The 67631-nt window shown below is 47.8% G+C and overlaps 3 protein-coding genes and 1 long non-coding RNA gene across 11 annotated transcripts; 2 read left to right on the top strand and 2 right to left on the bottom strand.

The window, feature by feature from the left end:
* The first annotated feature begins 32127 nt into the window (after positions 1-32127).
* Positions 32128-37348, top strand: LOC123079828 (F-box/LRR-repeat protein At1g67190). Its single transcript, XM_044502650.1, has 3 exons — positions 32128-32520; positions 32642-34119; positions 36952-37348. Exon 2 carries the CDS (start codon positions 32819-32821, stop codon positions 34058-34060), a length of 1242 nt encoding a protein of 413 aa, XP_044358585.1. The 5' UTR covers positions 32128-32520; positions 32642-32818; the 3' UTR covers positions 34061-34119; positions 36952-37348.
* A 4961-nt stretch (positions 37349-42309) lies between these two features.
* LOC123079824 (transcription factor LG2) lies at positions 42310-49992 on the top strand. Of its 7 annotated transcripts, none has more exons than XM_044502641.1 (13): positions 42310-42583; positions 42704-42908; positions 43504-43664; positions 44094-44209; positions 44499-44804; positions 46417-46464; positions 46584-46643; positions 46740-46817; positions 46909-46954; positions 47088-47359; positions 47526-47765; positions 49386-49528; positions 49783-49992. In XM_044502641.1, exons 2-13 carry the CDS (start codon positions 42736-42738, stop codon positions 49880-49882), a joined length of 1743 nt encoding a protein of 580 aa, XP_044358576.1. In that variant the 5' UTR covers positions 42310-42583; positions 42704-42735; the 3' UTR covers positions 49883-49992. The 7 variants fall into 7 exon arrangements, with proteins under 7 accessions (XP_044358576.1, XP_044358579.1, XP_044358578.1 ...); XM_044502642.1 differs by having other exon boundaries at positions 42317-42583; positions 42701-42908; positions 43504-43655; XM_044502640.1 differs by having other exon boundaries at positions 42317-42583; positions 42701-42908.
* On the bottom strand, positions 47670-49893 carry LOC123079827 (uncharacterized). The gene is made up of 3 exons (XR_006438115.1): positions 49761-49893; positions 49371-49556; positions 47670-47810 (listed from the first exon to the last, which is right to left on the bottom strand). It is a non-coding gene; the product is annotated as an uncharacterized lncRNA (long non-coding RNA).
* A 1175-nt stretch (positions 49993-51167) lies between the features above and the next one.
* On the bottom strand, positions 51168-55208 carry LOC123079826 (uncharacterized protein YnbD). 2 transcript variants are annotated; one of them, XM_044502649.1, is made up of 3 exons: positions 54918-55145; positions 53993-54553; positions 51168-51697 (listed from the first exon to the last, which is right to left on the bottom strand). In XM_044502649.1, exons 2-3 carry the CDS (start codon positions 54534-54536, stop codon positions 51462-51464), a joined length of 780 nt encoding a protein of 259 aa, XP_044358584.1. In that variant the 5' UTR covers positions 54537-54553; positions 54918-55145; the 3' UTR covers positions 51168-51461. The 2 variants fall into 2 exon arrangements, with proteins under 2 accessions (XP_044358584.1, XP_044358583.1); XM_044502648.1 differs by having other exon boundaries at positions 51232-51697; positions 53993-54560; positions 54918-55208.
* Between the last annotated feature and the right edge of the window lie 12423 nt (positions 55209-67631).

Raw genomic sequence — 67631 nt, 5'->3', positions numbered from 1 at the left:
CTTCCTCCCCTCCACCTTTTCCCCCTTCCTATCCTAGTCCAACATGGAAAGGGGGGAGTCCTACTCCCGGTAGGAGTAGGACTCCTCCTGGCGCGCCTCTCCTCCTTGGTCGGCGGCCTCCCCCTTGTTCCTTTATATACGGGGGCAGGGGGGTACCTCTTAACACACAATTGATCAACGATCTTTTAGCCGTGTGCAGTGCCCCCCTCCACTATATTACACCTCGATAATATCGTAGCGGTGCTTAGGCGAAGCCCTGCGTCGGTAGAACATCATCATCGTCACCATGTCGTCGTGCTGACGAAACTCTCCCTCAACACTCGGCTGGATCAGAGTTCGAGGGACGTCATCGAGCTGAACATGTGCTGAACTCGGAGGTGCCGTGCGTTCGGTACTTGATCGGTCGGATCGTGAAGACGTACGACTACATCAACTGCGTTGTGTTAATGCTTCCGCTTTCGGTCTACGAGGGTACGTAGACAACACTCTCCCCTCTCGTTGCTATGCATCACCATGATCTTGCGTGTGCGTAGGAAATTTTTTTGAAATTACTACGTTCCCCAACAATTGTTCCCCTTCGCCTAGCCTCAAATCCCCTTTCTCGCTCCTTGCTGCTGATACCTCCAGATCTACTCCAATTTCGCTCCGCACTCGCGACAGATGGCGCCGCGCAAGGTCAAGCCCTCCTCGGTGCCGACTTGGTACGAGCCGGCTCTTGAAGTGCCCAACGTTACGGAGAAGAGCCTCGCCTCCACGCGCTTGCTGACGGTGGGGGATAGCAATGAATGGGGAAAGACGGAGCTCTGGCTTGCCTCCGACGGGCCGGAGCCTGAAGGAAGCACCTTCTTCCCCTTCTTCTCGAGCAGCATCTCCGCCGGGTTGGTTCCTCCCTTCTCCAATTTCTTTTTTGAGGTCCTCGACCACTTCGGGCTGCAGGCGCTGCATATTCATCCCAACTCTATCCTCCTCTTGTACATCTTTGCCCGCTACTGCGAGGCATATCTAGGCGTGATGCCGTCCGTGGCTCTCCTGCGCCACTTCTTCTTCCTTCGCGTCAGCGATGGTCACGTCTCTGGGTGCGCCAATTTCGTCGCATCTGGCAAGGCCAACTCGATCGCGAACACCGGGAAAAGAGCCGACAACATCCGGGCCAAATGGGTCATGATGGATGCCAAGCGCGTCCACCTGCGCTTGGCATTGCCGACGGAGGCACCCCAGTTTAACAAGGGGTGGCCTCGCGCAGAGCTTGCTTACGAGCGGGCGTCGTCGGTGTTGGCGCAGGTGCAGACCGACCTGAAGCCGGGCAACACGAAGGCGGCGAAGGTCACAGGGGCCATGCTCCTGAGGGAATTCCTGATGTTGCGCATTGCCCGGCTCCAGGCGCGTGCGCGCCCCTTGTGGAAGCTCGGAGATGAAGAAGACAAGACCCGCCTGAGGCCGGGGGCCCTGCTAGACGACGAACTGGCTGCTGTCATGCGCCTGCTGGTTGGGGATAACCAGGAGTACCCGCCGAGTGCCTTCACTCCTTTGTTCCTCCGCAAGGACTGGGAGCCACGCGTGGCTTCCAGGCCGAACTTCGACGCGCGCGGGCTGGTGCCACCTGCGCTCTCCAGAGCCCCGGCGGCGCCGAAGCCGGTGGAGCTATCTTCTGACGAGTCCCGTGGGGAGGAGGAAGAGGAGGTGGACTCGGAGAAGACTCTTGAAGAGGTGGGGGAGACTCCTCCTCTGAGCAAGGCCGAGATCCTCCACGCCCTGCCAGACGACGCCGAGACCGACGCTCGATAGGAGGAGAGGGAGCAGCCCCTCATCCCGACAAGGGGTAGGTCGTTGTTGGTTCCTCGAGATGCTGCCTCCGTATTGACGCCTCCTGGGGCCGGCTCCGGCCCTTCTGTTGCGCCGCCTTCTGCTGCCGGAGCCCGCGCGCCCACTTCTCAGGCCCCGACGCTTTCAGGCTTCAAGCTTCTTAAGCAGAGGGTGGAATACACCGCGGTGGATCAGTAAGTGCTCGATCTCCGTCTTGTTTTTGCTCATGTCGCCGCTTCCTGATGTTCATCCTTGGTTGAGTAGGCCGTCGTCTGCGGCGAAGAGAAGGAAGGAGGGTACGGTGGCTGCGCCCATTCTGCTGAGAAAGGAGACGTCAGCGCCCGCACCTCCCCAGCCCGGTCGTCTTCGCGAGGCCAAGAGGAGCGTCGCCGGGAGGAGTCAGCCCCCATGGCCTCGCTGGCCCCAGAGGTGCCGGCGTCTGGCTCAGCTGAAGAGGTCACGACCGCTCTGGAACCCGCAGTCTCCCAGGCCCTGGTGACGGCGTCGTCTCCTCCCACTGCTGCACCTCCACTCCCAGGTTCTTCTGCCTCTGCTGCTGTCCTGGAGCGTGCTCTTTTGGAGATGACCCAGTTGCAGGCAGATCTCCTAAGCGCGGACCCGCGCCTGGTGGCCGGGCGCCTGGAGCTGGCCTCTGGCTGGCATCACTCCGACTCGGCAATTCGCGCGACGCTGAGCCAGGCAGCGGCGTCTTTCGAGAAGGAGAAGTAGAGCGCCGCCAATGCTGCAGCCGATCGTGAGGCGGCACTGAAAGACGCCAAGGCCGCCCGCGACCGCTTCCAAGAGCTGGAGGACGAGCTGAAGAGCCTGCGCGATAAGCACCCCGAAGAAGCACGCGGCCGCCGGGTGAAGGAGGAGGAGATGAAGGCCCGGGAGGACGCTGTCAAGAACCGTGACGCTGAGCTGGGGGAGTTGAGGAAGAAGCAGGCCGCCGAGCGCAGCCGGCTGGAAGAGCTGGAGCGGAAGGTGAAGGCGAGGGAGGCTGATCTTGATGCCAAGGCGCGGGTCCTGGCCGAAGACCGTGTTGCCTTTACCGATCTTGAGGAGAGGTCTTGCGTGGCACTGAAGACGCTCTACGAGAACGGCTTAGAGAGGCCGCTGACCACCGATGAGGACGGCCCCGCCCTGCTGCTTCCCCTCTTGGTGAAGGCGCTCGAGGAAGTCGCGGATGGTATCGGTCCCATGGCAGAGGCAGAAGCTCGCGTCCTGTCTTCAGCTGCATTGACTTGCGTCTTCAGCCATCTGCACCTCCGCGACCCCAACGCTTGTCTTGACGAGCTGCTGGAGCCTGTGGCTGATGATCACTACGCAGCCGCCACCGCAGCTGTGCAAGGTCAGGTGGAGGCCCTGCTGAAGAAGTTCCGCGGCTTTGCTTCCGCACCCTTGTCCGGCGATGCCGCCGATCCTGCGGCTGTTGGTGCAGGTGAAGGCGACGTTACCCAGGGAGGAGCATCTTCTGCAGGTGATGGAGGTGTCCAGGGGTGACCTGCGGCTGCTCTCCTGTTTCGTTCCTGTAATATGCATCAGGCCTCGTGGAGGCGTTAAACTTTTCATTTGATGTTGTGAGGACAATATGTTTTTTAATATTTGCTTCGAGATTTTGCGATTTTCTTCCCATCCGCTTTGTGTTCTGCATCGGCAGAGCCCGGCCCCGTGCATACCTCAACCGCCATTGGGCTGCCCGGAGACCAGGATGGACCAAGGAGTGAGGGGCTACGTGACCAGTTATGCTCCTGAGTCGCGATGCTCAGGAGTCCCCCTTGATGCGCAAACAGCTTATAGGGAGAGTATGCGAGGATAGATTCATGTTCTACGTCGGCAGAGCCCGGCCCCGCGCATACCTCAACCGCCATTGGGCCGACCGGAGACCAGGATGGACCAAGGAGTGAGGGGCTACGTGACCAGTTAGGCTCCTGAGTCGCGATGCTCAGGAGTCCCCCTTGACGTGCAAACAATCTCCATACCTGCCCTCGCCGAGGCCTCGGGAGGGGTGTGCGACGGCCAGGTCCGGGAGACCTGGTTGGGTGGCGTGCACTTGGGCGTGACCCGAGCACGGCCCCCAGGTCCGGGAGACCTGGTTGGGTGGCGTACGCTTGGGCGTGACCCGAGCGCAGCCCCCGTGCCTAGCCCCCTCGCACGGCTCTCCCGAGGGGAGGCGTTGCGGTGAGGCCAGACGGTGAGCTCTGGGCCTCCCTGAGGTTGGTACGACCACGAAGCTGCCCCCAGTTGTTTATCACCAGCGCGGAGCATAGTGCTTCCGCTTGTGCACGGGCATAGCCGCTCCTCGGCAGTGTCGACGGCCAGCGTGAAGCATGGTGCTTCCACTTGTGCGTGGGAGGGGGCCCCCTCCGAGAGGAGCCCCCGGGGCGTGTACAGCCCCGCCCTGACACATGGCTTGCACGGCAGGGCTGCGAGGTGTGTCTGGGCACTCGTGAGCCAGCGCGGGACTCACGAGGCCCTACCTCAAGGCGGGTTGCGCCTGGTCTTGGGTCTTGATAGCTGTATGTTCCTGTGAGGCGGTTAGGTGCAAGCGCTCTACGTCCTCAGGTCCCGGTCCTCAAGCGAGCTCAGCCGCCGCTGGTATGCCAGGTCGCGATGCCGTGGTCAAGGACAGGGGGTGAGGGCTGGAGAGCCAGTAAGAGCTCCTGAGTCGCGATGCTCTGGAGCTCCCCTTTTAACGCGCAAGCGAATTGCATGATGGAGGGGTGGACCCGTGGCGGGTGGCAATCGTGCAGGTGATAATCATGGGTAGATTAAGCACTGGAAGGCAACCCAGCTTGGGTAAATGCGGAAAGATACATGCCACTTGGGTCAGGCCCGAGCGGCTTGGGGATGATGCAGCCCGAGGGGCGCCCCCACCAAGGTAAGCTAAAGACATAAGCAAAGGGATACATGCCACAGGGACGGACCCACGCGGCCTGGGAATGATGCAGCCCGAGGGGCGCTCCCAGCTGAATGAACTTGGAAAATGTCACCTGGTTCTGTTGATGAAGTGATGTCGGGGCAGCTGAAGGTACGCGGCGGGGAGGCTGCTCCTCACGAGCCGCTAGGGCCCTGAGCCTCGGGAGGCTCTGGGGGCCCAGGCGGTTCCCTGAGGACCGTCTCCATCACTGCCAGGACGGCGTGGTGCCTGGCCTCCTGAGCTGCCAGGATGCGCCGCAGGTTGCGTTGGAAGACAAACGACACGCTCGGCAAGCAAAAAGGCATGCGAATGTAGCTGTGTGGTGGACCCTCGCACCGGCCCACGCGCGAAGGCCAGAAAAGCTCCTGAGAGGCGGCCCTGTTGAGCCCTGGGACGTCGACGCAGACGCGCAGCCCGGCATCCTCGCCTGGATGGGGAGCTGCGCCTCGCGAGCGGCGGTCGCCGCGCATGGTCCTTGCGTCTTGTAGTTCCTGAGTGGTCTTGGTGACGAACTCCTGAGCGGTGGGCGCTCCTTGCCCTGTGTTCTCCTGAGGGAAATGTGCCTTGAAGCACGCCTCCAAGTGGTGCCCGAGCGCCTCCCTCGTGATGTGGGCAAGGTCTGAGGCCCTCAAGGAGAGCGCCCCCGAGCCCTGCCGAGGAGGGCGCCGGGCGTGCCTTCCTATGCGATGGAGGGAGGCGCCCCTGGAGCGGGCGCTGATCCCGACGAGGCTCCAGCTACGTTGCCACCCTCCTGAGGCCCGGTACGGCGCAGCTGCTTCTTCTTCTTGGGGATGGCTTCTGGAGGGCTATCGCCCTGGCTGTCGGGGTCGTCGATTGCTGCAGCTTGAAAGGCACGCTCGAGGGAGCATACCACGTCTCTTTCTTCGCATGGGACTGTGATGATTCCGCCGCTTCCCGGCATCTTGAGGATGTTGTAGCTGTGGTGGGTCACTGCCATGAACTTGGCCAGGGCTGGATACCCAAGGATGGCGTTGTATGGCAGACGGATGTGCGTGACGTCGAAGTCGATGAGCTTGGTGCGGTAGTTCTTGCGCTCTCCGAAGGTGACAGGGAGGCGGACTTGCCCTATCGGTGTGGTGGAGCCGTCGGTCACTCCTAAGAAAGGCTTGGTGGGCTGAAGTTGGTCATATGGCACTTGGAGGTTCTCGAACGTGTCGACGGACAGGACATTGAGCCTTGCGCCGCCGTCGATGAGGGTCTTGGTAACTTGCACGTTGCTGATGACAGGTGAACAAAGCATTGGGAGAGCGCCAGCGGTGGCTGCGCACTTGAGCTGATCTGCCGAGTTGAAGGTGATGGCACACTGGGACCACCTGAGCGGGCGTGTGGCCTCAAGCTTGGGGAGGACTGCATTCACTTTACGAGCAAACTGTTTGAAGATACGCTCCGAGGTTGGGGCCTAAGCTCCGCCCAAGATGCAGGCGATTGCACGCGGCTCCTGGAAGCCCCCAGCCCCTCGTCCTGATGGTGCTCGTCATTCCTTCTTGGCGGTGGCGGCAGCGGGGGAAGACCGGCGTTGCCCTGAGGACGATCCTCACGAGGCTGGTCTCTCCAGGCGCCCTCGCGAGGATGATCCTCCCAGCAGTCCTCGCGAGGCCTGTCGCGCCACTCCTGGCGCGGGCCACGGTCGTCCCAGCGTCCGCCACCACGTCCTCCCCCTCGGCCGTAGCCCCGGTCGCTGCGCTCGGGGCGTCGACCGAAGCGTCCTTCTCGAATGACTCTGAGCTCTTGACAGTCGCTGGTGTTGTGGGTGTTCAGGTTGTGGAAGGCGCAGAATGGTCGGCTGCTCTTGGATGACTCGGGCTGATCTCTGCCTCGCTTGGTGTCCGGCTCTGCTGCGAGCACGGCTGCCTCCTTGCGCTTCACGTCCTTGGCCTTGGCTTTCTTCTCCTCCGGGCCCGCAGCTGGCAGCTCGAGGAGGGATAGGCGCCCCTCCTCAGCTCTTACGCACTTGGTCGCCAGGTTGAACAGCTCCTGAGGTGTGCACAGCTCCTCGTGGATAGCGAGCTCCTCCTTCATCTTGATGTCGCGGACGCCGTCAGAGAACGCGGAGATGATGGCCTCGTCCGTGACCTTGGGGATCTTGAGGTGAGTGTTGTTGAAGCGCTGGATGTACTTCTCGAGGGTCTCTCCTGGCTGTTGCTTGATGCGGCGTAGGTCACCCGCGGCCGGCGGGCGGTCGCGAGTGCCCTGGAAGTTGGTGACGAAGCGGTCGCGCATCTCGTCCCAGGAGGAGATCGAGCCCTGAGGCAGGTTCAGGAGCCACGAACGGGCGCCGTCTTTGAGTGCCATAGGGAACCAGTTCGCCATGACTTTCTCGTCGCCGTTGGCCGCCTCGATGCTCAGCTCGTAGAGCTGCAAGAACTCCGCGGGGTCGAGGGTGCCGTCGTAGCGAGGAGGCAGATCTGGCTTGAACTTACCCGGCCAGGCGACGCTACGCAGCTCAGGGGTGAAGGCGCGGCAACCGGCCATGGTCGCTGGGGCCTGCCTTGGAGGTGGAGCCTAATCTTGATGCCCACGCGCCGCTACAGCAAGCGGCGCGGGAGCCTGCCGCGGCAGACGATCCTGGCGCGGCGGTGCGAGGAGTGCCGAGGCGTTCTCTTGCGGTTGAGGAACTTCTTGGCAGCTTCCTTCTTCACGCACGGGCGCCGGACGCGGCGGATCGCGTCGCGGCGGCGCACGCCTTGGTGCCAAGGCGCCATCTTCGGGCAGAGGCGGTGGAGGCGCTCCGTGAGCTGCGTCGCCTGAAGCTGGCGGAGGGCCAGGCGGAGAGAGGGACGGCGCAGGGGAGCTCCCTGCGGCGTGGACAAGCTCGGCGATGCGGTCGAGCCAGTCTCGTAGAGGTCGTCGACCGGGCGGTAGCGCAGGAGCTCATGCGCCATGAGGAGCGCGGCCCGTGCGTCCATGGGAGCGCGACGAGCGTGAGATGATGACCCGGCAGGGGTCAGCGACGGAGTGGCGGTGCGGCCGTCCTGCCGCACCGAGGGGTGCAATGAGGACACCTGCTGCTCGTTCCCCGCCGGGCCAGTGGCGGCGTTGGCGGCAGGAGACGGAGAGCGACGAGGTGGCCCACCGACGGGAACCGTCCGAGCGACGCGGGTGGCCATGGCAGCCCGGCGCTCAGCGCGAGCACAGCGAGCATCCGCCATGGAGACGACGGAGCAACTGGGGGCGAACGACGGAAATGAAGCTCCGGCGCACCCCTACCTGGCGCGCCAAATGTCGGATCACGGGTTCCTGCAAAACCCTCAAGGTTCGAACACTGGGGTGCACGCGGAGATTTCCTCCCTACCGATCTATGCCCTAGCTCGCTAAGATCTCGCGGACGAACTCGACGAACTCGCAACACAAAGACACAAGATTTATACTGGTTCGGGCCACCGTTGTGGTGTAATACCCTACTCCAATGTGGTGGTGGTGGATTGCCTCTTGGGCTGATGATGAACAGGACAAGGGGAAGAAGAGCCTCTTGAGGTTGGGGTGTTCTTGTGTTTGGTGTGTGGCTAAGGATTGGCTCTCGATCAGATGAGATCAAGCTGCCCCCTATTGTGGTGGCTAGTTCTACTTATATAGGCCCTGGTCCTCTCCCAAAATATTGAGCGGGAAGGGAGCCAACAACGGCCAATTTGAAAGGGGACAGCTAGTACAGCTTATCCTGACAAAAGCGGTCTTCGCCTGCGGAAAGCTCTGGTGGTGACGCCGTCTCGGGCTCCACGGTGACCTCCGTCCTGCCGTCCGGCTGGTCTTGGTCTTGTTGCACTGATATGGAAACCTTTTCCTAATGCCTCGGTAATCCGCGCCTGCGCTGGCCTCCTTAGCACCAAAGAGGAAACAAGGACGCTGCGCGCGCTGGCGCCCGCCTGATCTTGATCGTCATGGCTCACATCACGACAGCCTCGCGAGGTTTGCCCTGCCTTGATATCTCCGCTCCTCGCGAGGCAGCCTGGTGAGGCCGCTCCTGAGGAGTTCTCGTGTCGTCCGCCTCGTGAGGCTTGGCCCCTCGCGAGGGTCTTGAAAGCCTTGTTGACGAAGATGGGTCGTACAGGCCTGCAGCACAGCCACGCCGTGGGCCGCAGGCAGGCAAGTCTGGGGACCCCCGTTCCCAGAACGCCGACAGGAACACCTCTGATCTTGAGAACAATATTAAAGAATTTATGAACACACAAAAAGTTTTCAACACTTCCATAGAAGAAAAGTTGAATAAAATTGATGATTTGTCTAGAAGTGTTGATAGAATTTCTCATGATGTGGAAAATCTCAAGATGAAAATTTTTGTGCCTAAGGTAGAAGAATCAATTAAAGTTCTTTATGTTTCTGTGGATGAAAGTAAGAAAATAACCGATATGCTTAGAGCTAAAAGATAATTTTTAGAAAAAGCGTTTTCTAGTGATTAATTTCGCAAAAGTGATGAAGATCTTAAAATGATTGGTGTTTCTTCTATTGATTCCTTGTTTAGTAAAATTAAGATTGATGAAAAAGGGACTAGAGAAGAGTGAACTTTAGTTAGAAGGCGTCCCGATAATTCGGAGGGTGAAAATCTTATTGAGAAAATTGATGAAAGTGGGTTTGAAGAGGTCAAAACTTTAACTAGTGATGCGCCCACTCTTTTGGATTACAAAGACTTTAATTATGATAGTTGCTCTTTGATTGATTGTATTTCTTTGTTGCAATCCATGATAAATTCACCCCATGCTTATGAACAAAATAAAGCTTTTACTAAACATATTGTTGATGCTATGATGAAAGCTTTAGAAGAAAAGTTGGAATTAGAAGTTTCTATTCCTAGAAAATTGCATGATGAATGGGAACCTACTATCAAAGTCAAGATAAAAAATTATGAGTGTTTTGCTTTGTGTGACTTGGGTGCTAGTGTTTCTACAATTCCGAAATCTTTATGTGATGTGCTTGGTCTTACCGATATTGAAGAATGCTCTTTAAATTTGCACTTGGTGGATTATACTATTAAAAAGCCTATGAGAAGAATTAATGATGTTCTTGTTCTTTCAAATAGGAATTATGTGCACAACACTCCACCACTACAAGAGGATCTCGTCCCGAGATCTAGGATGGCACCGGAGAAAAGCGGAAGAGGAAGAGAAGAGGTAAAGCTAAGTTGCTTCTTTGACAAACGAGTGAAACCACGAACCTTGAGAGATTGAACGAACGAAAAGAGAGAATACAAGGGAGATGAACGAGATTGAAAACACTCCGTTATCAAAGAGGAACAAGGAACATTGCAAGAACCTTTGTAGGTTGAAGAATATGGAACAAGAGACGGATCAAAAGGAATATGAAAGCACACCGGTAGAAAAGAGAAACAAGGAACTCCATGTGAACCTTGGAGTTTGCAAAGCTATGAATGATGAGAACAATGGACGAGAAGTACATGCAAGCACTCCAGTTGAAACGAGATGTACAAGGAACGATAAGGATCAATTACGATAACGCTCCGGTTGGAAAATGGAAGGGATAGAATATGAACTTGGCAAAATGAAAGCACTTGGATGAGACTCCAGTTAAAAGAGGAATGGTAGACACAACACTCCGGTTAAAACAAGATAAAGAAGGAATAAGAATGATATAATTTGGACAGCACTCCGACTGTAAATGGAAGGAATTGAACATGAACTTGAGAAGATGGGATGATACTTGATGAAATCAACAACACACTGCCTCCGGAACTATTGAAAAAATGGCACAAGGGGTAAGAAAGATTTCAGACCGTACTCTGGTTGAGGAAGGAGGCAAAACTTGATAAGATGAGAGAGCTCGAATGAAAACACGACACTCCAGTTAGATGGATAAGCAAGAAAAACAACACGATCTTTACAAAACGAGGAGATGGGTGAAGAGAGCAACATCACAATGCCTCCGGTAGAAATGAAAGAATGCAATGAAAAGAACGGAGAAGAAAACAACATGTTCTACCTTAAGTGAATTTGAGAGAGCATCCTTAAAAGAAGGATAGAACGGAGTTGTTGAAAAATCAACAAAGAAAGGATATGATCTTCGTGGGCTTATGGAGACATCTCAAAACTTGAGGTGAAATTCTGCCACTAACGAAAACAATTGCTTGCTTGAGATCAACGAAGAGATGAAAACTTCTTCCACCAAGAGGATAAAGAGCAAGCTTGGGTCATTGATAAGCACCACAATAGCAACATTCCCAATGGAAGGCTTTAGGTGAAATATATAACCCAAGATAACTCCAATGAAGGAATGATGGGTTTAAATATTTCATTCTTAACAACTTGTGAACCTTGAAACACGAAGGAAAATTGTAAAAAATGGCATAACACCATCTCAGAAGATAAGATAGAGAGAATTGCACTTCGGAATGCAAGATGAAGAATGCTTGAACTCCTCAAAACAAGACATGTGTTGAACACCATGTTTATTTTAGAGTATAGCTTGGAGGATCATAACTCCGATAGAAATCTTGACGAACAATTGTAGAATGAAAGGAAACCTTGACGAACCACCATGTAGAGCCTCCATGAAGAACTCCGGTAAACAAAAGGATGATAGAAAGAAAGAGAAGTTGACAACACAAGGTGAAGCCTTGCAATGATTTAGATGGAGCTTCAGGACGATATGATGAGAAAACTTTGAACTCCGAAAAAAGAAAAGATGAAGCATCTCGAACCGAGAATGTGATATGATAAACAAACTCCGGAAAGAAGAGATGAACAAATGAGATCAAGAATTTTGATGAACCTCCGGAATAAGGAATTAATCACTTGGATGAAACAAGAATAAGAATTATGTTATGCTTATCCTTCACCAATTTAGATTGATGACAAGCAACGGATTTGGCATACTACTTATTCTCGTATAAATGATTAAGAGAGATATAGTGTAAACTTGGGAAGGACTTCAATGGACCACCGGTAACAACAGAAGAGAATTTGGAAAGAACGAATGAATTGATACGATAACAACGGAAGAGAATTCTTGAATGAACCACCGTAAGAATTGAGAATGAAAGTAACAAAGGCACAATTCACCTGGAAGAATTGGAAAACGAATGAAGATACTTGAGAGATTTTAGATACAAGAGAACGAAGAGATCATGGGCGGACTAGAGAATACTTGAACGATGCACCGGTAAGATTTGGAGAACGAGAGCTGAAAGCTGGCATGAATAATTCTGAGATTATGGGCTCCGGAGAATCAAACTGAAAAAACTCCTCAATTGCTTTGGATGGGTGAAAAGAATTCTCGCAATTGAAAACAATTATGAGAGGATGGCATCAAGCTAGAACCATGAATCTTCAAGAGAATGGACAAGATTTAGGAGAAATCCTTCTTCGGTCTTCAAATGTTGAGAATGATGATGAGAAACACCACCATGAATTGTTGAGGCACTCTGGAATGACAATTAGAAAGATTGAACGAACGATGAAAAGAATTTGAAAGATCTTGGAGAAAGACATTTGACTGATGATAATTCATTCTTACGTCAAACTTTGAAAAGAATTTTAGAAGCTCCGGGAAAATTAGAAGAGTCAGGTAAGATCCTGGAAAAAAAACCTATGGGTTAGGGCCCACTCAAAAGATACACCGTTGAACGATTTAAAAGAAAGATTGCGCCGATTGAATTAAATGGCTTGAATAAGGTAAGACCTCGAAATAGCTTGAACGGATTAGGAATGAAAACATGAATCTCCTGAGACATCTTCAGCACTCCGGGACAATTGAATAGCACGTGAAGAATGATTAAGAGTTGCACCGGCATGAGAAAACATTTGAAACGAGGAAAAGGATATGATCAACACCGAAAGCTTGCATTGAATCCACCGGAGAAGAAAAGAGAATGATGAACTTGAAGCTCTGTTAGTATCTTCCTGAGAATCACCGGATAAGAACATTGACGGAAAAGGATGGAGAGGCTTCCCATCAATAAAAGGATACATGATTGAGAAATCTGAGTCCTTGAAGAAAAGGGTGGGAGGGCGAGAAAAACAAAGGCAACTTGGGGCATATGGAATAAACACCATTGAGAAACAGCTTAGAATTGATCTTGCGAATGTTGGAATGATCGGATTTACTTGAAGAGAAGCACACCAGTTGGAAAGGATTGAAAAGACAACCTTGATGATCAAGAAGGATTAGCATCCACATAAAAATATGAGAACACCGCTTAGAATAAGGTATGGAATCAACACTTGACTTTGAAGCAACTCGAATACCACAACTTAAAACAAAACAAAGGATTGGCTCGCAGAATAAGCCGGAAACAAACATATGATAGATCCCATATCGTATCATGTGTCTGTTGGAAAGATATTCTAGGAGCTACTTGAATTCCCACTTATAAAACTCCCGAAACTTTCTGGTTATGCAATCTGGTGTTGGGGATACAGGGGACGCAATATATCTCACCCAAACTAACAATCCCTAGATCCAGCTGTATCCATCCGTCAACACATAACCAAGAAACCTTCGGAAATCATTTACCTCAACTTTCGAAAAGCATCCGTTATACGAGTTATGGCAATACTCCCGAACTCCCGCCCCAGTACTGGGTGGCGTCGAGGTGATCTCACCAACAACTGCATGAAAGAGATTTTCGATGTCGGCGAAACTCAGGTATTCCAGAACTGCAACGATAAAATTGTGATGACAACACCTCGGAGTTCAACTCCCCGGGACACTGCCACAACCCCTAAATGTCAGGAGGCACCAAGAACAATGTTCTCGTCACAAAACCATTGGAACGATTCCAAGATACCCGCGTGATCCTAAATTATTTTTAGTGAAATTTGAGGAGAGAAGAGTCAAAACTTCTACGTCAGGAGGCCTCACTAGAGCGACGAAGGGACTGAGGAGTAAAAAGAATCCTACTCTCCGATATATGTAATCCTAAGACTCAAAACATTTTTTTCTAGACTCAACAACGCTAGTGATTCGATCAAGCAGGGGGCTCCTATGTCGGGGATGGCTCTGATTACCAACTTGTAACACCCACGATGCGGCTATATCTCCCACGTGTCGAGGCACGACTTAGAGGCATAACCACATTGTAGGTATTGTCGCAAGAAGGGTCATCTTCACACAATCCCATGTAATGAACAAGAATGGGATAAAGAGAGTTGGCTTACAATAGCCACTTCACACAATACATAAATTGATTCATACATCATCCAAAATCCACACATAGACCGACTACGGTCAAATCCAAATGAAAAGAAGATAACCCCAAATGCTAGAACCCCGATCGTCCCAACTGGGCTCCACTACTGATCAACAGGAAAAGAAACATAGTAACGACCAAGGTCCTCGTCGAACTCCCACCTGAGTTCGGTATCATCACCTGCACTGGTATCGTCGGCACCTGCAACTGTTTGGAAGTATCCGTGAGTCACGAGGACTCAGCAATCTCACACCCGCGAGATCAAGACTATTTAAGCTTATAGGAAGGATGGGGTAATGAGGTGGAGCTGCAGCAAGCACTAGCATGTATGGTGGCTAACATACGCAAATAAGAGCGAGAAGAGGAGCAACGGAACGGTCGTCAACTAGTAATGATCAAGAAGTGATCATGAACTCCTACTGAAGGAAATATGCCCTAGTGGCAATAATAAAGTATTATATATTTCCTTATATCATGATAAATGTTTATTATTCATGCTAGAATTGTATTAACCGGAAACATAATACATGTGTGAATACATAGACAAACAGAGTGTCACTAGTATGCCTCTACTTGACTAGCTCGTTAATCAAAGATGGTTATATTTCCTAGCCATAGACATGAGTTGTCATTTGATTAACGGGATCACCTCATTAGGAGAATGACGTGATTGACATGACCCATTACGTTAGCTTAGCACCCGATCGTTAAGTATGTTGCTATTGCTTTCTTCATGACTTATACATGTTCCTATGACTATGAGATTATGCAACTCCCGTTTACCGGAGGAACACTTTGTGTGCTACCAAACGTCGCAACGTAAATGGGTGATTATAAAGGTGCTCTACAGGTGTCTCCAAAGGTACTTGTTGGGTTGGCGTATTTCGAGATTAGGATTTGTCACTCCGATTGTCGGAGAGGTATCTCTGGGCCCACTCGGTAATGCACATCACTATAAGCCTTGCAAGCATTGTGACTAATGAGTTAGTTGCGGGATGATGTATTACGGAACGAGTAAAGAGACTTGCCAGTAACGAGATTGAACTAGGTATCGAGATACCGACGATCGAATCTCGGGCAAGTAACATACCGATGACAAAGGGAACAACGTATGTTGTTATGCGGTCTGACCGATAAAGATCTTCGTAGAATATGTGGGAGCCAATATGGGCATCCAGGTCCCGCTATTGGTTATTGACCGGAGAGGTGTCTCGGTCATGTCTACATAGTTCTCGAACCCAAAGGGTCCGCACGCTTAAAGTTACGATGACAGTTATATTATGAGTTTATATGTTTTGATGTACGGAAGGTTGTTCGGAGTCCCGGATGTGACCACGGACATGACGAGGAGTCTCGAAATGGTCGAGACATAAATATTAATATATTGGACGACTATATTCGGACACCGGAAGTGTTCCGGAGAAGTTTCGGATTAAACCGGAGTGCCGGAGGGTTACCGGAACCCCTCGGGGAAGTATTGGGCCTTGGTGGGCCTTGAGGGGAGAGAGAGGGCAGCAGCCAGGAGGTGGCGCGCCCCCTCCCAGGAGGAGTCCTAGTTGGACTAGGAGAGGGGGGCGCAGCCCCCTTTCCCTCTCCCTCTCCCTCTCTTTCCTTCCCCCCTTCTTTTCCTAGTAGGACTAGGAAAGGGGAGTCCTACTCCTACTAGGAGGAGGACTCCCCCTCTCTCCTTGGCGCGCCTAGGGCAGCCGGCCTCCCCCTTTCTCCTTTATATACGGGGGCAGGGGGGCACCTCTATACACTATTGATATACAATATTTTAGCCGTGTGCGGTGCCCCCCTCCACCATATTACACCTCGATAATACCGTTGCGGAGCTTAGGCGAAGCCCTGCGTCGGTGGAACATCATCATCGTCACCACGCCGTCGTGCCGACGAAACTCTCCCTCAACACTCGGCTGGATCGGAGTTCGAGGGACATCATCGAGTTGAACGTGTGTAGAACTTGGAGGTGCCGTACGTTCGGTACTTGATCGGTCGGATCGTGAAGACGTACGACTACATCAACCGGGTTGTGATAACGCTTCCGTTGTCGGTCTACGAGGGTACGTGGACAACACTCTCCCCTCTCGTTGCTATGCATCAGCATGATCTTGCGTGTGCGTAGGAAATTTTTTGAAATTACTACGTTCCCCAACAGTGGCATCCGAGCCTGGTTTTATGCGTTGATGCTATGCACGAGTAGAACACAAGTGAGTTGTGGGCGATATAAGTCATACTGCTTACCAGCATGTCATACTTTGGTTCAGCGGTATTGTGAGATGAAGCAGCCCGGACCGACATTACGTGTACGCTTACGCGAGACTGGTTTCACCGTTCGAAGCACTCGTTGCTTAAAGGTGACTGGCGGGTGTCTGTCTCTCTCACTTTAGTTGAACCGAGTGTGGCTACGCCCGGTCCTTGCGAAGGTTAAAACAGCACCAACTTGACAAACTATCGTTGTGGTTTTGTAGCATAGGTAAGAACGGTTCTTGCTAAGCCCGTAGCAGCCACGTAAAACTTGCAACAACAAAGTAGAGGACGTCTAACTTGTTTTTGCAAGGCATGTTGTGATGTGATATGGTCAAGACATGATGTGATATAATTTGTTGTATGAGATGATCATGTTTTGTAACCGAGTTATCGGCAACTGGCAGGAGCCATATGGTTGTCGCTTTATTGTATGAGATGCAATCACCATGTAATAGTTTTACTTTATCACTAAGCAAGTAGCGATAGTCGTAAAAGCAATTAGTTGGCGAGACGACAACGATACTACGATGGAGATCAAGGTGTCGCGCCGGTGACGATGGTGATCATGACGGTGCTTCGGAGATGGAGATCACAAGCACGGTGCTTCGGAGATGGAGATCACAAGCACAAGATGATGACGGCCATATCATATCACTTATATTGATTGCATGTGATGTTAATCCTTTATGCATCTTATCTTGCTTTGATTGACGGTAGCATTATAAGATGATCTCTCACTAAAATATCAAGATAAAAGTGTTCTCCCTGAGTATGCACCGTTGCGAAAGTTCTTCGTGCTGAGACACCACGTGATGATCGGGTGTGATAGGCTCTACGTTCAAATACAACGGGTGCAAAACAGTTGCACACGCGGAATACTCAGGTTAAACTTGACAAGCCTAGCATATGCAGATATGGCCTCGGAACACAGAGACCGAAAGGTGAGCGTGAATCATATAGTAGATATGATCAACATAGTGATGTTCACCATTGAAACTACTCCATCTCACATGATGATCGGACATGGTTTAGTTGATTTGGATCACGTAATCACTTAGATGATTAGAGGGATATCTATCTAAGTGGGAGTTCTTAAGTAATATGATTAATTGAACTTAAATTTATCATGAACTTAGTACCTGATAGTATCTTGCTTGTCTATGTTAATTGTAGATAAATGGCCCGTGTTGTTGTTCCGTTGAATTTTAATGCGTTCCTTGAGAAAGCTAAGTTGATGATGGTAGCAATTACACGGACTGGGATTATCCTCATTGCTGCACAGAAGAATTACGTCCTGAAAGCACCGCTAGGTGCCAGGCCTCCTGCAAGAGCTACGCCAGAAGTTATGAACGTCTAGCAGAGCAAAGCTGATGACTACTCAATAGTTCAGTGTGCCATGCTTTACGGCTTAGAACCGGGTCTTCAACGATGTTTTGAACGTCATGGAGCATATGAGATGTTCCAGGAGTTGAAGTTCATATTTCAAGCAAATGCCCGGATTGAGAGATATGAAGTCTCCAATAAGTTCTATAGCTACAAGATGGAAGAGAATAGTTCTGTCAGTGAGCATATACTCAGAATGTCTGGGTATAATAATCACTTGATTCAATTGGGAGTTCAACTTCCGGATGATTGCGTCATTGACAGAATTCTTCAATCACTGCCACCAAGCTACAAGAGCTTCGTGATGAACTATAACATGCAAGGGATGGATAAGACAATTCCCGAGCTCTTCGCAATGCTAAAGGCAGCGGAGGTAGAAATCAAAAAGGAACATCAAGTGTTGATGGTCAGTAAAACCACTAGTTTCAAGAAAAAGGGCAAAGGGAAGAAGAAAGGGAACTTCAAGAAGAACAGCAAGCAAGTTGCTGTTCAGGAGAAGAAATCCAAGTCTGGACCTAAGCCTGAAACTGAGTGCTTCTACTGTAAGCAGACTGGTCACTGGAAGCGGAACTGCCCCAAGTATTTGGCGGATAAGAAGGATGGCAAGGTTAACAAAGGTATATGTGATATACATGTTATTGATGTGTACCTTACTAATACTCGCAGTAGCACCTGGGTATTTGATACTGGTTCTGTTGCTAATATTTGCAACTCGAAACAGGGGCTACAGATTAAGCGAAGATTGGCTAAGGATGAGGTGACGATGCGCGTGGGAAATGGTTCCAAAGTCGATGTGATCGTCGTCGGCACGCTACCTCTACATCTACCTTCGGGATTAGTTTTAGACCTAAATAATTGTTATTTGGTGCCAGCGTTGAGCATGAACATTATATTTGGATCTTGTTTAATGCGAGACGGTTATTCATTTAAATCAGAGAATAATGGTTGTTCTATTTATATGAATAATATCTTTTATGGTCATGCACCCTTGAAGAGTGGTCTATTTTTAATGAATCTCGATAGTAGTGATACACATATTCATAATGTCGAAGCCAAAAGATGCAGAGTTGATAATGACAGTGCAACTTATTTGTGGCACTGCCGTTTGGGTCATATCGGTGTAAAGCGCATGAAGAAACTCCATACTGATGGAATTTTGGAATCACTTGATTTTGAATCACTTGGTACTTGCGAACCGTGCCTTATGGGCAAGATGACCAAAACACCGTTCTCCGGAACTATGGAGAGAGCAACAGATTTGTTGGAAATCATACATACAGATGTATGTGGTCCGATGAATATTGAGGCTCGTGGCGGATATCGTTATTTTCTCACCTTCACAGATGATTTGAGCAGATATGGGTATATCTACTTAATGAAACATAAGTCTGAAACATTTGAAAAGTTCAAAGAATTTTAGAGTGAAGTTGAAAATCATCGTAACAAGAAAATAAAATTCCTACGATCTGATCGTGGAGGAGAATATTTGAGTTACGAGTTTAGCCTACATTTGAAACAATGCGGAATAGTTTTGCAACTCACGCCACCCGGAACACCACAGCGTAATGGTGTGTCCGAACGTCGTAATCATACTTTATTAGATATGGTGCGATCTATGATGTCTCTTACTGATTTACCGCTATCGTTTTGGGCTTATGCTTTAGAGACGGCTGCATTCACTCTAAATAGGACACCATCGAAATCCGTTGAGACGACGCCTTTTGAACTATGGTTTGGCAAGAAACCAAAGTTGTCGTATCTTAAAGTTTGGGGTTGCGATGCTTATGTGAAGAAACTTCAACCTGATAAGCTCGAACCTAAATCGGAGAAATGTGTCTTCATAGGATACCCAAAGGAGACTGTTGGGTACACCTTCTATCACAGATCCGAAGGCAAGATATTTGTTGCTAAGAATGGATCCTTTCTAGAGAAGGAGTTTCTCTCGAAAGATATGAGTGGGAGGAAAGTAGAAGTTGATGAGGTAACTGTACCTGCTCCCTTATTGGAAAGTAGATCATCGCAGAAATCAGTTTCTGCGACACCTACACCAATTAGTGAGGAAGTTAATGATAGTGATCATGAAACTTCAGATCAAGTTATTACTGAACCTCGTAGGTCAACTAGATCAAGATCCGCACCAGAGTGGTACGGCAATCCTGTTCTGGAGGTCATGTTACTAGACCATGATGAACCTACGAACTATGAAGAAGCGATGGTGAGCCCAGATTCCGCAAAATGGCTTGAAGCCATGAAATCCGAGATGGGATCCATGTATATGAACAAAGTATGGACTTTGGTTGACTTGCCCGATGGTCGGCAAGCCATTGAAAATAAATGGATCTTCAAAAAGAAGACTGACGCTGATGGTAATGTTACTGTCTATAAAGCTCGACTTGTTGCGAAAGGTTTTCGACAAGTTCAAGGGATTGACTACGATGAGACCTTCTCACCCGTAGCGATGCTTAAGTCTGTCCGAATCATGTTAGCAATTGCCGCATTTTATGATTATGAAATTTGGCAAATGGATGTCAAAACTGCATTCCTAAATGGATTTCTGGAAGAAGAGTTATATATAATGCAACCGAAAGGTTTTGTCGATCCAAAGGGAGCTAACAAAGTGTGCAAGCTCCAGCGATCCATTTATGGACTGGTGCAAGCCTCTCAGAGTTGGAATAAACGCTTTGATAGTGTGATCAAAGCATTTGGTTTTATACAGACTTTTGGAGAAGCCTGTATTTACAAGAAAGTGAGTGGGCGCGCGATAGCATTTCTGATATTATATGTGGATGACATATTACTGATTGGAAATGATATAGAATTTCTGGATAGCATAAAGGGATACTTGAATAAGAGTTTTTCAATGAAAGACCTCGGTGAAGCTGCATATATATTAGGCATTAAGATCTATAGAGATTGATCAAGACGCTTAATTGGACTTTCACAAAGCACATACCTTGACAATGTTTTGAAGAAGTTCAAAATGGATCAAGCAAAGAAAGGGTTCTTGCCTGTACTACAAGGTGTGAGATTGAGTAAGACTCAATGCCCGACCACTTCAGAAGATAGAGAGAAGATGAAAGATGTTCCCTATGCTTCAGCCATAGGCTCTATCATGTATGCAATGCTGTGTACCAGACCTGATGTGTCCCTTGCTATAAGTTTAGCAGGGAGGTACCAAAGTAATCCAGGAGTGGATCACTGGACAGCGGTCAAGAACATCCTGAAATACCTGAAAAGGACTAAGGATATGTTTCATGTTTATGGAGGTGACAAAGAGCTCATCGTAAGGGGTTACGTTGATGCAAGCTTTGACACTGATCCGGACGATTCGAAATCGAAAATCGGATACGTATTTTCATTGAACGGTGGAGCTGTCAGTTGGTGCAGTTCTAAGCAAAGTGTCGTGGCGGGATCTACGTGTGAAGCGGAATACATAGCTGCTTTGGAAGCAGCAAATGAAGGAGTCTGGATGAAGGAGTTCATATCCGATCTAGGTGTCATACCTAGTACATCGGGACCAATGAAAATCTTTTGTGACAATACTGGTGCAATTGCCTTAGAAAAGGAATCCAGATTTCACAAGAGAACCAAGCACATCAAAAGACGATTCAATTCCATCCGGGATTTAGTCCAGGGGGAGACATAGAAATTTGCAAGATACATACGGATCTAAATGTTGCAGACCCGTTGACTAAGCCTCTTCCACGAGCAAAACATGATCAGCACCAAGGCTCCATGGGTGTAAGAATCATTACTATGTTATCTAGATTATTGACTCTAGTGCAAGTGGGAGACTGAAGGAAATATGCCCTAGAGGCAATAATAAAGTATTATATCTTTCATTATATCATGATAAATGTTTATTATTCATGCTAGAATTGTATTAACCGGAAACATAATACATGTGTGAATACATAGACAAACAGAGTGTCACTAGTATGCCTCTACTTGACTAGCTCGTTAATCAAAGATGGTTATATTTCCTAGCCATAGACATGAGTTGTCATTTGTTTAACGGGATCACCTCATTAGGAGAATGACGTGATTGACATGACCCATTACGTTAGCTTAGCACCCGATCGTTTAGTATGTTGCTATTGCTTTCTTCATGACTTATACATGTTCCTATGACTATGAGATTATGCAACTCCCGTTTACCGGAGGAACACTTTGTGTGCTACCAAACGTCGCAACGTAAATGGGTGATTATAAAGGTGCTCTACAGGTGTCTCCAAAGGTACTTGTTGGGTTGGCGTATTTCGAGATTAGGATTTGTCACTCCGATTGTCGGAGAGGTATCTCTGGGCCCACTCGGTAATGCACATCACTATAAGCCTTGCAAGCATTGTGACTAATGAGTTAGTTGCGGGATGATGTATTACGGAACGAGTAAAGAGACTTGCCAGTAACGAGATTGAACTAGGTATCGAGATACCGACGATCGAATCTCGGGCAAGTAACATACCGATGACAAAGGGAACAACGTATGTTGTTATGCGGTCTGACCGATAAAGATCTTCGTAGAATATGTGGGAGCCAATATGGGCATCCAGGTCCCGCTATTGGTTATTGACCGGAGAGGTGTATCGGTCATGTCTACATAGTTCTCGAACCCAAAGGGTCCGCACGCTTAAAGTTACGATGATAGTTATATTATGAGTTTATATGTTTTTATGTACCGAAGGTTGTTCGGAGTCCCGGATGTGATCACGGACATGACGAGGAGTCTCGAAATGGTCGAGACATAAAGATTGATATATTGGACGACTATATTCGGACACCGGAAGTGTTCTGGAGAAGTTTCGGATTAAACCGGAGTGCCGGAGGGTTACCGGAACCCCCCGGGGAAGTATTGGGCCTTGGTGGGCCTTGAGGGGAGAGAGAGGGCAGCAGCCAGGAGGTGGCGCGCCCCCTCCCAGGAGGAGTCCTAGTTGGACTAGGAGAGGGGGGCGCAGCCCCCTTTCCCTCTCCCTCTCCCTCTCTTTCCTTCCCCCCTTCTTTTCCTAGTAGGACTAGAAAAGGGGAGTCCTACTCCTACTAGGAGGCGGACTCCCCCTCTCTCCTTGGTGCGCCTAGGGCAGCCGGCCTCCCCCTTGCTCCTTTATATACGGGGGCAGGGGGGCACCTCTATACACACTTGATATACGATATTTTAGCCGTGTGCGGTGCCCCCCTCCACCATATTACACCTCGATAATACCGTTGCGGAGCTTAGGCGAAGCCCTGGGTCGGTGGAACATCATCATCGTCACCACGCCGTCGTGCTGACGAAACTCTCCCTCAACACTCGGCTGGATCGGAGTTCGAGGGACGTCATCGAGCTGAACGTGTGTAGAACTTGGAGGTGCCGTACGTTCGGTACTTGATCGGTCGGATCGTGAAGATGTACGACTACATCAACCGCGTTGTGATAACGCTTCCGCTGTCGGTCTACGAGGGTACGTGGACAACACTCTCCCCTCTTGTTGCTATGCATCACCATGATCTTGCGTGTGCGTAGGAAATTTTTTGAAATTACTACGTTCCCCAACACCTACTTACGTCAAACATAACCCAAAAGCCGTGTTCTCTTCCCGGACTCAGCCGAAAAGAGAACATCACGGCTACACACGCGGTTGATGCGTTTTAATTAAGTCAAGTGTCAAGTTCTCTACAACCGGATATTAACAAATGCCCATCTGCCACATAACCGCGGGCACGGCTCTCGAAAGTTTATACCGTGCAGGGGTGTCCCAACTTGGCCCATTATAAGCTCTCACGGTCAACGAAGGAAATTCCTTCTCCCGGGAAGACCTGATCAGTCTCGGAATCCCGGTTTACAAGACATTTCGACAATGGTAAAACAAGACCAGCAAAACCACCCGCTGTGCCGACAAATCCCGATAGGAGCTGCACATATCTCGTTCTCAGGGCACACCAGATGAGCCAGACGTCGGGTTGGTATATACCCTGGTTGCCCAGGGGGCGCCGGACATCGCTCGGTTTGGACCAGCACTCGAAGGAGCACTGGCCCGGGGGGGTAAATAAAGATGGCCCTTGAGTCTGCAGAACCCAAGGGAAAAAGGCTTAGGTAGGCAAATGGTAAAACCAAGGTTGGGCCTTGCTGGAGGAGTTTTATTCAAAGCGAACTGTCAAGGGGGTCCCATAAATCACCCAACCGCGTAAGGAACGCAAAATCAAGGAACATAACACCGGTATGACGGAAACTAGGGCGGCAAGAGTGGAACAAAACACCAGGCATAAGGCCGAGCCTTCCACCCTTTACCAAGTATATAGATGCATTAATTAAAACAAGATATATTGTGTTATCCCAAAATATCCATGTTCCAACATGGAACCAACTTCAACTTCACCTGCAACTAACAACGCTATAAGAGGGGCTGAGCAAAAGCGGTAACTTAGCCAAACAACGGTTTGCTAGGAAGGTGGGTTAGAGGCTTGACATGGCAATATGGGAGGCATGATATAGCAAGTGGTAGGTAGCGCGACATAGCAATAGAGCGAACAACTAGCAAGCAAAGATAGAAGTGATTTTGAGGGTATGGTCATCTTGCCTGAGATCCCGCAAGGAAGAAGAACGAGTCCATGAAGAAGACAAACGGACGTAGTCGAACGAATCCTCACAACTCCGGAACGAAAACGAAGCTAACGAGAGAAGCAAACCGGAAAGAAGCAAACAACATGGTAAACAACCATCACAGAAACATGGCATGATGCACAAACAAGTATGATGCATGTCCGATTTAATGAGGCATGGCATGGCAAAGTGCATAAACAATACTACAAATTAAGTGGAGCTCAATATGCAACGAGTTGCATATTGACGAAACACCACATCAATTGTTTAGTTCTCTCGGTTATGTACCCAACAATATTAAATGTTGTTAAACATGGCAAGGGGTGAAGCATAAATAAACTATCTATTTAGGCAAGTTTAAATGAGGCCGGAAATAACAAACAACAATTCCGGAAAATCCCCATATGTCATTTAGCAATTTCAAGCAAACAACAATTTTAAACGTTTAAATGTTATTATCATGATGCGGATGACATATGCAAGTTTTATGCAATTTAATGAAAAATATTGACATGAGCATGTTATGAAGCATTTGTCACCGTGGTGGAAGAAAGGGTGCCACGGTGGTGAAACGGAAATGGTGCCACGGCAACATATCGGTTCCGGTAGCCCATGGAGATACCGGTGCAAAAAGGAAGCGTGGCGTGAGCGTGTCATGCAAGATGGTGGGGTGATCCCGGCAGTCGGGTTCCCATGGGTCGACGGCATGGCAAACTAGGAGAAACGTGCAATGACAACTCGGAAACGGTGCAACCACGAGCATCTCATACAACACACATGCATTCGTTCACGGGCGTCGTCTCGTCATTATACCTTTGAAGCGTGTATTCGGGATGGATCGAGTTCGTAGTGGAAGTAGTGGTTCACAGGTCGGAGAGGAAGTAGTCGTTCATGTTCTGTAGATGCTCGGGGTCACGACAAGGAACTTGACGTCCACGGGGTCTTCGCGGGTCGACGGTAGTGGTACACGTTTCGTAGTCGTTTGAGTCATCGATAGAGGAACTTGGTGGTCCATGTAGTCGAACTTGGCGCATCCGAGGGGTACTTGGTGAAATCACGTAGTCGTACACGGGTCGTAGAGGTACTTGGCGTCCCTGAGTCGAGGTTAGTGGTTCCCTTGGTGTTGTAGTCGCGCATGGTGATGAGCGTCGGGGTACTTGATGGTCTCGAACTCCAAAGTGGTACAAGGAGAGATGCGCGGCCGTGGTCATCTTCGGACCTGGGGCTCCATGATGGCGTCGTGGTGGTCTTGCAGCAACAGCAGCAGCAAGCCGTCGGGAAGGAGATGGTCGCGGCAGAGGACGAAGCAGAGGAGCAGCAGTGCGAGGTCGGGCTTGCGGGAGGGTGGAGCGACGGGAACAACAGTGGACAAGGCGGAGGCGCTCGATCCTCGGGCACGAGCGGGAGACGGTTAGCTGCGGACGAAGACGGCTGCTGGAAGTTGAGGTTGTCAGCGGACTTGGTCGCCAGAGGCGGGGACGCGGGAAGGAGGTTCGATGACGACCGGTGCTGGGGGCTCCGGCGAACTCCGACCAAAACAGAGGGGACGAGCGGCGCGGGGCTCCTGCTGGGCGGGAGGACGACGGATGCGGGCGCAGGTACTTGAGGAGCTCCTCTCCTCGAGCGCTCGGACGACGGGGACTTGGCGAGGAGGAGGCGCGGTCGCGGCATGGTGCTGCAGAGGGACGCGCATGGGATCGAGAGGGGGAGAGTGAGATGGGGATCGGGACGAGCAAGGGAGATGGCGGCGCTGGAGGAAGGGATCGAGGGAAAGAGAGGGATCGAGGGACAGAGCTAGGGTTATCGGTGCGGCTGGGTTTCAAGGGTTGGTGGGCCTAGGAGGCCGACCCAGTAGAGAAGGAAGTGGCCAGAGGCCTGGCTGTTGGGCTCTCACTCTAAAGAAAATAAAAACAAAACCGAGATAAGAAAGAACAGAAAAGGAGGTTAGGGGAAGAAGCTGGACACGTGGATAATTTTCCCGGGCTCACAAAATGTGCTCGACCCAAGAAAATAGAAGAGAGCGTGTGTGTGAAGATTGGATTCGAACTTGTTTGAATTAAATTCAAATGAGTTTGAATAAGAAGTGGGCATTTGAAAGGTCCAAAAAATACTGGGATTTTAGGAGGAGCATCAATAGATGGAGAACGAAATTATTGACAAGGTTTGGAGGCGAAACTTGAAGCAGAAGAGGCATGGAACTAAAATGCAAATGTGTTATGGTTAATTCCTAAAGGATGGAATATTTATCATAGCTCCCTAATAATATTGGGAGGTTAATTGTTATAAAGAGAAATCACCATGTGCGTTTCCCTCGATTTAAATGGATCGAAGATCCATACAATTTATTTAGATGAGTTTTTTAAAATTAATGATATGATGGCATGATGACATGATGAAATGCAAGAGATGGCATGATGAATGCACAAACAAAACAAATCACACGACAAAACTCGGAATAGCTGGAAGTCTTCTGGAGCGTCGGTCTCGGGGTGTCACAATGATTGAACTACATTTCAATAGTTTCAAACACTGAATGGCTGGTACATTTGAATAGTTTCAAGCACTCAGATTGAAGTTTTTGACAAAAAATCAGATGTGTGCAAGTGCAACATCACTGATTCATCTAAACTCATCAAACATATTGACTCTTTTCTGCTTCTTGGGCACATGTCCACTTGGCCCTGCTTGCTTCTTCTCCTCAGCTCTTCTTCTCTTGGCCTCTTCTTGTTGTTTCCTCTTTGCTTCTTGATCTTCCTTCCTCTTCAATGTTGCCTCTGCTCTCTTTGCTTCTTGTTCTTCTTTTCTCTTAAGTGATGCCTCTGCTTTAGCTGCAATTGCTTCAATTGCTTTTGCTTCCTTCTATTGTTGCAATGCAGCTTTCCTTGCTGCTGTAGCTTGCTGCTTTGCTGTTGTTTCCTCAGCCTTCTTGTCTTTTACTGCTCTTCTTCTTCTTGCTGCCTGCTCTGCTTTCCTGAGAGCAATTTCTTGCCTTTTTGCTTCTACCTCCTCTTCTCTTTTCTCTGCCAACTCATTCATGGCCTCCAGTGCTGCATCTCTTCTAGCTGCCATCTGCCTTTCTTTGTCCTTCTTCATCTTCAACAGCTTCATGGTCAGGCTCCCATCAGTTGTAGCTGTTGTTGTATGTGCTGTAGCTTGAGAATTAGCTGCCATAGAGACAAATGCTGAATCTGGCACAATGGTTTCATTGTAATCTCTAGGCACTGGTCTAGCTTGTTGCATCCTGTGAAGCATTGTACTTCCAAAGTCCTGCACCTGTTCAAAGACAAGAGGTGGACACAACTGATAAGTATCCTAGCATCCTATGAAGCATTCTACATTTTAATTGATTGGACACAACTGATAAGAAGTGGACAAAAGATCTGACACTTGCCTGAAATACAACTGGTGTATCATATTCTTCATCTTCTTGAGCAGCATCTTGAGCAGCATTGACCTCCTCCTGTGTGAGTTGGCCATCATCTTGTGTTACATTGACCTCCCGCTGTGGTACTTGGGCATCATCTTCTGCTACATTAACCTCATCTTGTGTGAGTTGGCCACCATCTTGTGTTAGATTGACTTCCTGCTGTGGGAGTTGGCCTTCTTCTTGAGCAGCATGTGGTACTTGGCCAGCAGCTTGTTGGTCATCATCTGACACATCATCAGGTATAGCCCTTGGCCCCCTTCTCACTTGTTTCTTTGGCAAAATGCCAGCCTTTCTCACATTGCATCCTTTGATATTATGGCCCTGTTCATGGCAGTATGAGCATGTTATTTTAACTCCATGTCTGGTCATTACCTTGGTTCCATCTTTCTTTTCAATCTCATAAGGCTGCTTTCTCCTACTCTTGTTTGAAGGCCTCCCTACTTTTTTTTCATAGACAGGTGGCTTGATTTCACACCCATTCATCTTCTCCCACTCCCTCCTATCTCTGCAAGGCTTGATAATGGGTTGGTATGCTAGCTTGAATGCCTCAATACTGTAGCAGGAGTGCACCAAAGTCTCAGGGTCAATTCTTTCATCTGCAGCATGCAATTGCATGGTGACATGGAACTCCACTAAGATCCCACCTCTTGCATGTACAACTCTCTTCCTTGATGTCAACAATGTATGTCATGTTCTTGTTGTCAACCTGGAAAATGCCATCACCAGCCCCTGAAACCATGCATGTAGCTGACAGCTCAATATTCTTTTCAACTCTTTTCCTTATTTTTGGGCATATAGAGCCAGGCCAGTTCTCTGCCTCCTTTCTTTTATTGTAGAATCTGACCATGAGCTGGGTTTTGATCTTGTCAACCATTGATCTGATCAGCATCTCCCTAGCCTCAAGGATATATTTGTTGAAAACCTCACAGTCGTTGTTCAGAAGGATATCACACTTAGGCAAATCTCTTTGGAAACCCCTGACCCAAGTGTTTGGTGGTAGTTGCTCAAGCCATGTGTAGGCTTCCAAGCTCATGGCCTTTAGTTCCTCCATGTTTGCAGCCCACAGTTCAGGTGTTGTGCTCCTTGCACACTTTCATAACTGGTTCTTCAGTACATCTCCTTTGTGTGTTTGCTGAAAATTCTACCATATATGCCTGACACAATGTCTGTGCTCTGAATCAGGAAAGTGCCGCTTCACTCCCTTGATCAACCCCTTTTGCTTGTCTGACATAATAGTCCATGGCTCTGTATTGAGTATTCCCAAGTCACTCTTCAGGTTTGACAAAAACCATTTCCATGTATCAGTGTTCTCTACCTCCACAACTGCAAATGCCAGAGGGTAAATGCAGTCATTGGGATCCATCCCAACAGCACACAACATAACACCTCCATACTTGCTCTTCAGGTGACATCCATCTAAACATATGACAGGCCTGCAGGCTTGCATGAAACCCCTTTTGCAGGCATCCAGAGAGAAATAGCAACTTCCAAATATGTCATCATTAACACCCACATAGAAAGAGTTACCTGGGTTTGATGTTCTCACTTCTTGTGCATAATCCCACATGCTGTTGTACTGCTCTAACTATCCCCTTCAAGGACCTTCTTCACTAGTCTCTTAGCCCTTCTAAGTTTGCTCCTTGTAGCTGTCATGTTCCAGTCCTTCTGAACCACCCTTGCAAGAATTTTCATGTTCATGTTTTCATCTGCTCTGAAAGAATCAATATATTTTCCTGCCATGAATGGAGCAGTGAATGACTTCACAGACCATTTCTTTATGCAGGTATGCTTTGGGTTGTATTTCTTGACCATCAAGCATTTTGTTCTGCAATCAAATGATGCAAACAAAGACCAAGGGCAACCTTCTTCACAAATGGCTTGCAATCTTTTCCTATCATTTCTAGGGCACTTAATGTCAACCCTTTCCCTACAGCTGTACTCTTTGATAGCTTTCCTCAGTAACTCAACACTTGCAAATGTCTGTCCCACTTGGAACTTTGGTTTAGACAGGTCTTCTTCTCTGAAACATTTGAAATTAAGCTTAACCTTATCTTCATCGGAAGAAGGCAAACACAGGTCCAGATCTTCAACATGATCATCAGGTTGTTCTTGGACTGCTAAACCTTCACCTTTATCAGAATCAACATTTCTGTCAAACAAGTCATCGTCATCTTGCAGATCAATATCTGAATCAACAAGTTGTGGTTTGAAATCTTCATCAGAATCATGAATTGCTAAAGATCTCATTGCTGAATCACCAACTCCATCTTCTGCATCCATGTTTAAAACCCTATAGGTTTTCCTTCTGCCCCTGAACTCAAATTGAAATGTATGAATATATTCTCCTGGCTGAGGAGGACCTGGTATGTACTCCTCTTCTTCTGACTCTTCCTCACTTTCTGCATCATACAATTGATCTTGATCAGCCTGCTCCTGTAACAATTGCACTTGATCAGCATTTTCCTCTTGCACTTGGTCAGAATGATCCTCTTGCACTGGCAATTGATGTGACTGCTCCTCTTGCACTGGCACTTGCACTTGATCAGCATCCTGTAACACTTGCACTTGATCAGCATCCTGTAACACTTGCACTTGATCAGCATTTTCCTCTTGCACTTGGTCAGAATGATCCTCTTGCACTGGCACTTGCTCCTTCTTAGGCCTCAGGCCACTGAATTTGACTTGAGGAGGATCTTCATCATCAGAATGAACTTGAACAAGGGAAATATATGACCTCATACTGTCATCATGATCAAGAAATATCTGCTGGAAATGGTTCCCATTCAGAACACAGTTCTTCATGTTTTTTGTCATTGTGTTGTCCCCTAACTTAATTTCTCTTAAGCCATTCTTATACACTGTCAGTCCAGGAACACACCAGTAGGCCCTTATCCTGCCCTCAAACTCATACCCAATTTCCTCCACCAGACTGGCAACAACTGTAGGTGTCCAATTATCTACATCACAGTAGTCATACCAAATGAAGTGACCCTTGTGATAACCCCTATGCTTGCCTGCACATAGGAAATAGCCACCATGTATGACCTGAACAGAGAAGTGGTTGCTTAGGGGGCCTGCAAAACAAAATGAAATGACAAAATGTTCAGAGAGATGACACAACCATGCTATTTGAGAGCATCTGAGCTAGGAAATTGACAATGTTCAGACAGTAATAATAACAAAACTGTCAATGTTCAGACAAAAATGTTCAGACAGCCACTTGAAGACATGACCCAACCTAACCAAAATTACATGATCAGCTATGTATTTGAAACAGAGCATCTTTGCTACAAATAGCTCAGTGTAACTGCACCAACCTAACCAAAATGTCAATTTTCAAACAGGTTCAGAAATAGATAATTTAGACAGGTTCAGACACTGAAAGTTCAGACATTTCCACAACAAAATGATGGAATTCATGGCATATCAAATAACAAATGTATGATCTTTCACGTCCAAAAGCCTGTTCTTTTAGGGGATCTGGCAAACCAACGGTCATCTCATTAACAAAACAACATATGTTCGACGCATGTAACCTAATTAAAGCTAACATTTACGGCCAAAAAAACAGGGCATACCCTTTGCCTAATAATTCGAGCAATCAAAACCTTAATTACCTCTGTACAACCGTAGTTCATCTACAAAGAACCTACCGAAAGGCCTCATGAAACCCTAATTTGGATCTGCCACTAACTTCACCATCCACGGCTAAAACCCTACCATGCGCACCCCATCCCTAACAAAAAAGAGGGCCAAGAACCCTAAACCCTAACCCGTATGCGCAATTGAGTAGGACGCGCACTCTTTCCCGGAGCTAAAACGGATAGATCGGGCAGAGAAGGTGGTGACGACGGCGACGTACCATACAGCGGCGGCGAGGCATGATCCTGACGACGGGAGGGAGCGAGAGGAACGTCACGCAGTCCCCTACCAAACGGAGCAGGCGGCGGCGGCTCGGCGTCCGACGACGAGCTCATGGCGGGCGTCGCCAAAGACCGCCACGCCCGGCGAGGCACCTCGACAGCGACGACAAAGCAGGGGAGGAGCGGAACGGAGCAGAGCAGGGGAGCGGAGCGACTCGGTCTGGTCGGGTCCGACCAGGTAGATGGATCGGTCCAACCAGGTGGGTAATGTTTTATTCCCTGGTGATTTTGCAAAAAAAAACCCGCATTCCCCCAAATCGAGCGGCCTAGGGCGTACGGTGGTGAGGTGGCGGTCAAAGCCCGCGTGGACGCGCCAGTCAACAGCCAGATCAGCAGGTACGTAGAGCAAACGGTATTTTGGACCGTAGATGACCACATGAGACAAGTTGTAGGACTGTATTTCGGGTATTTGCAAGTACGGGAAGAAATGCGGCCAACACGACGAGTATGAAGACCTGTGGTGAATTTTTCTCGCCACTAAATTACATTGCCGACAAACATGCCTGAATGTCGAAGATGTGAAAACTAGGGCCGCTTGTTTGATATTCACGTCTTAAGACTTTGTTGTTGCTGTTGTTGTTGGGCATAGGTGTTGTTGGGAAGCGGAAGGGAGCCCGTTTTCGAAACGAGTGAACGTAATACCTTGGAATACGCTTCCATCAACTACCACACCATCGGTTTGGTACTAGCGGAAAGAGATAGGAAGAAAGAAAAAAACAGGAAGAGACCCTACGGCCACCTTCAGTCGCATCGCGCGGACAACGAGATCCCGGCGGTCGGGTCACCGACGGCGGCATCCAGGAGCGTGCCAAGCGCGCCCCGAGATCTCGCTGATCGTCGTCCTCGTCCGCGCCGGGGGAGTCCCAAGCGCGTCGTTGCCGCTGGTTGGGGTCGCGGACCCCTTCCACGGGCGGCGGCGACAAATCGGTTACGGCGCGCGGGGCGGCGGTCGACTGATTCCGGCGGGAGAGAGGAGGAGGCCGTTCTCGTTGGCGTCGTCGCCACCGTCGTTCCCGTTCTTCCTCATCGAGTTCCTGCTATCTCTACTCCGTCTACAATCTTTGGCGATTGGGTTTTGAGGTATGAGCATGTTTTCATCCAGTGATTTGTTAAACCCCACTTGCCTCCATAATTTCTGGGTGTGCCGGTGCCATCTAGATCCGCCCCGCGCTAATCACAGCCTATTATTGCTGTTTCACAGGGAAGGAAGGTGATTGGATCGAAATTTATGATTCATAGGATTTATCTATTGATGATCGCACATCCTGATATGTTTGCAACCCAGTGAATTCCGTTGAGTACTTGTGTTGACTGTGATTGGGCAAATTCTGCATTAGATTTTTTGCTGATAAAATTGGACATCAATTGGCTGCAAATTATGGAGCACCTCCCGGTTGAAGTTATTGGCAACATTCTTGCACATCTTAGTGCTGCACGAGATGTCATGGTTTCCTCTGCGGTTTGCCGGAAGTGGCGGGAGGCCTGCAGGAAGCATCTCCATTCACTGTCCTTCAATTCAGACGACTTTCCTCGGGACATGACCACACGTCAACTGGAGATCATCATCACACAGACTATATTCCAGACGATGGGACTGCAATGCCTCTCTATTCATATAGATAACACACATGAGTTCTCCGCAGCACCTGTGATTGCATGGCTAATGTATACCAGGGAGACGCTCCGGTGCCTGTATTACAACATCCAAACCAACCCTAATGTAAACATCCTGGAGAAGTGTGGTAGACAGAAGCTGGAGGTGTTGGATTTGGACCATAACACAATCACCGGTGTTGAACCAAGCTACCAGAGGTTCACTTGTCTTAAATCCCTTTATTTGAGGCATGTGAGCATTTCTGCCCTGGATTTGAGCCTTCTAGTTGCTGCTTGCCCCAAGATCGAGTCATTGGCACTTGATGTTCTTGAGATTGTCACTTCTGATTCGCAGTCTACAATGGAATTAACAAGCCATACCTTGAAAAGCATCTTTGTAAAAACAGTTGGCGTGGATAAGATCATACTCGATGCAGATAATCTGGAGGTCCTGCACCTGAATGCTTTGAACCTTGATCTGTTTGAGCTCTCTGGGAAGGGTACACTAAAGCATCTCAAGATTGATGATGTGAGTGTTACACATTTGGATATTGGGGAGAGTACCGATCATCTGGAGGTTGTGGATGTGAGTAACTTTATGATAGTCTGGCCAAAGTTCTACAGTATGATATCTAGAGCATGCAACTTGCGGGTGCTACGTTTCTGGGGTGTTGCGTTTGATGATGATGATGAGATTGTGGACTTGGAGACTGTTGCTGTTGCATTTCCTCTTCTAAGGCATCTTTCACTAAGTTATGAATTACGAGATGGGCTACTGCAAGGATTGTCACCACTGGAGAATGTTTCGGTTCTGGAACTTGGTTGGACAGTAATAAGTGAGCACTTTGGACCTTGGGTGTTTGGAATGATTGAAAAATGTCCAAATCTCAAGAAACTTGTCATTCATGGTGTTCTTTCTGAGGCAAAAACACGCGAAGAGCGCAAGATGTTAGCAACCTTCACTTCCTTTATAGTTTGTCTCATGAGGAAGTATGTGCATGTGGATGTGCAATTTGAGTATGAGTGATCAGCCACTAGGTCGAGTGGGTATTCATCATCCTTGTTCCGTTCAACTCTTGCCATTAGGTAATCTTTTGGGGGTTTGGACTTTGGCATGTATTCCAGCATAGCCTCATTGCAATTCTACTTTCTGCAATTTCTTTCCTTTTTAAATGCCTTATAGAAATGACTCATATCTGGCTATCTTCGTGTAAAATTAATCTTGGTTGGTGCTATTATATGTTGCATATTTTGGTGCTGCCTTGTCAATTTGTTTATCTAAATAATTACTCTGTGAAGTCTTGGTTCCTCACTGAGTCAGTCACATGAGTCGAAGAAAACTTTGGAACCTTCAGAATCATGCTGTGTTGAAGCAAAGTTAATGTATATTACAAATAGGTACAACATAACAGGCTTCTTCAGCTACTGCTGAGAGTGATATAGTTGTAGCTGTTGGCATATGTTGTTATGGAACTCTGCTATCGATGTAGTCATCAATGGTTACTTGAACACCCATATAATGGAGAGGCTGCCTTTTCACATTTCCACTTCCTTGCGCATATCTGCCTTGATACAAGGGCATTGTTTTGCGGTATAATCTGGTCACCTGTAGGATTCAGATTCGTATTGTGTCTCATGATAGAATATTAAATTGCAACACATGCTTCCAGAGAATAGACGATTCCCTTATAACGTGTCATATCTAATTTGTTGATGTACTACATGGTGGTTTTTTACCATTTTGAAGATAAAAGAAAGTTTTTCTACCTTCCCATTAAGTTTGTATATTAAGTAGACAAATACTACCCTTTGAAGACATGAGAAAGTATCTGTCTATCCGAGATCTTGGAAATTTGATGTAATTACATGCTGATACAGTAGTGACTAGCAAACAGCTATGAAGTTCAGTAGGCATGCGCTTATGCTCTTTCCATTCGGTAAATCTTGCCCATGACGTGCTTATACTAGCGCACCTATACTAGCTTATGTTTGTTACTTTGTTTTAATGCTCAATGCTAGACCGGTAGGGACAGAGGGCTTTGAATAGATGGTAGTCAGTTCAATCAGTGTATACTGATTTTTATCATTGAAGAGCCTCGGGAGGGACATTGCATACAATCAGGTTTATGGATTTTTGAAGCTTTGACTAGTTCTGCCTTTAACGAATCCACTCCAGTTTACTATATGCTAAGATGTACAACCACTTTCAAAGTTTTTTGAGCTTTAGAGCTTATGTTCTGATTTTCCATGTCGTGAACTCTTTGCTACCTTCTGGTTGCTCACCCTACCTTCCATGGGAAAACGGCAATCTGCTCAGTTTATGCTGCAGATGACATAAAACTAGAGAGGTTACACATACATGAAACTCAGTCCAGAAAATTGTTGATACTGCCCATGGATTTCTAGTCGCGCGACTAGTCGTCGACTAGTCGAAGAGTCGCAAAAAAATGTCGACTAAACTTAGTGTCTACTCATGACTCGAGTCGCGACTAGTCGCAACTGCAAGCTCAACTTTTTCCGAGTCGCTACCCCAGAACGACTCATCGACTCGAAAACCATGTTACTGCCTGGAAGACTTTTATGTATATTCAGAACTAAATCGCCTAGGAACCACAAATTATTGACCTGATATTGTTGGTTTAAGCTGCAGCGATGCAATATCTCACTCTGAGTAATATCGAGTACGATATTGCTGTATTTGGGATGCAATATTTGTTTTATGGTATCTAGTCCATATGTGCCTGCTTTCAACTCTGATAAGATCACATGCTTTGCATGGCCCACGATTAGTACCTGGAGCTTCTTATTGGCTTTGTCTAACCTGTGAATGTACTCGATGGCCAACTATAATTTCTTTTAGCTTCTACTGTTTGTGCAATCGTAAGATCTATTTAATACTCCCTCCGTTCCTAAATATAAGCCCTTTTAGAGATTCCAATATAGACTACATACGGAGCAAATTGAGTGAATCTACACTCTGAAATGCGTCTATATACATCCGTATCTAGTCCCTATTGAAATCTCTGAAAGGTCTTATATTTAGAAACAGAGAGAGTACTAGGCAAACCATTGCTCTTCTTGAGCAGCTCACTAATATGCTATCATATCCACTTGTCAGTAAAGCACGTAGTTCCTGCCAGAACTGCTTTTTAGAATCATGTTGGATCTATTTGAACATTTAGTTGCTTAAACACAATGCCATGGTGTAAAAAGTTAAGGTAAAGTGTCATTTGGATATGGCTAAGAACTAGATAATTTGTACTAGCATAGTCACGTGCATAGTTCCGCTATGCATGCCCAAAGATATATGGGTATTGTAATGTTATTGTTTAGAGGAGATTCGCTGTTTTTTTTAGAATGACACTGGGAATTGTTGACTTAATGAATTAATGGTTTTATAGGATTTATGAATAACAAGCGATTCGTGTGTGTACTTTTGTGAACAATCAATATGCTAATTTAGTAAAAGGGAAACCATTAGGTTATGTCAGATTCTAGCCATCTTTCGTGGTAACATGATCCTGGAGCACTGATTCTGTAAGGAAATGGTGGCAGACAAACCAACATTATCTTGTTTTTACGTTCACCCTTCTCTAAAGGACTAGTAGCTTCCTAGCCTAGATGTCTTATTACTGCCCGCTGTCAACTGTGTTGTGCTGTTTCACTTATTAACCATGTACCTGGAATCTAGCAGCCCTTAGATGAACTATTCTGTGACAGTTCTAGGCTTCTATCATTGCTTCGCTTTTTTTTAATACTTTGCTTTCTTATGTTTTTTGTAGCAATATCACCTCATCGTTTCGACTTAAATACAACAGGATAAACTGATAGAGCAAAGTTTTGTTCTTGTATCTAATCTAGTAGTGTTAGAGCCTCTATCATCATACGAAAGCCTAATGTTTTTTATGCATCTTGCAGCTTTGCTTCTGATCCTACTTCATGACGAGCATATATTTTATAATCGGCAGCTGCATGTACCATCGGACATGGTTAAAGAAAGCTTGAGAGCACCTATTCACAAAACTGCAGAAGATTCCTGTATTTGCCCATCGCATTATAGCTCGGACGGCAGAACCGGATGCTATTCCTTCTTCTGAGAAACCCTCTCCCTTTCTCCTGCTTCATTTGTTCAGCTGTAGTGGAATGATTCAGTTGAGATTTTAAGTGCACATCATATCAAACATCTTTTGGATATTCATGAGATTAGAATTCGGTTCGAGATTCTCTTGGTATGTGCTGCCATAGTGCAAGTTTTTGTAAACTATACCATTTAAAGCTCACAGTTCATGCCCTTAGTGGACCTTCTCCTCAGAAATGGGTATCCAGTATCCACTGTGCCACTTTCTATACTTTGATATTCCTTGCCCAGGGTGATCTCCACTGCATGGCAGCATCACTGCCAAATCTTTATCACCCAAGCTGAGTGTTATAAAATCTGAGGCCCGAGGATAGCATCTCTGCTATTATTATTCCCTCTGGGCTTACATTTTATTTACAGTTCTTTACTAACAGAACCATATTCCGCACGGGCGATCATATCAAACTGGGGCTCCGGGTTGGCTTGCCAAATTGACATTCCTTTCTGTAAATACGGCTGCACTCGCCATATGCGCTTTCCCTCTCTTATTACAAAATGAAGAGCTGATTCGGTTGATTGGTTTAGTTCAGCAAATGAACAATATTTTTAAGAAATTCTTATATAATAGTACTTGCTTTGATTCTGTTATTTCTTTTGGCGGCATGTATCAAATGTCTGCTTGCACTCCTTCATATCTTCATTTTTTTAATTGCTATTCATATCTTCACTAGTGCTAATAAAGTAACAATTGGGTGGTTATAAGGTGAGGAACTCGTGGTAGCCAAACGTATCCGAATGTGGCGGATTAGTCAGCTGAAGCACGGAGTGAAATAAACAAAAGGTTGGACCTCTTCTGTGAAATACGCAACCGCGGACACGCATCAATCAAAAAGTTGAGATCATTGACCTTTCTGTTGCTGCCGCTGCTACTGCTGCCATTTGCTTTAAAGTTTGGAGGTGAGACTTTCGTATTGTCTTGGATCGCCAGCGTTTATTTATGTAGCGTCTCTTTTCGTTCTCGAGTGGATCAAAAATCTGAACCTGCATCTTTGTTAAAGGCACACCTCTCCCTGAGAAAAAAAAAGATAATCTCAATGCCACTTGACTAAAAATGCGGTTTATTAGTCTAAGAAATCTTAACCCTTGCCGCGTCTATATATGTGAAACGAACCGCATCGCCTTTTGTGCTAACAAAAGAGGGCCAGGTCTCCGATGTCGTTGCCATTCTGTCAAAACAAAATGCCACAAGAAAAATAAGTGGTGCTACAATCTAAGAGCTGGCTTTCTGAATTTCAAAAGAAAAAAAAGAGATGGATTGATATAGAGAGAGAGAGAGAGAGAGAGAGAGAGAGAGAGAGAGAGCTGGCTTTCTGCGACGCGTCGTTTTTACCTCGGTGATTTACCATGGTAGCGCGGTGGAAGAAAATGAAGAACCGTTCGCCAAATCATGGATGCCAGTTCACTTGGGGCGTGTTTGGTTGCCGTGTGCAACAGTGCCTGCATCGCATACACTTCTCTACTCAGCCTGGTTATGCAAATGCAGCCTCAAATGCACCATATGCATGTTGTTTGGTTGCCTGTATGCCCTCTTACCTGCATGGGCTGAACCACACTGACTGGTGTTTGGTTGCCTGCATGTTAGTCCACAAACCCAAGGCATGGTGTTTGGTTGTATGCAAGGTCTGATGTGTGGTAATTTCTTTGGCTAGTTGGTGAGGTTACCACCACACTTCGGCAGCACACATCATAAGCACAACAGACTATAAACAGAGCATAGCATAATTCAGATATAAGCGGTACCACAGATATAACAGTTCAACACATAAACCATCAACTAGCATAATTCGATAGTACGCTCGAAAGAAGTGGCCCGGCCCTACTCCTTGGCGGCGAAGGCGTCGTCGTGCTTCTCGCACTTGTTGACGACCTCAATGCCATCGTCGTCGAAGATGATGATCTTGAGGGTGTCGGGAGTGAGGAGTTTGAACGTCACCATGTAGCCGATCTTGATTTGATGAACGGCTGCGTAGGTGGCCCAACCCTGATCCAGGGTCACCCTGCCGTTCATCAGCTTCACCGTCACCTTCCAGGAGCAGCCGGTGTTGTTCCTGAGCTTGAACTCCGTCGGCACCGCGACGAAGTGCTTGGTGAAGTCCAGGGGCATGGGGATGCACTCAAGCTTCGCTGCAAGGATGACCTTGCAGAAGTGAGTTGGGCCATCCTCCTAATGGTAGTGGCCGTAGTTGCGGCGTTTGTTTCTGGGGGGCTCCTCCATGCCCTCGTCGTCGACACCCTCAGGCGTCTTCGGGTCTTCGGCGGTGGGCGGCAGCTCAACCTCGTCGGGCATTGGGTGAAGGGGCTGCTTGCCCTTGCTGTCAACGGCCAGGAGCACCTCCGTGTCCTCGATCTGCACACAAGTCATGGAGTCAGGCATTGCACAGAGTTCATGGCTAATTCAAGAGCTTGTAGTTAAAACGGCATGACTGTCACTCTTCTCCTCCTCTCCATCCCCCCTATATTTACTCACCCTGCCCACCACTATTTACCCACCCCCTCTCTTCTCTCACTGTCAACCTTCCTCTTCCCCATCGCCATGAGCTCTAGCTCCAGCTCCAATGCCAACCCCTTCCCTTGGGGTATTGGCTGGAGGGCCTTCTTCCTCGGGTGGACGGCTGGTGACCGGACCAAGTTCGAGAACACCATGGAGGTGTGCTCGAACTTCGGCTCCATGGCTGACATGCAGAACGAATCGAATGCCGTGGTCATGAAGGCCAGTAAAGAAGAGCTGAAGACGCTGATTCCTGACCCAGCGAAGGGCGCAATGGCAGTTGACATCATTCGTTGGGCCAGGAATCAGGCCGTCTCCGACGACCCTAAACAGAGGAAGAAGTGGCGCAAGTATAAGACCGACTGGGCTCCTAATGACCGCCGTGCCGCAGTGTACTGGGAGACGGCTATCGCGCCGCCGGCGGTCATCGGCGGGGAGCCTGAGGAGGAAGAAGAGGCGATGCACATGCCAGCTAGGGCGCCGGAGCCAGTCCGTCCTACCTGGCAGATCGACCTCGACTCCGCCGAGGACGACAAGGACGACCCGCCGGCCCGCACGGCGATGAAGAAGAAGATGAAGGCCAGCGGCTCGACCAGCCACTCCACACGACGGTGACGGCCGCCGCGGTCAGCCGGTGTCCGTTGTGTATTCCCTTTCCCCCTATTCCCCTATCCCCCAATCCCGAAATCTACCTTATGCATTCGGATCTTGCATGTATGAACTCGTATGAACTGCTTAGAACTAGTATGAACTACCCCTATGCTTATCTACCTCTATTCCCCATTCCCCTCCGCCGTGGATCGAATCTATCGCCGTGGATCGAATCTAGCGTGCATGTCGAAGAGAGAGAAGTGCTTACCGCCATTGATGGAGTCCGGTGGTCTTCTTCCTCTGCTCCGATCCGCCGCCGCCGGTGATGGAGTCCGGTGGTCTTCTTCCTCTGCTCTGATCCGCCGCCACCGGTGAGAGTTGGGAGAGTGGGGAAGAGTGGGGAGAGGGAGCGGTGAGGGGCGGTGAGGCTAATAACTGCCGGTGCTTCGGGAAGCAACGCGGCTTCTCGAGGGTGGCCGCGCGCGTGTAGCCGCGCCCGCCCACGTGCACCGCTCAAGCCTGGCCTTGGAGAAACTGCCGATTCCTGGGTTCCCAGCGAGGCAGGCCCAGAGATGCTTTAAGTTTCGTTCTATGCAGGCCCAATAGTAAAACCAGACAACCAAACAGCCCGTTCGCTTCCCGCGCGGGCCTGGTTGGACTCGATGCGGGCAACCAAACACGTCCTCGTTGATCTGCCTATACATTCTCCCCTCTTAGAGAAAAGCTGCGACGACTTGACACTTACTACAGGCCCATCCTTCCCGAGAGATCTACTATCAATCAAACCTACCGAATCTCTCTCTCAAAATAAAATACTCCAACTGCTGACCTTGGCTAGTACAGTACAGTACGTACTGGAGCTCATATTTCTTTTCCTAGGCTGTGTACTGTTCCGTATTTCGCTGGAGTGGACCGGGCAGTGGGCAGGCTCCGGCACATGAACCAGAGACTCTTTCTCATCTCACCTTTGACCAACTCTAGCTTGTGTATAACAAGACTTCAGAGCGAGAGATAAAAAAGTTCACTAGAGTACTAATATAAGAGCATAGTGATCTAAACGGCTCTTATATTTGTTTATGGAGGGAGTAGCAATTCGTGGACAGCGAGTATGAACGCATCTTCTCTCCCTCGTCGTTGCGCCACGAACACTTTGTTCTTCAGCCGTGGTAGTTTATATACCCTTAAAGGCCCTACTTGAGGCAAAGAGGGTTAAGCACTAGCAGTATCTAGCTAGCGAGCAACTTGGCCTCAAATCAACCTAAACAAACCTGGCCACTAATCAGGTCGCAACAAGTGTCCTGCGCCCCCAGGCCCCCACCAAGCTAGAGCGATCAACAACATCTATCTCACGGGGTGCAAAGGCTCTTCTCAAGATCGAACAAACATATAGAGTATTTTCTCACATAGGAAAGAATCTTTCCAATATGTATTTGGTGCATGACAAGGCACCGATGCTGACCCCCGGATTGAAGAATCGGAAGCGCGCAGAGAAGACAAGTCCCAAACCAGCCCATTTTCCATGCGCCCCCGAAATTCCATGTTTTTCGACGCAAGTGGTTTCTTTCTTCCCACATTGGATCGGTGGTGCATCATATCTGATATGTTTATATCTGGTGGTGCTTTGGTTATGAGTGGCCACACGAGTAAACAAGAATTGTTGGTGATATGTGGAGGCAGAGAACATATGGTTGACAGATCAGCCCCTCCTATGTCTCTCTCTCTCTGCTTTCAAGTTTCAACAGAAGAGACGGGAAAGAGAGATGGATGGAGGGGTAGAACAACTTCTCAAACCTCCCTCTCTTTTAAAAAGCTTGTGAGCCTTTCTCCTCTCTATTATTCCTTTTCTGAAACGATTTTTCTCTCTCTATTCAATGCCCCTTTTGGTCGAGTACTTGCCGTCTCAGAGGAGCGCGGCCAATGGGGGACGAAAGGTGGTTGCAAGGAGTGGGGCAGGAGGAGACAGAAACGCTGACAGCAAAGGCCTACCACACACACACACACCTCCCCTCTCTCTCTATCTAACCCTCTTCGGACAGTCCAGCTGCTCTCCTCACACACACAGACACACAAACTCTCTCTCTCTCTGTCTCTAGCCTAGGCTGTGATGTGAGTGTGAGGAAAAAGAAAGACAGGGGTCGTGGGACGTGTTGAAGAGGACAAGATCTTCTTTGCAGTACAGTGGACGAAACTCCAAGGCGGATTCAATTTGCCAGTGTGCGCGAACCGAGACGCAGAGGCAGAGGAGCGCCAATCCCATCACTCATTCATTCATTCATCCCCCCTCCTCCCTCCCTCTCTGCCTCTGCCTCCCCTCGCATGCTTGCTCCAGGATGGTATGTACACATGTTCTCTTCCTCCCTCTCTCTCTGGTCCTCCTCCAGCCCCTCCTACCCCGTCTCTCTCCCACTACTAACTTCACTCTGGCCTCTGCTCTGGTCTCTCGTTGGCAGCAGCAGCAGCAGCGGCGGCAGCAGAGGTGGTGATCATGGTGCAAGGTGAGGAGGCGAGCTGCTCGTGGAGGATGGCGAGCGCCGCCCACGACCACCACGAGAGGGCGGTGCTGCACCTCAACCACCAAGCGGCGCTCGCCTACCATGGCGGGCTCCAGCTCCAACCCCATCACCACGCCTCCGCCGCGCCGCCTGCTGCCAGCTTCCTGTACTCCCACGCTGCCCTCTCTGCTCATTCTCCTTGCAAAAATTTGCTTCTTTTTTGAGGTTTCTGCTAGCCTAAAATCCTCCCTAGCTCAGCTCATGCAACTATGCGAGAGGAGCTAGCTAGCTAGCAAGATCAGACCAACTTTTTCTTGCAACCAGTAGTTTGCAAATCCCTCAGTGGGAAGGCTACTTGTTTAATTAATTCCTTTTTAAATCTCGATCGTGTGCATGCTTTTATCCATCCATCCATCCATCTTTTTAACAGACTTATTCCACGCACACACAGATATGCTTATGCTCGCTCCATTGGATTACACCTCCGCGCGCGCGCGCGCGAGCGCACCAGCTCCATTTCTTAATGCCTAAGGCCCGAACCGTACTGCGAGAGTGATCCGGGCACCATCTTTTCTGCCTCCCCGGCCTCATCCTTATCTGTCCAGCGCGGTCGATCTTTAGTAGCCTCCGCCTGCCTTTCCATTCTCGAAAAGCTTTTATCCTGTTTGATTTCCTATAGCTGCTACAGCACAGTAAGTTGGCGTATCAGTATCACTGGTGATTGATGAGATGACGAGCTCTGTGCGCCACTGCTTGGGCAGGGACTTCCAGCCCGCGGCCGCGGCCGCCGCCTACTTCGGGGAGCTGGAGGAGGCCCTCATCCATGGCGCCAACGCCGGCGTCGGCGTCGTCGACCACCACCTCCACCACCCGCACCCCGGCGGAATGATCGCAGGCGACGCGCAAGCCAAGTGTAAGCTACGTACGTACCCTTCTTCTTCTTCCATGCACCTTTTGCCACCTACCAAAAAAGGATGGTTTGCTGCTGTTGCTCGGCGCACATGGCGAGGGGGGAGGGAGACCGAAGACATGCCTCGCCTTTTGCATTCCCACAAACAGTCGCCACATGCAGCTAGCAGCTCGGCGCGGCATAAATGGTGAGACAAGGAAGGGAAGCATGTCGTCGTCCTTGGGCTCGGTTGACCTCCCCTCCTCCGTCCGTCGCCAACAGTGTAGCAGCAGCTTCTTCCTCCCTCCACCATGTTTAGCTACAGCTACAGCCTTTTCTCTTTCTCTGGGAGGAAGGGAGAGAGAGAGGATGCACGAACAGCTGTTAGCCAGGGGAACAGGAACACCAACATGAAATCGATATAATTGAATCCTCTTTGTATGTATCTATCTATGCATGCAGCGGCAGCGGCAGGAGGAGGAGGGGGAGGAGGGTACCTGGCGGGCGCGGGCAGGCCCCCCACGCTGGAGATCTTCCCTTCGTGGCCAATGCCGCACCCACAGCAGCTGCACAGTGCTGTAAGGACCCGCTTCCCATGATCATTCACCCCATGCACGCATTAATTCACTGGCCCAGTCGTCGCCGTCGCTGAACCCGAGGAAAAAGAGGCCGGTGTTCCTTGGCGTAGCTCCCGTGGCCGTACCGCCACCGGCCGGCCACGAGTAAAGAGAGCCTGCGACGGCGAGAGAGGGGGGGCGAAAACGTGTTCCCCCGCTCGTCTCAGAGGCACATTAACCCTGCATTGCATGCATGCATGCGTGCGTGACCACTCTCCCTCACTGTTTGCCTGCGTTAATGGCTGAACAGGGGAATTCGCAGTCAGTCGGGAGCACCACTGACTCGAGCTCAGCCCGGAACACAATGGCGCAGATGGAGCTGGTGTCCCCGGGCCCGGCCGGCAGCGTCAGGCCCTCCCCCTCCTCCACCACCTCCGAGCAGCAGCAGCGGCGGCAGGAGGTGATGATGGTGACCACTGATGATTACAGCTACAAGCCAGACCTCCCTCCGCCTGCCGCCGCTGGCCTCGCCGCTGCCGCGCCAAGCTTTCAGCAGCCGCACCACCAGGGCCAGCACCAGCAGCTGCAGCTGCACGGAGGAGGAGACCATGACAAGGTACAACGCCCCCTCCCCCTTTCTTGACCTTTTCCTATCAATCATACGTACCAGACCAGCTAGCTAGCTAGTCGTACCAGTACCAGACCGCCAGTACCACCGCCCCATCGATCTCATCCCAAGGAGTTAGCGCAGGACACATCGCCTCGCCACTCACCAGTTCGTCCTTCTCACTCCCCAGAATAATACCGTCAAATCAAATCTCCAGAGAGAAAACAACTCTTGGCCTGTCGACGACAGAGGATGCCAAACTGTTGGGAATTCGTCGTGCGAGCATGCAGCATCGCTCTGTCCCGTCACCGTCCCGGAGCCGAGTGCACGGCCGAGTGGTACGTTCGTTTGTGTTTGTGTAGTCAGTCACGGACAGGCGTGAAGCCTATCTGGCTATCAGGCTAGATCATGTCTCTCTATGATAGTGTCTTAAGGTACTAGTGGTACTCCTGCAGCAGTAAGCACAAGACATGTGCCCTTTGCATAGGCTAGCTAGAGCCTCTATGTATGATGGAGGAGAAAAGGCCATGCTTGTTTGGGAGGGAACAGCCGGATGTGTGTCTATGATAGTAGATGATGACTGATTGGACTAATGGCATCTGGTCGATGCTGCACCTGGTTAAGAGGACACCAACAACACCATGCATAATGATGGATGGAACGGGTTAGCCTTGGACTGCCTTTCTGTCTCTCCCAGGGTGGATAGACAGATATAAAGGCAGGATCATACCATGATAACCCCATCTTATCTCCCTCCTGCCGTCCTGCGCCTTGGCAAAGCGGCAGTGATGGTCACTCATCGAGCTCGAGCTGTGACTGTGATGGCCAGCAGCATAGTAGCGTGGCTGGCTCGCTGTCCGAGCCATCGGTGTCATCAGGGACGGACAGCTACAACCAAAAAGGCTACTGGGGTTGCTCCTATGGACCAAATCAAATCATAGAATGAACTGTCCGTGAAACGTGGCTGACCTTTTTGTGTGACGCCCGACACGAAAGCGCCACACTACACTGTGCAACGCCTCACAGATAGGCGCTACATGCCTGGCTAGTGTAGCACCCGTGTGATTCGAAAATTACTAAGTCAGTGTGCAGCGCCTGAGAGCTAGGCGCCACACTATACAGTGTAGCGCCTAGCTTCTAGGCGTTGCACTAGTGGTTGCTTCATTTTGTAGTGCAACCACTAGTGCAGCGCCTGAGAGCTAGGCGCCACACTATACAGTGCAGCGCCTAGCTCTTAGGCTCTGCACAATGACTTAGCAATTTTTAGGCAGTCTGGGGTGCCACGCTGGCCAGGCGTGTAGCGCCTATCTGTGAGGCGTTGCACAATGTAGTGTGGCGCCTTCGTGTCGGGCGTCACACAAAAAGGTCAGCCGCGTGAAATAGTTTCACGGACAGTTCATTCTATGATTTGATTTCGTTCACAGGTCAAATTTGTCAAATTTGCCCTCCAATGCACTATCCTGTTCCCTGTAGCTGCTGCTTTCTTTGGTGTTGATGTTGATGTTGATGTTGAGATGTGGCTGGCACTGTGCTGTCTATAGGAGAGGAAGGAACGATGCTACTATACACGCCTTGCTCTAACTCCGTACCTCTTTTTTTCCCCTTGGTGTCCTTTGCACAGAGGAAACATGGATCCACGAGGAAAGACGGCAAGTTGGTAGATTCCAAGGTGGGATGGCTACTGTTTGTTTGCTTCTTCATCCACTCATTGCTTGGTTCATGTCTCTTGGAACAGTAACATCTGTGCCATCATCTTGCGTGGTTAAACTGACCGTTTTGGTTTTGCAGACTGAAAGGCGATTAGCGCAGAACAGGGAGGCCGCAAAGAAGAGCAGGCTGAGGAAGAAGGTGCTCACAAGATCCATAAAACATACCTTTGATCACCGTGCCAAGCACTGGTGCTTACGATTGATTGCCTAAATTTGAGCGCCCTCTTTTTCACAGGCTTATGTGCAGAATCTGGAGACCAGCAGGGTCAGGCTTCAGCAGATGGAGCAAGAGCTCCAGAGAGCACGGTCACAGGTTGTTATTACAGCTCGTCTTCTCTCTGCCCAGTCCATTTGATGCCTTTGAAAAGTACTTTCCTCTCACAATATTGCTTTGCTTGCTCCAGGGGATATTTCTCGGAGGGGGCGGCGCAGGCGGTGACATGAGTCCTGGTAATCAGCGCCGCCCGTCTCAACTTTTTTTACTCCGACTGCAAAAGCCTGAAACATTTGTCTTGTTTTCTTTACTTTTACCCTTCATAGTAATAATAACTTGCATGTAAAACCGTGGTCCGTGCGCTCGTAGGGGCCGCCATGTTCGACATGGAGTACGCGCGGTGGCTGGACGACGACGGCAAGCGGCTGGCGGAGCTCCGGGGCGGCCTGCAGGCGCACCTGGCCGACAGCAACCTGGGCGCCGTGGTGGAGGAGTGCATGCAGCACTACGACGAGCTGTTCCAGCTCAAGGCGGAGCTCGCGCGCGCCGACGTCTTCCACCTCCTCACCGGCGCCTGGGCCACCCCCGCCGAGCGCTGCTTCTTCTGGATGGGCGGCTTCCGGCCGTCCGAGCTCCTCAAGGTCAAGCATATTTTACCATCTTCTTCCCATGCATTGCATTGCATGCACGCATGCACGAACGGCGTCCATGAAGAGTGGTCCGTGCATGCGCGCGCGCACGTACGGCTGTTGCGTCCCGTACCGACTGAGGCTAGAAGCCGGCTTGCTATCATGCATGGGGATGCAGATCCTGATCGGGCAGCTGGATCCGCTGACGGAGCAGCAGATGATGGGGATCTGCGGCCTGCAGCACTCGTCGGAGCAGGCGGAGGAGGCGCTCGCGCAGGGGCTGCAGCAGCTGCACCAGTCGCTCGCCGACACCGTCGCCGCCGGCACGCTCAACGACGGCACCCCCGGCCCCAACTACATGGCCATCATGGCCATCGCGCTCGAGAAGCTCGCCAGCCTCGAGAGCTTCTACCAGCAGGTCAGCACTCACCGCACATCACTCCTCTTGGACTGCATCATCATCCTGAAACTTGCTGCTGTTAGGTCATAACCTCTCTTGAATCAAACGTTAAAAAAATAGTGGCAAAGTAAAATTCATGCTACAGTATGTAGTACAGGTGGTCCTTTTCTGTCAGAAACGCTGGCTGCTGGCTACGGAGCCATGTCCTACTTTCTCCATGATGAATGACAGGCCAACTTTTTGTCAGAAACCAGCGGATTAAACTTGTGGATATGCATCATTAGCGCTTTCTAGCACGCATAATCAGCCTCTTATTATAAAACCATACTACTACCAAGCTAATGTTTCTGGTAGTGGTACAACCAATTATTGTACTACGTTTTCTAGACAAGTTGGTGGGGGCCATACCCTAGCGCGGGAAAGGTTTATTCCTGATCACACATGTGTACGTGTACCTGCATCTGGTACTACAATATATACATGTACATAGACAGACACATGTCTCTTTCTAGATATAAAGTCAATGGACGAATACATACGGTTGCAACTGTGCATAAACTATGTTCCTTGTGCCTCTCTACCCTCTCTTGTGCTGTGTTGTGTTGTGCCAGCCACATATCCCCTCTCTTGTTTTATTCCCTCCTCTGTTCGCTGGTAGTACCACAGCTGAGGCCCACAAATCATAGCGAGAAAAATCGTATCCTTGGAGGCCTCATTTATGATGTTCCATGCCTTGCAAAAAGTTGCAAGGGTTCCTACCCATGAATAGTGTCCGCTACAGAAAAACCATCAGAAAAGGACACAGCCACCACCTAAATTTCAGCTCCGTGGACAGGAGCCTTGAAGAAAGGTGGATACCGCGTTGCTGCTCCATCACAAGTGTAGGAAAAACAACCGTCTAGACTTTTTATGGATTATCTTCTCTCTCTCAAGGCCCCTCAAGGGATAAGAGAAGATTGAGACCTCCATTTTGTTTTTGTGTTTTCCTACCTTTTCCCAGCCCTGATTCCTTTTGAGATATGTTGATTGCGGTTTGTGGATGTAGATATTTGAAAAGGTATTAAGGTATATATGCAGGCAATTAATAATTCTACTAGGGTCATGATTGGGGCAATCATTCTGCATAAAGTCTCCTATGAAAAAGATGGTGAATGGATTTAGATATAGTTGCATCAGAGAAAGTAGTATGTATAATAATAATGATTTGTTAGAAGTACTACTATAAGAATGACTCAAATAAACATGATCACATCAGACACTTCTTATTTTCGGTTGCTCACGAAAAGCTGGCTATTTTGTTGATACTAATCATAGGTTCTCCTTTTCCTTTGGTTTTCATTTTCTTCAAATTTTATCTGTTATATATGCCATGTTAAGTCCCACACGACGCGATCAGAAAAGAATGTCACATTAGGATAAGCCCTTGCAAGATCAGAACCAGTGTCGAAAGCAGAATATAGCAGTGAAAACAACCTAGCATTAGAATATGTACTCGCACAATCTTGATAATGCCCCATCACTAAGTATATATATTGCCGGCATTCTATGTCGTGTCAAATTCCTAGCCAAGCCAAGATACAAAACTGTGTAACATGACATCCCATTGTCTTTTGGGTGACTTACTTGCAAATGTTGCAGGCTGACAATCTGAGGCAGCAAACGTTGCATCAGACGCGCCGGATTCTAACAACCCGGCAGGCGGCCCGGTGTTTCCTCTCCATTGGGGAGTACTACCGCCGGCTCCGAGCACTCAGCAGTCTCTGGGCTTCCCGTCCTCGCGAGTAAGATTCAGTCGCTCAGCTGCAAAAACTGCACTCTATATTCTTAGCGTTTACCCAAGTTTCAGAAAAATAAAAACATATGTGAAACCAATTGGGTGAGTCACTTATTAGTTGTTCATTATAGGGACTCGACACATGTGCCATAAAAGATACTTTTTGCACAAAATATTTGTGTTTTCACTTTTCAGAAACATAAATAGTTGGAATGAACATGGCTGATAATGACTTGCACCTCTTATTTTCCCCTGTAATAGGAACTTCATCGGGACTGAGAGCCTTAGCCCAACAGGAACGGAGCTACAAGGAATGCAGCACCACCACCAACCGCAACAGAATCAGTTCTCCGGATTTTGAGGCTTCTCCTGGAGGGTGTAACGTAGGGGTCAGTGATGTTAGAAAGAGAGGAGAAGACAACGAGGGACTGTAATGTTCTATCATTGATTAAAGTATTTGAGAAAGCAACATCACTAGGGAAAAGGGGGAGCAATTGTTGGGGTGCAATGCTGAGTGGCTCTCACCTGTTGTTCCCATGGCTCCTGAACTGACTGAAGAGTTATTAGTGCATCAAATTTTGGCTCGCAGAAGGGCAAAGCAAAGGCCGGAGATGCATGGCTGCTCATGGACCCGAGCAGACAAATTCCACTTTACAAAGGCAGACAGAAAAATAACACAAATTCGGATATTCTTGCTAAAACAACCCCTTATTATTTATTTTGCAAAAGGAGACCTTTAGAGATAACATCACAAAACAGAGATGAGCAATAATTTAAGATTGACTGTCAAATCAATAGAAAACGACGATAACAGCATATAAACAAACAATTAAGGACAGCTGCTGCAGGTTACAGATGATACCGATATCACAGATGGAAAACAAGAGAAGATTACATGGAAACCATAAATATCTGAAACCGCCGATGAAAATGTGCCACCGAAAATCAACAAAAATGACAGGACAAGTCGCAGTAAGGTAGAAACAACCAACGACTTATTGAGCAAAAGAAACCATGAAAGAAGCAGTAGCATTTAAGAGCGATGTTAAGCAATACATGTCGAAACAGCATAAGGAACCTGACTTAAATAAAACAATAAACAGGAGATGGAAGTTCACACCTGATAAACAGATGAAAAAGGAAAACAGCTCTGTAGATGCTCCATCAATACCAGACCAAGGGACTCAGGAACTCAACATCAGCTCCATCATGGCATTTAGCCGGAACCGTTGCCAGGCGTGAAACTTGCCATCAGATGATCATTCCAATCATGCAGCTCAGAATTCAATCTCTAACTCGAAAGCCGCTCATTAACAAGGATAGACAGATGGTAAAAAGGATGAAAAACCAAGTGAGCATTCAAAAAATATCAGAACGAGCACACCTTAGCATGACCTTAATCAAAGAGTACCAAAATGAGTACACTTCAGCATAACCTCAATCAACATAGGTAAGTCAGGAAAGTTCAAAACAAGAAAATTTTGACATAATGAAATGGTTACACGACGGGCTGGTACAGCACAAGAAAGCTATGAATAGCTGAGCATTTACTTGAACCAAACGAGGAGTACCTAGCAGAGATATTGAATGCATGGTACTGCCTTACAAATGCAAGGTACGGATGAGAGACATACTGCACTCCGTTATAAATGACAATCTAGCAGGCTAGCAGGGACCTCTATTTTAAGAAAGAAAAATCCCACAAAATGATTTGTCTTGAAAGCATTCAATGACCCCAAGGATCACTGAACAGTATGCATAAAAAGGGCAACATTGTAAGCCACAGTAATAGAATATCCACGTATCCATACAACATAATCGAGGACAGTAACTTAGACAACGAAATGCCTTGGACATTTACTAGGACAACAGTAGATACCACCAAAGCATTAAGTCTTCTCAATTATCACAGTTACTGAACAAGTCCGTGTCTTGCGAGTTCAATGCTTTTTCCGGGTGTAGTCCGAAAGAATCACAGAACTCACATCGGATTCCCCACTTCCTTTTGAGGGAGAAAGCAAGTGCTTTGACCATTCCTCTAAGCTTTTGCGATGAAGAGTGTTCATGCTGATAGAAGGTCGCTTCTCGCGGATCATTTGCTCAGCAGCTTTCCAATCGTCAGCTAATCCCAGTGCGACTAGAAGTGCACACATCACGCAGACACTTCTGCCATGGCCTGTTACAATTTAGCAAAGCACTTAGATGACGAGCTGTTGATGCACCAGGAAAGGAAACTTTGCTCTCTGTAATGGTTAATGGCATGCCTCATATAGATAGAGTACTAGAGTAGCCTATCACATGGATTAGGCTGTTTGGATCCTGCCTTACATCAACCTAATGGCTAATTTACGGGCTACTTCACTGGTGCTCTTTTGCTTGACTGATGGAGAAACATATACAGGGAAAAGAGAAATATTACTTCCTAGTTGTGAAAATGACAAAGGCAAGCATCATATGACTTGATGCTTAGCAGTTAACCCTTGATCCCACATGACCATGTCCTACATCATTTCTACCTTCCATATAGGAAAATGCCAAAACTGTAATGCATAATTTGACCTCGAATATTTCTGTCTGTTTACCTAGAAAGCACCGACACATCAAAAGTCACTGTATCCCCGTATAATACGTGTGCAACACGGGGAGGTCGGGACATGTGTGTCATGTAGTATCCCGTAATTTCCGATTAAAAAAAAAAGAAAATACACCAACATGGCTTAAACAACTGGGATACACTGGGGACACGAGAAGGTCCAGTCAGCCCATATACTAACCCTAACAGGCATCAATCGAGCACCCCGTCTCCTGTTCTCCACTCAAGTCCACATTCCTGCGACTGCGCCACCACCGGTACCTCTGACATGTGGATCTCCGGCAAGCTTTCCTCTCAGCATCAAGGTATGGGCACGGCCTCAGGTCTCCCCTCTCTCCTTTCCCCCTCTTGCCGTTCTTGCCTGCCGCCGGTGCCGCAGCTTGCTGTCTTGTTACTGCTGGTGTTGACTTCTTGCTGGCTAGGGAGCATGGCATCTGGGGGCAGCGGCACGGCAGTGGGTGACAGTGAAGAGGCCTGGTATTCCAGATCCTAAATATCTTATGTTCTAATATTAGCGTATGGTGTATTTTGCAAGTTGGGAAGACCTCGGTATGAGGAAATTGACGATCATTCGCAGCAAGGCACGGGCACGGCCTCCCCTCCCCTCCCCGCCGGCCCCCACCGCTGCCGTTCTTGCCTGCCGCAGCTTGCTGTCTTGTGGCTGGTGGTGCTGACTTCTTGCTGGCTACCGAGGATGGCATCTGGGGGCAGTGGGTGACAGTGAAGAGGCCTGCTATTCCAGATAGCATATGGTGTATTTTGCAAGTTGGAAGACCTCAGTATGAGGAAATTGAGGATCATTACAATCATTCAAGGACTTGAAAAGGGAGGCATGGAGGCAACAAATGGGGTAGTATTTTGATCTCATCTCATTATCTTTCTGTTTCTATTACCTGGATTTTTTTTAAGATATACACGCTGTATCCCCATATGGCTGTTTTTGGAAAATTTCATATTCCGTGTCCCTGTATGCGTATCCCCATGTCCGTGTCCCCGTATCGGTTCTTTTTAAACAATATAACTATCGAGATATAAGGTAACTTAAACCTGAGTATTGCACGGCTGCAAACCGTCTATAACTATTGTTCTAGGCTTATTCAAATGGGCATGCTATCGGGGCTAAGAGCTCAATACACACAACTTTGTATTCATAACCCAATTGTACAAACCGCTGTATAAACTTATAATGAATATGACCTAAACAAACAAATTAATTGGCCGCACAGCTCCTGCTTAAGCTTCATTTTTAGTCCTAAGTCTAAATCAGGCCAAACAGGCTCTTGAGACAATAGATGACATTACAATTACATTGGTAATATTCGTTATGTATGCGCAAACCTTGTAGTCGCACATATGGGTATATCTTGACCTCTATATGATGGCGATTTACTGGAGATTTTCATATATTAAATTTAGCCTATAATGTATGAGAGGCAGTTTAACTTTGATAGATATGGAAAGATAAATTAGAAATGCTAGAATAACCACGGGACACCTTGTAGTCGCGCATATGGGTATATCTTGACTCATATATGATGGCAATTAGTGAAGATTGCTATATGTCATTAAATTTATTCTATAATGTATGAGAGGCAGTTTAACTTTGATAGATATCGAAAGATAAATCAGAAATGCTAAGAATAACCACAGGACAGAAATGCACATCAGCACACCTACAATACAGCTCAACAGTTTATCCACCTCAAGGCAGTAGATGTGTCTACTCTATCAACAAATATCTAATATAAGTAGTAAGCTGCATAAGTGAATTCAGATGCATGAAGACAAGTAGACAACCACTATTATTATCAAAACATAATAAAACACAAGGCTGTTCTTAAATCTAGAATAACAAAAAAAAAACAGATAAAAACTTACCATAGGCACAGTGGACATACACAGGTTTGTTCTGTGACCGCTTTCTCACGGCCCACCGCACCGCTGACTCAATCTGTGGTGGCTGAGGCGCCCTTGTATCCCATGTAGCGACACACAAATATGAATTCTCGGATATAGTTGAGCTTCTTGGCAGCTCGCACGTGCAATCGATGACTGCGGGTTCACCAGGTGGCAGGCGTTCAACTGAAGAAGGCCAGCCTCCAACATACACTCCGTCTGCTATCTCGGTGTACAAGGGCTCATTTTTCACAAATCTCCGCAACAGCACAAACAGATGGATGAAAAAGAGAAAGGGCGAGAACATGACCCATGACCATAGGGGAAAGCTTCCATTGGATGCCTTGCCGAGAAGCAACGGGAGGTCGACCGACGGATGGGAAGCAATGGAGATAAGCACGGCAATCAGGCAGGTGTATATGAGGGGCAGCGAGAGCACTTTCATGCCCAGTCCATGAACGAAATACGCTGCGGCGAGCAAGACAGCCGCCTTCAGTCCAATCAGCCGGGATATCCCCCAACCCATCTTTCGCAAACCTTCAACTGAACCCTGACATCAAAGATGCAATATCAACAAACGTGAATCGGGAGGGATGGTACCCAGTTCCAGCTAAGAAGGAAGCTACGCCTTTACGGTTCGAAGAAATCAAATTGCTGCACACAAAGAGATACTCCCTCCGTTCGGATTTTACTTGTCTCGAAAATGGATGCATCTAGAACTAAAATACGTCTAGATACATTCATTTGTGCGACAAGTAATTCCGAATGAAGGGGTAGTACTGTACTAATTAGTTGCAATCAAGAAACCCTCCCCAACCCCTCGGCAGATATCCAATTTATCGCCCCGGATTCAACAGCAAGCTACGCCGTAAATCCTATGTAGCGATCTGAACAGGGAGCAATATACCTCCTAGGGAGAAACGGTGGGGAACGGATCGGGGGGTCTCCCTCCGATCCCAGCAGCGGCGGGTGTAGGGATCGCGATGGCCGACGGGAGAGGGTGCCCGGCGCTTCTGGCCTCGGCCGACGGGAGACGGTGCCCGGTGCTTCTGGCCTCGGCCGACGGCAAGAAAGATGGAGAGGAGCGGAGCAGTGACGCGGCGGTCTGGGTTGGGGATTTTCCTCTTTTTTTTTTAGATCGGGTTAGGGATTTTCCACCAAAAAGCACAACGAACGCGTCTGCGAACCAGGGGCCATGGGCCGGGCTGGATGCTCAAACGTAAACTGCATTGTTCTCGTCTGCATTCGCGTGGGCCTAGCCCAGGTTCTTACAGTACTCCCCTCTGACTCTAAAATTTGTCCATAAAAAAATGTACATCTATCTTCCCAATGCACATTAAAGTAGAAAAAATTGCTTCTCTCTCATCACACGGTAATCAAGACCAATAGCATTCTACACATAGGGGGTGTTTGGTTCAGGGACTTTTTAGTCCCAGAGACTAGAAAAAGTCCATAGGAACTAAACGGGAGGGACTTTTTCTACAGGGACTAGAAAAAGACTCTACTAGAGAGTCTTTTTTGATTAGTCCCTGGGACTAGAAAAAGTCCTAGGACTTCTGAACCAAACACCCCCATAGTCTCCTTGACTTTTACATGCACTTAGGTCATTGGGGGTTGGATAATTAAAGAGGAGGGAGATGGTGGCTTGCTCCTTTTCAATGCATTTTTTACTCCACTCGATAATTTGTCCTAAAATTTCTATATATAGAATTTTCACCGGACGGAGGGAGTAGGTTAGAATTTGGACACCGAAGGGGAGTGGATCCGCGCAAAAGGTCGCAAGTTTTCTCTTATTCAAAATGTTTTATCTTTTAAACTGTGCGTCTAAATATTTTTTCTTTTAAGAATTTGCTCTTTATACATTTTACATTCTTAAGAAGTTGGTCTCAATTCTCTGAACATGCAAAATGTCCACTTCAACATCTCACTAAGCAATGCATTTAAGTCTTTTCTCCCACTAAGCCATGCAAAATCTGTTACATAAGTGAGTCATGCATTTAACTTATAAATTACAATTATTTTGCATTAGTCTATGCATGTAACACAGCCACATCATATATTCATGTTAGTCATCCTTCACATTTTGTTCGAAATGACATTTTAACTGTACTTCAAAAGTTTTTATTCTATTTTTAAACACTTTCTTTTATTGATTTTCAAACTTATACTTTCTTTTCATTAGATTTAGTTTTTAGCAATTACTTACGCATTTTTTAACAAAGTTACCACAACAACATGCGAGGAGAGATTCATCATCACTACTCTATTTATCTTGACATGCACACATGCCAACTCGGCTATCATGCCATATCAGCAAGCATGCAGTTAAAATACCGAATTTCCCTGCTCTACCGTGTTGCCATGTCACCACTTATGTTTTCATTTTTTTTTCTTTGCTTCAGTTTACTGATCATGAGTCCATTATCTCCTCCATGCAAAAAGAAGCAGCAAAACGGTTGGCTGTTCACATCCCCACTATCTCATTGATATTCAACTTCTTCATGAAACAAGTTTAGGAGTAATAGATTAAGGCATCACTTCATTCCCTCATAACATGTCCTCCTCACATAAGTTCTTCTAATAAATAGTAGCGACCGCGTCATCTGACGATGATTCATAATTTTTTTCCTTCCCTTGCTCGATCTGTTCCGCAGAACCTAGACCAACATGGGGATTGTATGACTGTACATACCTAGAGGTTCAGAGGCTGATGTTGGTGCGGGAAGACAATGGCATCGATTTTGCTGTGGCTGTGGACAGCGTCGGTGCCGAGATAGGGACAACAACGAGGCGGGACGAGAGGGCGAAGGGCTACATGTCATCGACCATGCCGGCCAAATCGGACGAGGGTACGGCAGTCGCGGGGGCGCACTTCCTCTGAGGATGTTGCCGCGGGCAACACCATGAAGCCACCTCAATCAGGCCATATGGCCCGCCTTCCCCGCAGTGTCATGCACCCCAGCAGGGTCAGGCATGTGCGCGTCCCACATCTCTTACTATTTCCCCACCACTCATCATCAGTCAAATTTCAGTCCGCTACAAGAGCAGGTCATTGCATTGCGTTGCCATTGCTAGGATACCTCACAACATATGTTGATTCAACTTCAGCACATCCAGTTGTTGTAAAGGGGAGAAACAGCCTTTAGGTATGGCTCTTAAGTCTTAAACCTCGTGCTTCATTTGTATTGTTTCTAGCATAAACTGCCACAACGTCTATTTTACGATCTACTCCCTCCATTTTTAAATATAAGTCTTTTTAGAGATTTCAATATAAACTACATATGGATGTATATAGACATATTTTAAAGTGTATATTCACTTATTTTGTTCCGTGTGTAGTCTCTTGTTGGAATCTCTAAAAAGACTTATATTTAGTAATGGAGGGAGTAGATGCTATATATGCGTATAGCACTACATAAGTTCAGCGAAGTCACATACCATAGAAAGATTAACGCTGCGAGTTCATTCAAGGTGCAGACATGTAATTTTTATTGCTTAATTGCTACTTTTTTATTAGTAGCACATCAGATGTATTGTCTTCTTTCCATTGAGATGATCAAATGTAAGATCCTCTGCAAATTTGGTTAGAGAACTGGTCGTACTAAGTAAGTTGATTTCAGAGTTACACACTAAATCCAAGCCATCTTCTGCTGCAAAATATTTCTTATTTTTATTTTCTTACTTTTTTTCTCCTTACCATGTGCCACTCTCTTTCAAGTTATTTATTACACTACCATCCCGCTACAACGCGTGGGGTATTGTCTAGCGTTATTCAGAAATGAGTCTATGTGCCTCCACGAGAAGTAAATATATGCCTCTCGGAAAAGGAAAAAAAGACGACACTTTTTTCCTTTTTAGATGCACGACCATGCCTTTTTAGATTGGCAGCGGCCTCTGCAAAGAACAAGAAAGAAAAGCGTCAAGCATCAACACGAAAACAAGAAGTTGCCGAAAGATCCGACCCGACTGCTCAGCAGTCGGTTCGAATCTCGGGGGCTACACCCAGTGGGTGCGCTGGCGCGCCCCACTGGAAGACGGACTGCTCACCTCGGCTCTGGTTCAGATTGGCGGTTCGCTTGGCCAGCGCCTGATTCTGGGAGTTGTAGGCGGCCGCACGCAAGTTGTGGTAGTCCTACAACAAAAAAGACACTTAAGCACTCAGAAGCTCACCTTGAAGTTCCGGCCCGCCTGCTCAGCAGCCGGCCCGGAACTCGGGGGCCACACCCAGTGAGTGCACTGGCGCGCCCCCACAAGAGATTACGAAAATTAAAGAGAAATTGTACCTGGACGGCCGTCTGCATCGCCAGCAGCTCGCTCCTGGACTTCAGGAGGGTGGCGCCGTGGGCGTTGAACTGCTCCAAGATGCCCTTCACCGCCATGTTGAGGACACCCGAACCGGCTCCTGACGCCCAGTCCGGCGGAGCGGTGCTGGTGGCCTTGGTGTCGGGCACCGATGAGCTCGCGACCCCAACCTCCATCGGCCTCAGTGTTGAAACCGCCCGTGCTGGGCGCTGACGCGCAGGCACGCGGGTCGTCACCACCCGGCCCACCACCAACTCAGCGCTGGATGGCGGCACTTCCGGCACTTCGGGCCAGCTGCCCCGCTCGCTAGTAGTCAGCGCGCGCGAAGGCACTTCCGCCTCCAAGATGACGGGGTCGGCCCCTCCCCTCTCCAGGGCCGTCTGGTCGGCCCCGGCCCCTCTAGTCGGCGCCTGGCCCTCCTCCACCGGCGGCTCCGTTTGCTGCGGGTCAGTGGCCTCTGGAGCCCTGTCGCGGGACGCCTCTTCCTCCCGCACCTTGGCCGCCGCATCCGCCTGCTCTTTAGCCGTCGCGTCGGCCTGTGCCTTGGCCGCCGCGTCGGCCTCTGCCCGTGCCGCGTCGGCCGCCTCCGCCTCTGCTTGGGCCGCGGCGTCCCGCTCCTGCTGCGCCTCCCGCGCGTTCCTCTCCGTCGCCTCCCGAAGGGCGGCGGCCGGGTCCACGCGGCAGGCGTCTTCAGGGCCGCCTGCCGCCCCAATCACCGAGGCGGACAGGGCCCGCGACAAAGAAAGCAGAGCCCTGCACGACATGGCGAACGAAGCTAAAGAGTTTGCAAGAAGAGAAGCAAATACAAGACAGAGATTCACAAGAGAATAAAAGCCAGGACAAACGTGATCAAGCCAAAAGCGACCAAGACACTTACGCGGACACCATCGGACGCTGCTTCGGGCCCTTCCGGATGACAGCCGCCTTTGCGGCCTCTTGCCGTTTGGTCGGGGTGACCGTGGCCCTGGCCTTCTTGGACGGCCGGCTGCCGAACATCCCGACGTCGGCACGACGCTTCGACGCGCCGGGTGCTCCAGTCGGCGCTGTCGGAGAGCCGGCGCCTGTCCTCCTGGCGTGTGGGGCACGGCGCTGCTCGTCGTCCTCCTCGTTGTATGGCCATTCCCCTATGCCGCCTCCTGCGGCCCCGCCTACTGCATCCCCGCCTCCAGCGGCATCGTCCTCCTCCAACGCGCCCGCCCCCTGCTCGGGGTCGTCCACGTCGCTCTCCTCGCGGTCCGCCGGGTACTGATGGCCTGGATCCGGCGCGTCGACTGCCGTCTGGCCTGGGAAGCGCTGCATCATAGCCAAACGGTCAGGCGGCACGAAGAGCTTGACACAAGCAAAGAAAAAGAATTAGAAACTAACCGGAGGCGACGGATTGGCACGGTTGTACGGCTCCTTGCCGAACCACCAGCTCCCCTTGACGAGCTTGCAGTCGGAGAAGTAGTTGACGAGCCGGACCACCTCCACAATCGCCAGCGCCTTGGTGGACATCCGGCACGGATCTCGGGGGCCGCTCATACTGCCGATCAGATGAGGCCGGGCCTGGAGAGGCAGCACCCGGTGTTCGACGAAGGCGGCCAGCAGGTCCGAAGCCCTGAGGCCCTCCGACTCCATCATTTCTTGGAGCCGGGTGAGGGCGGTGGTGATGGCGGCTGATGCGGCTTAAAGTACGTCGGTATTTCCCCAAAGAGGAAGGGATGGTGCACACAACAGCGGTAGGTATTTCCCTCAGATGTGAAACCAAGGTTGTCGAACCAATAGGAGAACCAAACAACACAACGTAAACAACACCTACACACAAATAACAACTTCCCGCAGCCCGACGTGTAAAAGGGGTTGTCAATCCCTTTCGGGTAGTGGCGCCCCAGATGGGCAAACGGACATGAGATAAAATTGTAGTAAATTGATAGATCGAACGACAAATAAAATAAATAAGAAATAAATTGCAGCAAGGTATTTTTTGTATTTTTAGTTTAATAGATCTGAAAATAAAAGCAAAGGAAAATAGATCGCAAAGGCAAATAATATGAGAAAGAGACCCGGGGGCCGTAGGTTTCACTAGTGGCTTCTCTCGAGAAAATAGCAAACGGTGGGTGAACAAATTACTGTTGGGCAATTGATAGAACTTCAAATAATCATGACGATATCCAGGCAATGATCATTACATAGGCATCACGTCCAAGATTAGTAGACCGACTCCCGCCTGCATCTACTACTATTACTCCACACATCGACCGCTATCCAGCATGCATCTAGTGTATTAAGTTCATGGAGAAACGGAGTAATGCAATAAGAACGATGACATGATGTAGACAAGATCTATCTATGTAGAGATAGACCCCATCATTTTATCCTTAGTAGCAACGATACATACGTGTTGGTCCCCTTTCTGTCACTGGGATCAAGCACCGCAAGATTGAACCCACTACAAAGCACCTCTTCCCATTGCAACATAAATAGATCAAGTTGGCCAAAAAAAATCCAAATATCGGAGAAGAAATACGAGGCTATAAGTAATCATGCATAAAAGAGATCAAAGAAACTCAAATACTTTCATGGATATAAAAAGATAGATCTGATCATAAACTCAAAGTTCATCGATCCCAACAAACACACCGCAAAAGAGTTACATCATATGGATCTCCAAGAGACCATTGTATTGAGAATTTAGCGAGAGAGAGGAATGAAGGAAATATGCCCTAGAGGCAATAATAAAGTTGTTATTTATATTTCCATATATCATGATAAATGTTTATTATTCATGCTAGAATTGTATTAACCGGAAACTTAGTACATGTGTGAATACATAGACAAACAGAGTGTCCCTTGTATGCCTCTACTTGAGTAGCTCGTTAATCAAAGATGGTTAAGTTTCCTAGCCATAAACATGTGTTGTCATTTGATGAACGAGGTCACATCATTAGAGAATGATGTGATGGATAAGACCCATCCATTAGCTTAGCATAATGATCGTTTAGTTTTATTGCTATTGCTTTCTTCATGACTTATACATGTTCCTCAGACTATGAGATTATGCAACTCCCGAATACAGGAGGAACACCTTGTGTGCTATCAAACGTCACAACGTAACTGGGTGATTATAAAGATGCTCTACAGGTGTCTCCGATGGTGTTTGTTGAGTTGGCATAGATTGAGATTAGGATTTGTCACTCCGTGCATCGGAGAGGTATCTCTGGGCCCTCTCGGTAATGCACATCACTATAAGCCTTGCAAGCAATGTGACTAGTGAGTTAGTTGCGGGATGGTACATTACGGAATGAGTAAAGAGACTTGCCGGTAACGAGATTGAACTAGGTATGATGATACCGACGATCGAATCTCGGGCAAGTAACATACCGATGACAAAGGGAACAACGTATGTTGGTGCGGTTTGACCGATAAAGATCTTCATCGAATATGTAGGTGCCAATATGAGCATCCAGGTTCCGCTATTGGTTATTGACTGGAGACGTGTCTCGGCCATGTCTACATAGTTCTCGAACCCGTAGGGTCCGCACGCTTAATGTTCGATGACGATTTGTATTATGAGTTATGTGATTTGATGTAACGAAGGTTGTTCGGAGTCCCGGATGAGATCACGGACATGACGAGGAGTCTCAAAATGGTTGAGACGTAAATATCGATATATTGGAAGGCTATATTCGGATATCGGAAAGGTTCAGAGTGATTCGGGTATTTTTCAGAGTACTGGAGAGTTACGGGAATTCGCCGGGGGAAGTATTGGGCCTTAATGGGCCATACGGGAAAGGAGAGAAGGGCCTCAAGGGGTGACAGTGGGCCCCCCATGGGCTGGTCCGAATTGGACTAGGAGGGGGCAGCGCCCCCCTCCTTCCTTCTCCCCTCCTCCTCCTTCCCTCCTTCTCCTACTAGGAATAGGAAAGAGGAGGGGAATCCTACTTGGACTGGGGACTCCTAGTAGGATTCCCCACACCTGGCGCGCCCCTAGGGCCGGCCACCTCTTCCCTCCACTCCTTTATATACGTGGCCAGGGGGCACCCCATAGACACACAAGTTGATTTCTTAGCCGTGTGCGGTGCCCCCCTCCACAGATTTCCACCTCGGTCATATTGTCGTAGTGCTTAGGCGAAGCCCTGCGTCGGTAACTTCATCATCACCATCAACACACCGTCGTGCTGATGAAACTCCCCCTCGACCTCAGCTGGATCTAGAAGTTCGAGGGACGTCACCGAGCTGAACGTATGCAGATCGCGGAGGTGCCGTGCGTTCGGTACTTGATCGGTTGGATTGCGAAGACATTCGACTACATCAACCGTGTTACTTAATGCTTCCGCTTTTGGTCTACGAGGGTACGTGGACACACTCTCCCCGCTCGTTGCTATGCTTCTCCTAGATAGATCTTACGTGATCGTAGGATTTTTTTTTGAAATACTACGTTCCCCAACAGTGGCATCCGAGCCAGGTCTATGCGTAGATGTTATATGCACGAGTAGAACACAAAGAGTTGTGGGCGATAATAGTCATACTGCTTACCAGCATGTCATACTTTGATTCGGCAGTATTGTTGGATGAAGCGGCCCAGGCCGACATTACATGACCGGTGTCTGTTTCTCCAACTTTAGTTGAATCGAGCGTGACTACGCTCGGTCCTTGTTGAAGGTTAAAACAGCAAACTTGACGAAAAATTGTTGTGGTTTTGATGCGTAGGTAAGAACGGTTCTTGCTAAAGCCCGTAGCAGCCACGTAAAATTTGCAACAACAAAGTAGAGGACATCTAACTTATTTTTGCAGGGCCTGCTGTGATGTGGTATGGTCAAGACGTGATGATATATAAATTGTTGTATGAGATGATCATGTTTTGTAATAGTTATCGGCAACTGGCAGGAGCCATATGGTTGTCGCTTTATTGTATGAAATGCAATCGCCATGTAATTGCTTTACTTTACTAAGCGGTAGCGATAGTCGTAGAAGCAATAGTTGGCGAGACGACAACGATACTTCGATGGAGATCAGGATGTCAAGCCGGTGACGATGGTGATCATGACGGTGATTTGGAGATGGAGATCATAGGCACAAGATGATGATGGCCATATCATATCAGTTATATTGATTGCATGTGATGTTTATCCTTTATGCATCTTATTTTGCTTAGTTCGGCGGTAGCATTATAAGATGACCTCTCACTAAATTTCAAGGTACAAGTGTTCTCCCTGAGTATGCACCATTGCGACAGTTCATCGTGTTGAGACACCACGTGATGATCGGGTGTGATAAGCTCTACGTTCACATACAACGGGTGCAAGCCAGTTTTGCACACGCAGAATACTCGGGTTAAACTTGATGAGCCTAGCATATGCAGATATGGCCTCGGAACACTAAGACCAAAAGGCCGAGCGTGAATCATATAGTAGATATGATCAACATAGTGATGTTCACCATTGAAAACTACTCATCTCACGTGATGATCGGACATGGTTTAGTTGATATGGATCATGTGATCATTTAGATGACTAGAGGGATGTCTATCTAAGTGGGAGTTCTTAAGTAATATGATTAATTAAACTTTAATTTATCATTAACTTAGTCCTGATAGTAGTTGCATATCTATGTTGTAGATCAATAGCTTGTGATGTAGCTTCCCATTTATTTTTTTATATGTTCCTAGAGAAAAAGAAGTTGAAATATGATAGTAGCAATGATGCGGACTTGGTCCGTGATCTGAGGATTATCCTCATTGCTGCACAGAAGAATTATGTCCTTGATGCACCGCTAGGTGACAGACCTATTGCAGGAGCAGATGCACATGTTATGAACATTTGACAAAGCTCGGTATGATGACTACTTAATAGTTTAGTGCACCATGCTTTACGGCTTAGAACCGGGACTTCAAAAAATGTTTTGAACGCCACGGAGCATATAAGATGTTCTAAGAGTTGAAATTGGTATTTCATACTCATGCCCGTGTCGAGAGGTATGAGACCTCTGACAGTACTTTGCCTACAGGATGGAGGAGAATAGCTCAACCGTGAGCATGTGCTCAGATTGTCTGGGTACTACAATTGCTTGAATCAAGTGGGAGATAATCTTCCAGGTAAGATAGTAATTGACAAAGTTCTCTAGTCACTATTACCAAGTTACTAGAACTTAGTGATGAACTATAATATGCAAGGGATGATGAAAGTAATTCCCAAGCTCTTCGCGATGCTGCAATCGGCGAAGGTAGAAATCAAGAAATAGCATCAAATGTTGATGGTTGACAAGACCACTAGTTTCAAGTAAAAGGGCAAGGGAAAGAAAGGGAACTTCAAGAAGAATAGCAAGCAAGTTGTTGCTCCCATGAAGAAGCCCATAGCTAGACCCAAGCGTGGAACTGAGTGCTTCTACCGCAAACAAAATGGTCACTGGAAGTGGAACTGCCCCAAATATTTGGCGGATAAGAAGGATGGCAAAGTGAACAAAAGTATATATGATATACATGTTATTGATGTGTACTTTACTAGTGTTCATAGTAGCCCCTGGGTATTTGATACTAGTTCAGTTGCTATGATTAGTAACTCGAAACAGGAGTTACAAAATGAACAAAGACTAGTTGAGGGCAAGGTGACGATTTGTGTTGGAAGTGATTCCAAGGTTGATAAGATCACCATCACACACTCCCTTTACCTTCAGGATTAGTGTTGAACCTAAAATAAATGTTATTTGGTGTTTGCGTTGAGCATAATATGATTGGATCATGTTTATTGCAATACGGTTATTCATTTAAGTCAAAGAATAATTGTTATTTTGTTTACATGAATAAAACCTTCTGAGGTCATACACTCAAGGTGAATGGTTTATTGAATCTCGATCGCAGTGATACACATATTCATAATATTGATGCCAAAAGATGCAAAGTTGATAATGATAGTGCAACATATTTGTGGCACTGCCGTTTAGGTCATATTGGTGTAAAGCGCATGAAGAAACTCCATGCTGATGGTCTTGTGGAATCACTTGATGCTTGCGAACCATTCCTCATGGGCAAGATGACTAAGACTACTAAGACTCCGTTCTCCGGAACAATGGAGTGAGCAACAAACTTGTTGGAAATAATACATACTGATGTATGCGGTTCGATGAGTGTTGATGCTTGCGGCGGGTATCGTTATTTTCCGACCTTCACAGATGATTTGAGCAGATATGGGTATATCTACTTGATGAAACATTAGTCTGAAACATTTGAAAAGTTCAAAGAATTTCAGAGTGAAGTGGAAAATCATCGTAACAAGAAAATAAAGTTTCTACGATCTGATCGTGGAGGTGAATATTTGAGTTATGAGTTTGGTCTTCATTTGAAACGATGTGGAATAGTTTCACAACTCACGCCACCTGGAACACCACTGTGTAATGGTGTGTCCGAACATCATAACCGTACTTTATTAGATATGGTGCGATCTATGATGTCTCTTACCGATTTATCACTATTGTTTTGGGGTTATGCATTAGAGATAGGTGCATTCACGTTAAATAAGGCACCGTCTAAAAATCCGTTGAGACGACACCATATGAACTGTGGTTTAGCAGAAAACCTAAGCTGACGTTTCTTAAAGTTTGGGGTGGCAATGCTTATGTGAAAAAGTTTCAGCATGATAAGCTCAAACCCAAATTGGAGAAGTGCGTCTTCATAGGATACCCAAAAAACTATTGGGTACACCTTCTATCACAGATCCGAAAGCAAGATCTTTGTTGCTAAAAGTGGATCCTTTCTAGAGAAGGAGTTTCTCTCGAAAGAAATGAGTGGGAGGAAAGTAGAACTTGATGAGGTAATTGTACCTTCTCTCGAATTGGAAAGTAGCTCATCACTAAAATCAGTTCCAGTGATGCCTACACCAATTAGTGAGGAAGTTAATGATGATGATCATGAAACTTCAGATCAAGTTACTGCCGAACCTCGTAAGTCAACCAGAGTATGATGCGCACCAGAGTGGTAGGGTAATCCTGTTTTGGAAGTCATGTTGCTAGACCATGATGAACCTATGAACTATGAGGAAGCGATGATGAGCCCAGATTCCGACAGATGGCTTGAGGCCATGAAATCTGAGATAAAATCCATGTATGAGAACAAAGTGTGGACTTTGGTGGACTTGCCCGATGATCGGCAAGCCATTGAGAATAAATGGATCTTCAAGAGGAAGACGTATGCTGATAGTAGTGTTACTATCTACAAAGCTCGACTTGTCGAAAAGGGTTTTTGACAAATTCAAGATGTTGACTACGATGAGATTTTCTCACTCGTATTGATGCTTAAAGTCTGTCCGAATCATGTTAGCAATTGCCACTTTAGAAATCTGGCAAATGGATGTCAAAACTACATTCCTTAATGGTTTTCTTAAAGAAGAGTTGTATATGATGCAACAAGAAGTTTTTGTCAATCCTAAAGGTGCTAACAAAATGTGCAAGCTCCAGCGATCCATCTATGGACTGGTGCAAGCATCTCGGAGTTGGAATATACGCTTTGATAAGTTGATCAAAGCATATAGTTTTATACAGACTTGTGGTGAAGCTTGTATTTACAAGAAAGTGAATGGGAGCACTACAACCTTTCTAATAAGTATATGTGAATGACATATTGTTGATCGGAAATGATGTATAATTTTTCTAGAAAGAATAAAGGAGTGTTTGTGTAACATCCCAAATTTTCAATTTGGTATGTTATACATAGATCATCATTGCATATCATGTTTTATTGCATTTTGACAAATCCTCGATAAATCCTAAGCAACTCAAGGACCCTCGGAGAGAGTTGGGGATTTTCTCGAATTTTCATATTTGATTTTCATCAAATAATAAGACGAGGATTTTGGTTTTAATTATTTTTTTTTCTCCGGAAAAATATTTCATTTTAAATAAACGAGAGGAGAAAATATGACTTCTCCAAAACAATTGAAATACTGGAGGAAAAATGTTAAAATCATTATTTGGAATTTATTTGCAATTTTTATTGCATTAAAAATATTGCATGTTTTCAAAATATTTATTTTGTGTTAAAAAAGTGTTCACCCTATTCTAGATTTTCTAGCTAGACGGGGAAAATTTATTTCATATTTGTCTGATTTTTATTTATTTTCCTACGAATTATTTTCCGCGGAACTTATTTAAAAAAAAAACTGCGCGACGCTCGCTGGGCCGAAGCCCAGCCGAGCGCCGGCCCGCCCCGCGCCCCTCTCCTTCCTCCGCACGGGCGCCGCCGCCGTGTCCATGGCGGACACGGAACCCCGCCGTCGCCCGGTGCCCCCTTCCCCAAGCCACCCCGGACCCCCCCTCCTTAAATACCCCCCTCTCTCTTTCCTCTCAAGCC

This window comes from Triticum aestivum, chromosome 3D (assembly GCF_018294505.1).
Source record: "Triticum aestivum cultivar Chinese Spring chromosome 3D, IWGSC CS RefSeq v2.1, whole genome shotgun sequence".
In the NCBI taxonomy this organism is placed as follows: domain Eukaryota; kingdom Viridiplantae; phylum Streptophyta; class Magnoliopsida; order Poales; family Poaceae; genus Triticum; species Triticum aestivum.
Note: the sequence above shows the minus strand (reverse complement) of the source record. Positions and strands in the feature narration are given on the sequence as shown.

Excerpts from the sequence above, each read along its gene's own strand:
- LOC123079826 (XM_044502648.1), bottom strand. The coding sequence starts at position 54,536 with ATGGGTTGGGGGATATCCCGGCTGATTGGACTGAAGGCGGCTGTCTTG. Across the intron at positions 51,698-53,992 it reads GTATGTCCACTGTGCCTATG|GCCATGGCAGAAGTGTCTGC; the intron begins GTAAGTTTTTAT and ends AAATTGTAACAG.
- LOC123079828 (XM_044502650.1), top strand. The coding sequence starts at position 32,819 with ATGGAGCACCTCCCGGTTGAAGTTATTGGCAACATTCTTGCACATCTT.
- LOC123079824 (XM_044502641.1), top strand. The coding sequence starts at position 42,736 with ATGGTGCAAGGTGAGGAGGCGAGCTGCTCGTGGAGGATGGCGAGCGCC. Across the intron at positions 43,665-44,093 it reads GCAAGCCAAGTGTAAGCTAC|CGGCAGCGGCAGGAGGAGGA; the intron begins GTACGTACCCTT and ends CTATGCATGCAG. Across the intron at positions 47,766-49,385 it reads TCGAGAGCTTCTACCAGCAG|GCTGACAATCTGAGGCAGCA; the intron begins GTCAGCACTCAC and ends CAAATGTTGCAG.